This window comes from Meles meles, chromosome 5 (assembly GCF_922984935.1).
Source record: "Meles meles chromosome 5, mMelMel3.1 paternal haplotype, whole genome shotgun sequence".
Classification (NCBI taxonomy): Eukaryota; Metazoa; Chordata; class Mammalia; order Carnivora; family Mustelidae; genus Meles; species Meles meles.
This window is the reverse complement of record NC_060070.1, coordinates 130,531,242-130,602,796: the sequence shown is the minus strand read 5'-3', so window position 1 is coordinate 130,602,796 and position 71,555 is coordinate 130,531,242. Positions and strand designations below refer to the sequence as shown.

Below are 71,555 nucleotides of genomic sequence, written 5' to 3'. Positions count from 1 at the left end.
CACTGGGACAATTATATAGAACTTCCCTCCGCTTTCACATTTTCCAGAACTGTGCTAGGGAGTTATCAGAGTAGCCAGAATCCTAAATTGATTGTTCGTACTCCTTTGCCCATTAACTCAGTTGAAGAGGAAGTAATATGGGAGGTGGGAAATATTTTATAGATTTAATTTAGGGGTAATATTCATTCCACATGCCAGTTAGGATACCACTGAGAACACTGCTGGGGGAATGAGGGCCTTGGGGGCTGGTGTTTTCCCAAGGTCCTTCACCAAAACTCCCAAGCTGGCCTGCGTGGAGGGGGCTGTGAAGGACTGTCTAATGATCCCATTACAGTTCCAAACCCATCATGAAGGAATGGGATTAAACACAAGACCACGGCCCTGGCCAAAACATTATCCATAGATCCAAGATGGTGAATTTCAGAAAAAAGTTCCCAGAGTCTGATTATTATTTTGATAAATACTTTTATTTTGGCAAAACCTAGACTTAGGAGCATTTCCAAGGGAATGTGTTTCCTCATGGTGTGATTTGCTAGAAGCAGGAGAGAACCATGGAATTTCCACGATGACGAGGGAAAGGTCCATCCAGAAGGAAGCATTTAAACATCCACACTTGGGGAGATAATCCTGAGAAAATTCAGAGGAGAGACTGTAGCCTATTTTCATAAATGATCAATAAAGTGCAAATTCAGAACATGCAGTATTAGAACGTATATCTTGGTACTGCCTGTGGGAGGGAGGGGGTGTGAACTCATGGAGTCACAGGATACTAGACGTAGCCCCTCTCAAGCTCTTGGGGCCTCCCCTCATACAGAGCTGGTCAGACGAGGAGCCGCCCTCCTGGCCAAGCTGAATCACATCACAGGGAAGGAAGTGGGTCTCGAGATCCTCTAATCCAGAGCTTTCCAGCCTTTTATGAGAAGCAGCAAACTACTCCAGTTAAGAGTGGGGATTCTGGGTTCAGATGGTCAGAATAGAATCCTGGCTGGGTCATTACCACCTGTGAGCTGAACACACACCTTGACCACTCTGTGATTTGAAAGTAACAATGCACAGAAATCATGGAAAACAGGATCCTTCACAGAGCATAGCTCAATAAATGGGAGCTGTGGGTGATGGTGTGTGGTTGGAGCTTACAGGCCCCTCAGGTGTTGGGGATGAGAAGAGAAGGAGGGGACAGGCCACAGGCCTAGAGTGGGCTTGTCTTTCAGGCTGTATATAACCTCCAAGAGCCCAGAAACTCTGAACTTGGACCTGGCCTTCAGGTAGTTATGAGGGTATATTTACAAAGGCAGGAGAATAGAATGTATTTTGTTCAACGGTTAGACCGATGGTATGTGGCTTCCATTTGTCCACTTGCCTGAGACCCCAGAATATCAGGGCAAGAGATGCCCTCTAGAATGATCATAGTTTCTTTCCTCAACTGCCCTCCCACGTGCTATCCTGTTGGACACTGATGTTCGTTCACTCTTTCCCCAAGAAGCACACGTATGTGGCTTCCCTATTACATTCACGTTTTAAGGGGAGTTTGAACCAGACCTTAAAGGAGCAACAGCCTGGAGTTGGACCAGACCACTGGACATCAGAGTCAGCTCACCAGGAACCTCTCCAGAGTCACCGGAGTCTTTGGGGATGGTTACGTCATCCCCTCCAGAGCAGGACTTGGCAGATCCCTGCTCGGTGCTCCTCCCTTCACGGGGCTTGGCTACTTCCTCTGACTCAGCTTCTCTCTCTCTCTCTCTTTGACAGAAGCAATTCCACTTCTAGAAACTCCTGCTAAGAAAACAGTGTGAAACTGTGCGCCCCAGGACAAGAGTGATGACATCTGCTTTTTAGATGGCTTCCTAACCCCAGCGCAGCGCCTGGCACGTAGCTAGTGCTCACTGCACGTTACCGTGAGTGTGGAGTGCTGAGGCTTTGTGGAGAAAGACATTTCCTGAGACATTACGCGTAATAGTGAAACTATCGGAAGAAAACTATTAAATAAAATATTGAACACATCTATATGATAGAATACTAAGCAGTCATTAAAATCAGTTTTTAGATAAATTCCAGGAGCCCAGGAAAATAGAATTTTAAGTAAAAAATCAAGATAAAAAATTACATACCAAATACAGAGTAAAAACTCAATCATGTGTGAAGACACACACACACACACACACACACACACACGTTACATCTAAGTGACTTGTTCTGTATAATGGTCGGGTTCTAAGCAATCTTAGTTTTCCAGTTCATCCTTTTTGTTATTTTTAAGTTTTTCTACAATATGTATATGTGCACATACTAACAACAGTTAGATTAAAGAGAGAAAATTCCACAGACAAAGTGAAACATGAAAAAGGATGCCAAAGAAAAGTTTTGTAATATATGTGAGCCAAAAGGTTACTATTGTTAATTTATAATCTCCTCACACATATCGAAAAGTAAAAGATAAACAGTCCCACAGGAAAATGGGCCAAATATATTGTGGCAGAGATTAGCTGTCTATCAAATACCACTCTCCACCCCTCCCCATGCCCTCGTAGTCCTGGCTTTGTGTTGGATCGGTCAGCCCAGCCACACTCACTTCTTAGCACCCTTTCAAGGTGGATATGGTCTTAAAACCAGATTCTCTCCAGCAGAGTGCCATGGAAATGAAGTGAGCCAACTGTAACGGTCCCCAAACTCCCCAGGGTAGTTTATACACCAGTAGAATCCCATTCCAGAAATTTAACGTATATTGAGCTATTAACGTGAGCTCAGCTCTTTATAGACATGATGTCATTTAATCCTACCAACAACCGCATGAGGCAGGTTTTAAGAAAAACCTGTTTTTTCCTTCCTATGTAGGGAAAATCCCGGTTTCTCCTACTGTGCCTTTCTGTCCTGGGCTTCTCCTATGTGTTCCCATCATTTTTACACAACGACCATGCTCACACAGAACACTCACACCTCTGACCCTTCCGGTCACCCACCGTGTTGGGGGGGGATTCTTCCCCACACCAAGCCAATTCTCTGTCACATCAGCTGAGTGTCCTACAATTTAATTTCATTCTGACACTACCCACCCAGAGACAGTGTCAGATCCCACAGGTTAAGGGTTCAGCCGATCCTACAGGACTGTCCCCTCACCTTCAGCTGTCAGTTGCAAGCCCAGGTAACCACTGATGCTTCTGACCAACCAGCTGCAGACTGAGTTTTCATGTCTCCCTCCAACCCAGAATGCCAATAAACCCAGGTGGCTACTGGGCCATCAATCAGAGATTCCGTGATCCCCCTTCTTGAGTTTGACTAATTTGCTCAACAGCTCAAAGAACTCAAGGAAACACATTTCCCAGTTTATTAAACAGTATTTTAAATGTACAGAGGAACATCCAGAGGGAAGGCATGTGTAGGGTAAGGTAGCTGGGATGGGGCAGGCACCGCTCTCCCAGGACGTCCCTGGCTTCCGCCTGGAAACTCCAAACTCTGCACTCTTGGGTTCCTATGGAAGTTTTCTCAGGTAAACATCATTGACCATTAACTCAATTTTTAGCCCCTCTCCCTTCTCAAGAGAATTAGACAGAGAGGCTGAAAATCCCAAGCTTCCTACCAGGGTTTCTTTCTGGTGACTAGCTCCCATCCAGAAGCCCACACAGAGCAGCCTCGCTAGAACAAAAGTTGTCCTTAGTGCTCTTACCATTTAGGAATATACCAGGGGTTAGGAGTCCTGTGTCAGGGATGAGGTCAAAGAGTCAGCATCAGAGCTAGAGATGCCCCTAGTGTGTGTGTGTGTGTTTGTTTGTTTGTTTGTTTTTAAGATTTTATTTATTTATTTGACAGAAACAGCGAGAGAGGGAACAGAAGCAGGGGGAGTGGGAGAGGGAGAAGCAGACTCCCCATTAAGCAGGAAGCCCGATGTGGGGCTCAATCCCAGGACCCTGGGATCATGACCTGAGCCGAAAGCAGATGCTTAACCCACTGAGCCACCCAGGTGCCCCGCCCCTAGTGTTCTTATCACTTAGGAAATGACAAGGGTTTCAGGAGCCTTGCTTCAGGAGCTGCGGACATAGAGCAATCAATATGTTCTCCTATTTCACACAGGTACCATTATTCTCCCCACTTTAAAGATGAGAAAACTGATGCTACAGCCTCAATTTACCCTGTGTCATGTGGTATGTGTGTACACACACACACACACACACACACACACACACACACACATATATATATATATATGGAAATGACCTGAAAAGTTATCTGCTAAAACATCCTAATGGTCACTTCTGGATTTTCAGACTAGCCAGCATTAACCCGTGATAAACCAGAGGTTAGCATACTTTTTCAATAACGGACCAGATAGCAAATATTTCAGGCTTTCTTTTGGGTACAGTCTGTTATAACTACCAAGCTGGGCAAGACTGTCCCCCAATAAAACTCTGTTTACAAAAATAAGCATCTGGCCTGGGAGCCATGGTTTACCCATTCCCGTTACAGACTCTTTCTACTCAAAGCATGGTCCCTGGAACCAGCAGCATCCAGACCATCTGAGAGTAAGTAAAAAATGCAGAATCCCAGGCCCCTGCCCAGACCTACTAATTCAGAATCTGCATTTTAGTTAGATGCCCTGATGATTTGCCTACACATTCAAGTTTGAGAAATGTTATAAAAATAGATTCTCAAGCATCTGGGGATTTTTTTTTTTTAAGTATTGATGCTCAGAGATTCTGATTTATTTTGTAAGGGGTGGAGTCCAGGTACAGAGATTTTTAGAAATTGCCAGGTGATTCTGATGTGAGGTCAGGATTACAAGTCTATAGACATGGTCATCTGAGCCTTTCTAATCGCGACTGGAGAGGAGAGAACACTGCCCATCGGAAAGGTGAATAAAATATGCGCAACCCTGGCTCAGCTACTGGGAGGGAGGCTGTGCTCATTTGTTTCCACCTTGCCGGGAAGCAAGCCTGCACCCCCAACCCTGGGGGTGACACCCATGAGGACTCCTACCCAAAAGGGAAGCTGCCACCTGCTGATCCATGTTATCTCAAACCAGTCCCCGTGTGGCTTGCACAGACCCGGTCATGGGGCAGAGCGAGTGCTGGGAGCTGGACGCAGCCACACACAGAGAAAGAATCCAGGCGCCACCATGGCGTTGCTGGAAAACATGGCAGTACTGAACAGGCACGAATCCAGAAAGGATGGATGACTGTGGAAGTAGGAAGGATCACATGACCAGCAAGCCTAACCCTTAATTTCATCACAGAACATATTTATAAAAAGAACAAACATAAAGATGCTGAATACCAGATGGAATCCTTTTGAAATTTCCTGGGAGGGTGGGGGGAAGGGAAGACACTGAAGCATATGCTGCGGCAGTCACATCTGTGGCTGGGGGACCACCAAAGGCGAGGCATCTAATTTCCTAGAAAATAGGATGCTAATTGTGCAGGAGGTCCGACTGGAGCTGAAAACCTGCTACCATGCTATGTGGTCGCGGCAGCCAATCTGGCTCCAGTGGAACCTGCGAAAGGATTTCTGGGAGGCTTAAGTGGGGTCAGAATCAGGACTCTCTGTTCCTTCCCTCAAACCTTGCATCTGCATCCCCATCCCCAAAAAGTACCACACAGGAGTGCAAACGAATGCGTGGTTGACCTCCGGGGGTGGGGGGAGGGCAGGGTCTTCTGAGAGGGGATGGGATGCGAGGTGGTCGGTAGGCACACACCTGCCATTTTTGGTGGGACAGCTATCATTCCTGCCTTCTCTTCGAAAGATCATCAGAGCCCTTTGTTGTGATTCCAGCAGCCGGCACAGCCCAGGAGAACACTTCCCACAGACAGGGTGGCACAGCAGGGAAACGGGGACTTGAATCCGCCACCCACTGGCCTGGCAATAGCAGGCAGCCCCCTTCACGGAACAGCTCCTCCCTCATTTGAAGATGGTCTCATCTCTGAGGTCTTCTCCAGCACAGACATCCCAGCAATCAGATGATTACGTCACTACAAAGCTTCCTTGGCCACAAAGTCACGTCCACAGACTTGACCGTATTTCTTTTGGGGGAGTTGACTTCATTCTCTTACATGTGCATAGACTGACTACTTACAATTGTGGTCACAGTCTCATCGTTAGCCTGAAGTGAAGGCCATGGGTGTTCTCATCTTGGGAGACTGACCTGGCCCACTCCTTTCCAAGTCTGGGAAAAGGGTGGCTTGGAGGCTTTGGACAGGAAATCTGTCCCTCCTCGGAAATCAGTTAGCATGGAAAACCTAATACAGAGCAAAAAGGGAGGGAAAAAAACATGCTGTGTTTTCCAAGTTGGGACAACTGGCGTACACTGGGGCTGATCCGGACACACCAGACGTACGGTCACTTCCTGCTGCCACATCACCTATGTCCTTTAGCTGGATAACAAAATTAGAACATGCCTTTGTTTGGTCAGGACAACATGCACACGGCACCCCTGAGACCTTCATGACGTGTGCATTTCTCCTACTGGCCACTACACACCTGCTGTGCGATAGGGGAGCTACCCTTCCTTGCCTTGAGCTTGCAGCAATGACAAGCAGCCGCCTCCGGGGGGATGAGCCAGCACTTCTGTACAGCTCAGGAAACGATTTACAGCATAAGACCCCGGGGCAGGCTTCTGGTGTGTCTTTGTCCTCTGACATGGTTGTACATCTTACCCACTCAGATGTGTGAAAATGCCCCTTCTCAGAGTTGACAAGACACGGTGGCCCAGATCACCTCACATTGTCTAAAGGGCTGAGAAAATGTCCTCAGAGATGACTTTATAAAGAAAAGATTTATTTATTTATTTGAGAGAGAGCAAGCGGCCAAGGGAAAGAGCAGGGGGAGAGAGAGAGGGCGAATCACTAGCAGACTCCAGGCTGAGTGTGGAGCCTGCCTCGGGGCTCAATCCCAGGACCCTGAGATCATGACCTGAGCTGAAATCAAGAGTTGAATGCCCAACTGACTGAGCCACACATGTGCCCCATGAATGACTTTTTAAAGACTCTGCTTCACTGCAGGGAGGCTAGCTCAGCTCTTGGGACAACAGGAGATAGGAGACATTTGCGGGCAGGAGAAGAGTGACCAGTATTAAAAAGCCAGGTGTACAACGAAACAGCTAGAGAATGCCCAGGTCACATTCCCACCATACGAATGCTTCTTCAAAGAAACGTTTTTAAAGCCAGGCGTCAAAGCCGAAGTTGTATCCATCACCGACCGGCTTTATGACCTTGATGGTAATGCCGATCTCACTAAACCTCAGTTTTCTCTTCTGTAAAGTTAAAATAAAAATAATGCACGCATCTCTTTGAGAGAAGTAAGATAACATGTGCCCAACTCACTAGCACTGTGCAGAGCGCCCTGTAAGGGCTTGGTAAGTGCCAGCTGTTACTGCTGTATCATCTAATTCTTTCTTCTGAAGAAAGCCCCCTAATGCTCATGACCTGCCCCTGCCTCCCTGTTGTCTGTTCTCCAACCGCCTAACCTCTGCCTGCCCAGAGGAACAAGAATTCACCGGTGTCCTCTCTGATGGGTCCTGTGTGGGACTCAGGGTTCTATGTCCCTCCTCAGTTATAGACTGGCCTCCAGTTTCCTGCCTCCGAACTTCCCCCAAATGTCCTCCAATACATCAAAATCAACATACGCCAAACTGCAATCATCATCTTTCCTCCCCAACTGCTTCTTCTCCCTTTGGTCTCCATCAGAGAATGGCGCCCCTCAATTCCCATCACCCTGGCAGGAAACCTGAACGTCGCTGCACCTCTTCCCACTCCTTGCCCTCAGCAGTAGGCATCACGTCTCCCGGGATCTCCCGGCGCAGTGAGATTACAACAATCTGGATGATTACAACATCCAGAAGGAGTCGACTCTCCACCTGGTTCTCCATCTGAGGGGTGGCTGTTAATTCTTCAGTTTTGAATTCATGGTCCCCAGTGATGGCATTGCTCTGTACTCTAGCCATTTTGTCCCAACTTAAGTTTAGAAATTACCAGTTTCAGTCGTAACTGAGTCACTGGTTTTCTCAATAGCTGTTCAAAATGTTAATAAAAGTTTTGTTGTATGGTTAAAAAAAAAAAAAGTGGAGCAGAGACTCCACTTCCCCCACAGCCCCTGTCTAACTGAGGTCCTAGTAATGAGGCACATGAGAACCCCGCCCGACCCCCAGCTTCAGGACCTTCAACTCTCTTGTTGAATGCCCCATTCCATTGTCTGGGGATGAGATTGCACGGGTCCTAAACCCAAACCTATCTACCCCACAGCCGTGGGGGGAGGGAGTGTGAGGCTTCCTTCTGCAGTGGAACGCCTGCCCTGCTTCTCCCACCCCTCACAGATCTCCCCAAAATTGCCCCTTCAGTAGGTCTCTTGCTTGTGAATCCTTATCTCAGGACCGATCTGCACCCGACCTTCAGCAGCCCCCAGCATTTCCCGCCCAGCCTATCTCCGTGGCCTCTTCCCTGCTTTCCCCATGGAGAATACCTCTGTACTGCATTATTTTTTACCCTCTGTCTGCAATAGTGCAGAACATTTGACAATTCCTCCCATCACAAAGGAACCAAGGTTCAAATTCTCTAGAGCGACGGGTGCCAAAGGATTCAGGGGGGAGGTATCAGAGAGGTTATAGCTTACCCTCAATATACCAGTAATCACTGGATTGAGATATCCCTGCTACTCTTTCAACTCTCCTGTGTTTTTGTCATTAATAGAATGGGGAGGAGTTCAAAAGCCTCTATACTAATCATGAAGGAAATGCAGATCAACACGGAAATGAGACACCACCTCCCACCTGTTAGAATGGCCACGACCCAAAACCAGGAAACACATGCTGGCGAGGATGTGGGGAGAATGGAACCTTTGAGCTGTTGGTGGGAACGTGAGATGCTGTGGCCACTGGGGGACATGGTTACATGGTTCAAAAAATTAAGCATAGAATTATCGTCTGACCCAGTAACTCCATTTCTGAGCGTACAGCCAAAAGAATGGGGAGCAGGGTCTGGAGCAGACATGTGTCTCCCCACATTCCCAGCAGCACAGTGCACAAAGCCCAATGAGAGGGGGAACAGAATGTGGTCCAGATAACATGGACTATTGCTCTGCCTTAGAAAGGAAGGAACGTCTAAGTCATCAGATTCACAAAGACAGAAAGTAGAAGGGAGACTGCCAGGGGCTGGGGGAGAGGGACAGGGAGTCTGAGTCCACTGGGGTCAGAGTCTCAGTCTGACAAGATGCAAAGCATTCTGGAGATGGGTATGGTGAGGGCTGCATGTGACATGAATATATGTAATGCTATCAAATTATACACTTAAAAATGGTTAAGGTAGTATGGGGGGCAGCACTGGGAGCCACCCGACCCTTGGTTTCAGCTCAGGTCACCATCTCAGGATCATGAGATCAAGCCTCAAGTCTGGCTCCACACTCAGCAGGAAATCTGCTTGAGAGTCTTTCTCTCCTTCTCCCTCTGCCCCTTCTCCCCACTCTGCCCTCTTAAAAAAAAAAAATGGCTAAGGTGGTAGATTTTATGTTGTATGTATTTTACCATAATAAAAAAATGGAAACCAAAGTCTCTTATGTGCTCACAACCCATTCCTGGATTGTCTCCAGCCCAAGTCCTCGGCGGTGTTCCCACCATACCCCCCGACCTCACACTCCACGTTTAGGGGTTTCTAAGCCGTTCTGCAACATGCCCTTTTTGCTGCTCGGGGAAAATTCACCTCCTGGAAACGCTCCACCTTCCATTTCTCAACAGTTGGTCCCACCCACGTTCCAGGGCCTCTTCCGAGGAAGGAAGGAAGCTTCTGCTGCCTTCACCCAGCCCTGGGCTCCCGCTGCTCAGAGCAGTGCAGTCTCTCTTCCGACTGCCTGCAGTCATTTCAGGGTCCGTCACGACCCTAGTGAGCATGGCCTCTGCTCGGCACTCGGTGCCTGCGGTGGGAGGGAGGAATGCCTCCACCCAGTGCCTGTGTGGGGAGGAAAGGGCACATTCCTTCATCTCCCATGACTGTGCACAGCCCCTGGATCAGGAAACACCTTGCTAATGGAAGTGGATCAGAAGTGAAGGCTTGATGAGCATTCAGGCCTCAAATGTCCCACCACGTTCCAGTAAGGCCACAGTGCGTTTGTTAAAACACTGCGGTGTTTTTGGACTGGTTAGTAATCAGCTCCAGGCCCCATCCCCCAGAGACTCCTTCTGAGCTCTGGCCTCCCTGGCCCCTCCCCCTGCACCCCTCAACCTCCCCAAGAGCCAACATCTAATGGATAACCCCGACACAGCAGAAATCCTCTGGAAACTGTCCTCAAGAAGGGCCCCAGCTAATCCTTGGATGCCCATACCTTGCGTGTGATTATCTACTTCATGGTAAAAATTCCCTTGGTGTTGATAGCTTCAGGCAAGAACAAACAAAAGAAGAGAATATAATGACTGCCAGATCACCGCAGGTCCAGGGCACTCTGGCCTGAGCCTCTCAGGGCCCTTTCACGGCAATTTGGCCCTGGGGGATTAGCAGATGAGTCTTAGGAGCTCATGCACTCCTACGAGAAGGGTAAGACAGCCCTGGCAAGAAGCAAAAGTGGGCGGCAGCCTCCTGGGCACAGAAGTGCTCTTGGATCTAAGACCACAGGGAATGAATCACACATGGCTTTGGGAAGATCTCTGCCAAGCGCCCACCTGGGACAGCTCTGACATGTACCGTCTGGAGTCAGAGTGTTGGGAGAAGCTCCCCAGCCCAGCCAGAGGACAGACTGGTGTCCCGTCTGAGCTGACCCTGTGCAGAATCCACCTAGAACACATGCAACATTTTTTCAGGTAAGATCCAAGTGGAAGTTTTCTTTCTTTCTTTTTTTTCCCCCCCAGCAACCCAGAAATGATGCATACTTAGCATTTTTAAGAAGGAGATCATCGCTATTTACCTTCAAATGCAGACACCCTGAGTAACTTCGGGCTGGTTTGGACATGCAGGATTTGAAGCAGAGAACAGCAAAGGTTTCAGGATTAATTAGGGCAGGAATCATTGCAGTTTTTCAGGTGTTGCGATATGGCCCTTCGAGCTAACTGCTACACAGCCAAGGGGGTTGAGGGAGGCTGGGAGCCATTGCTGGCTGGAGCAGAACGACAAGCGTACCCAGTAATCCACCCTGCAGCCCACAGGAGGACGCATTCCAGGTCTTCTACGGATCATCCAGCCCTCGGTTCATTCACAAGAGCAGCACTGTGGTGTCCATAGCTGTGGAAAGTTTGAGAGAGAACGCATCCTTGGATGAATGAAAAACAACCCCCCCCCACACACACACAGACTTTGAGAGGTTCATACCTTGATGTCATATAAAAATAACAAATTAATGTGCGTTCGTGAGTAATGCGAGATGGGTTGAGAAGTAGACATGGATTTCAGTTATGAGCGAGGGAATGAAAGTGGAAATTGCTTACTGTAGGCTGGACTGGGTTCCCTTAAACACATACTGCTTTTCTGGGTAAAGAAGGGGCTGTATTTTCATCTCGAGCAGGCAGCGTCAGATGAGCTGAGCTTAAGGCTTTGGCATGCGGACAGTCTATCAGCATGTAGCCATGCATGTAGCCACACATCTTTGCTGATTTCATCCCATTTTGTTTTCTTAGAAGGAACTTCAAGCTGCTGCATGAAAATGACACGTTAGTGGTGGGAAAGAGAAATGAACCCCAAAAAGCCATTTTCTTGCCTAGCTTTCAGTAGTGGAGGGGGGTCCCATGCATGTCTGAAAACTCTCTCTTCCTCCCTCGCTGGCAATTGTTACTTACTGATCTATGTATTTGGAGGAGAAAAGCACTGACTTAAAAAGGCTCCCACCTGAATCCCGCTGTTGAACAGCAGAGCACATGGTGAGAAGTGGAATGCAGTCAAGAGGAGGGGCCCCAGGCATTCCCTATCCCTCCCACCAACCACCCCGCACGCCTTTGACAAGAAGCTTCACCACTAGGCGCTTCACACCCAGAAGGCAGTGGCACACCGAGAAGGAAAGAGCCCTGTGCAGTGTTGTTCCATGGGCTCGATGCTCTCCCTGATGATGTGTATAGACTGTGCAGAAGGCCCCTGTGATAGGGACCCCAGGCTGGGCGAGGTTGGGGGAAGCTGTTCAACACGCAACTCGGGATTGTCCTTGGTGGTTCTCGAGGACGCCTGGGCAACTTTTGGTTTTCCCCTTAGAGTTTCTCAGCCATTTCAAAATCCTGACTACTATCTCCGTCCACAGTGTGCTTGCCTGGGACACAGAGCTGGCCAGATGTCGGGCCCGAGAGCTCGGGGACATGCTGCTCAAACAGCTAGCCATTCTTCCCGGGTCTGTCACCTCATCTAATGCCCCTCTGGCCCATGGTCAAACATTTCCTTCTGCTGCTGCTCTCTCTTTGACGATATTCTAACTAACATCTTGAGTTTCGTGGTCCCTTGAGCAATAAGCCAAACATGAGCTCAAGGCTCCTCTCCAGTTCCTTCCTGTGCTCCCCATCTCCCTCAGAGCTCCCATCAGGGTGGGGAGCACAGCTCACAGCCACGTTATCCATTCCTGGGGCCCCACATCTAGTTAGTCTCAAGTTCTGTCACCAATTCCTTTTCCATATTTCCTATCCCTGGCCCTTTCCTGCTGTTTCCTTGGGGACTTTCTGAGTCAACAACCCCCCACCAGCTCTCCTTGCACCCAGCCAGAGACTGTCCTTGATGATGCCGCTTACAGGCCTCTAACAACTGTCTGCTAACAATGCCTCCTACACTCTAAGACCAGGAATCCACCAGGATAAATCTACTCCAATCACATATGCCTGTGCACACACACTCACACACACACCCCCCTAGACCCTACACACCAGCATATCCACACACCCAACAAACACATCCAACATGTTCACCCAATACACACATATCTAACACATTCACACCCAACACACTCACCTGATATACACACCCTGAACACACATACTCAACACTTACCCAACACACATACATCCAACACACACATACCCAGCACATACGCAACACATTCACCTAACACACACACTCGGAACACGCGTACCCAACACTCACCCAACACACTCACCCAGCACCCCACCTAACACACACACTACCAACACATTCATCCAAAATACCTACTGCAATACATACACACATCCAGAACCCCACTAAACTCAAAAAGCAGAAATAACACGCACACCCAACACACATGCACCTAACACAAACACACAAACGCACACACTTACAAACTCCTGTCAGCTCTTCAAAATATCCAGAGTGAAATATCCAGCCTGGCTTGCAAAGCCTCCTACAGTTAACCCCCACCTACTTATCTAGCTTTTCTCCCATTGGCCCCCTGCTCCAGAGAGGATACATTTAGGGACAGTTTGGAATAAGCTCATCACTTGCAGTGGAAATAATTTTTCAATGGGATATTTCGTGGTCTTTATCTGTTCTGTAGACAGCAACAAAAGTTATATATGCAGACACACTTCTGCACATGTACACATATATAGACATGCAAAATATAATATATGCTATATAATATGTAATACATATGTGTCTATGAAGACAGAGAAATTGTCCAAATGCTGGTCTTTGTCCTTGTGAGTTTTGGATTCGAGGCAATGGTGTGGTTTTATAGGATTCAGATGCTGACCCACCAGTTCACTGCTGGTGCCCATCACGTCTCTTACCACAACCAGCTGTAATCCCATATTTGTGTATCTGTCCCCAGGTGGATGGGGATTCCTCAGACTGGGAGGGGTGGGAGGGGAGAGGGTGTATCTTCTTCATCAGTGTGTTCTCAGTGCTCAGCACAGCACAAGCCAGCGGGGACCCCCTGTGATCTCCTATAATGAAAGAGGATCTGGAGAGCATTTCCATACTGGGGTTGTAGGGAGCATGGCAAGGGTAGTGCTCAGGGATGTGGGTGTGAGTGTGAGCCTCCATGAGCCTGCATTTGCAAATTTGTGACCTTTAAATGGTAGGTTTCCAAAAGCCTTCTGGCAAAATGTTTCTTTTTTTGGTGGGGGTGGGGGGGTTGCTGTGTGGTTTCCTTAAGCCAACCCACGCCACTGAGGACACTTTGACTACACTGAGGCAGGGGCAGGACTGGGGGAGATGGCTAGGATCCTGTAATGGCATTTCACATCCAAGAGAGACCTACTTGCCCCCAAATATTTTTCCCTACTAAGCTTGTTGTAGTGTCTGACTCATCCCTTTGCGTTGCAACTACGGTTCTCAACCCCGGCTACACATTTGAACCTCCTGGGGCGCTCGGTCCTGACACTGAGGTTCTGGTTCGTGGTCTGGGCTGGGCGAGTGGGACGGAGAACTTGCTAGCCTACCAGGAGCCACAGAGCTTTTTTTCTCAGCTCCCGACCAGTGTTAGTGCAGTGTTCCAAGAGGGTTCCTACTGTCAAGGTGCTAACGGCACCTGCTTCTATTTTCATTTTAAACCAATCCATGAGGGTCACCTTTGTGGTTCAGACGGCTGAGCAACCGGTTCTCAATTTTGGTTCAGGGTCCTGAGATGGAGCCCCACATAGAGCTCCACACCGAGCATAAAGTCTGCTTGAAATTCTCTCCCCCTCTGCTCCTCCCCCTGCTCACGCTTTCTCTGGCCAAAGAAATAAATCAAATCTTTAAAAAAAAAATAATAAGTAAAGCAATTATTCAGAGATTTTTCCCTTTTCCATCTAACAACTTGCACTTCGAAGTCTTCGGGGAGTGAGCCCACGTGGTGGGGGGTGGAAGCTGTACCCAGGTTTGTCAGTCTGTTTGCTAAGGACGGCTAGTGATGCTGGTACTTGTGACCATCACCAGATTGTACATTGTTCTTCATCTTTGTTTGACATTGTTAAATTCATGCCCATATTGGGCCACTGGTTACATAAAGCATTTGAAATACTGACTTTTAAATACAAGCATATGAAGAAAAGAACATAATCATTTCTTGAATAAGCCTCTCTACACTTCTACCAGTCGCAGTCATTGAATCCAAATTCTCAAGGGTCATCAGTCTCTGGTATCTCAAAACCATTGTCCCACAGAGAAAATAGAGGAACTATTTTACTCAGTTGCTTTTCCATATACTGAAAAGAAAATTTACAAAAGAGCTATCTTTTCCCTTACCTTCTCATTTTGAAACAAAATATGAAAATGATAAAAGAAAAAGTGTATGATCTATTTTTGATGCCCCTACCATGACTAACTTTCAAGCTGCATTTTAATATTTGTTGTTTGCCCAAACCAAATACAATATAACAGGTTATTTTAAAAACCAGTTTGTCAGGGTGGCTCAGTTGGTTGGGCATCCAACTCAATTTCTGCTCAGGGTTGTGAGATGGAGCCCACATTGGGCTTCATGCTGAGCATGGAGTCGGCTTCAGATTCTCTCTCTCCCCACTCTGCTCCTCTGCCCTGCTTATACTGTCTGCCCTGCATACTGTCTCTCTCTGTAAAAAATAAAACAAAACAAAAAAATATGTTTGTCAACAAATTGTGCTTTCTCATACAAAATTAAAGCGTGTTAAATAGCACAAGCTACTCATTAAGCAAGAAAAAATAGAATGCACTTTACAAATTGTGAGCATTACTATTACATTAGAAACACTTTATGATATCATGTGATATCCAATTGATCTAAAATGAGATACTAAAAAGAGAATAGCTTTTGGTCAAAGTCATGCAAAAATAATAAAATGATTTTTCTTATTTTTGGAGGAGATCTTCAGATTACACATTATAAGAAAGAGGTGTGGGACGCCTGGGTGGCTGAGTCAGTTAAGTGTCTGACTCTTGATTTCTCCTCAGGTCATGAGGAGATATACACACCCTGATATACACACCCTGTGGGATCGTGGGATCAAGCCCCCCACCTCTGGCTCCTGCTTAAGATTCTTTCTCTTTTTCTGACCCTCCTGACCTCTTTCTCTCCTCCCCTCCCCCCAAAAAAGAAAAGAAAGGAAATGCATGAGTCAAAACCTTGGGGGAAATAGCATCTTTCCCCCAACTGGATGATCAACATCATCCGAGGATTTCGTTGAATAAAGAGACTTCTGGTCCCCACCCCCCAGGCCCACAAATCAACTTCCAAGAGATCCTGGGGCCCCTCTATTTTATACACATCCCAGATGATTCTGATGAAGAGCCTGGTATGGGACACACCCATCTTGTCAGAAAGCAGTTTCTCGAGGCCAAAAGAAGCTAGAGAAGCAATGCATCAGCCGGCAGAAGAACACAGTTGGCAGAAGGCAGCCAGACCTGCACATGGTCCTGCCTGGAAGATCTGAGAAAGCAGGAGGAAGGCAGGAAGACCCTGAAGGGATAGAGCCAGGATTTGGGGAGGGTTAAAGCTTCAGGTTATTGCAAACGGGCAGATCCAATTACTTGTCTCAGAACTGTCTCTCACTGTGGGACCTCAGGAAAGTCACTCACTTCAGGTTCCTCATCTGGATGATGAAGGTTAAAAAAAAACAAAAACAAAAAACACCTCCTAGGATTGTGATCCAGACAAGGAATTTGGCCCCAAAAGCAGCACCAACCTAAGTAGCGAACCCAAACAGAGACTGGGAAATGACTTTGAGGAATGATTTTGACTCTGTCTTTGACCTGTCTCAGCAAACTTATAACCATATTTTTTTGAAACTATAACTTGTTCCATTGTCCTATTCCTTTAGGGGTGGACAATCTATTCCTAATCAATCTGGGACCCCATGCCATTTCATCCGGAAGGCACTTCAGTAGTTAAACACCGTCTCCAAGCATGGAAATTCTTCAGGGCAATCAAGTTAGAGCATCTTGCTGAAGGAGGTTAAACAGCGCTGTGTTTTGAAAGTAGTTTCTGTAAGGTTCTCTGGGTGAAGATGAAGGTTCTGGAAAGGGAATTTAACAAGGCCCACCTCCACCAAACAAGCAAAGTAGCCAAGCTGGGAGGTGGCGGCCGCGTATGCTGAGATGTTTGATATAACTCTCAACACAAAGCATTCTTTTGTTTAACATCTTTCAGAGATGAAAATGTAGTTGTTAGCTAGGCTTACAAATTGGTGGTCCTGTTCTAAAGCCTGTGGACTAACTCACTGGAAGCATCCGGGCTGGTAATGAGATTAGAGACTCAGCTCTCAGACATTACACAGACTAAAATACATATTCAGGAAGCTGGAGATGGGGTCCTGGAGTGGACCAAAAATATGTTATGCAAATACAGTGTGTCTGTATTAGTCTGGGAAGTAATGAAAAATAGAAAATCGTCTTGAGAACTTTCTTTTCCTTAAAGCAAATCTGTGGTGGGTTCAGAACTGCCCCCCCTGAGAGGATGCCAATCTCTGGGCCCTGGCTGGCTCTGCAGAGCATGGATGGGTAGCTCTGGGAAGGCACACACAGGTGAAGCCCCACCTGGCTGCTGACAGGCACAGGACCTGCAGCAGTACAATGAAAAACCAATGGGAGGTGGGTGGGGGATGGGGTAACTGGATGATGGGCATTAAGGAGGGCACATGATGTGATGAGCACTGAGTGGTAAACACAACTGATGAATCACTGAACACTACATCAGAAACTAGTGATGTACTATATGTTGGCTGACTGAATTTAAATAAAATAAAAAAATAATAAAAATATAAGAAAAAAAGAATGTGGATGTGTAGGTATAGAACATTCTGGAAGGCAGCGCAATTCAAATGATAATGGCTCCTTAAGGTGGGAGAAAGTTAGGGACCTGGGGATCAGAGAAGAGAGAAGGAATTACTTTCCTTTTTCACTACCTAATTTTTTCTTACCCTTGCGTTTATTAACTTTGTTTTACACTTTTTGCGTCAACTTTTTAAAAATAGTTTTTAGAACTATTTAAGATGGATGAGGGATTGGATACTGACAGGGAAAGAAGCAAAGAATATCAGATGGTGGGGCGCCTGGGTGGCTCAGTGGGTTAAAGCCTCTGCCTTCGGCTCAGGTCATGATCCCAGTGTCCTGGGATCGAGCCCCGCATCGGGCTCTCTGCTCCACAGGGAGCCTGCTTCCTCCTGCTCTCTGTCTGCCTCTCTGCCTACTTGTGGTTTCTCTCTGTCGAATAAATAAAATATTAAAAAAAAAAAAGAATATCATATGGTACCTGACAGTAAAACCTAGACGGTGATGGACTTTGGTAGGTTCTTAAAAGGAATATTAGTTGAGGGCAACCTGGGTGGCTCAATCGGTTCAGCGGCTGCCTTTGGCTCAGATTATGAATTTAGGGTGCTGGGATCAAGTCCCCCTTCTGCTCAGCAGGAATTCTGTTTCTTTTGCTCCCTCTGTCCACCCCCCCCACAGCTTGTGCTCCCTATCTCTCTCAAATAAATAAATAAACAAAATCTTAAAGAAATAAAGGCAGGAGAAAGAATGAAGTGATTATTTTCATCTTTATCCCTTGAAGTTGGGCATGGCTACTCTTAATCCATTGTTAGAATTCATTGTATGTTCATATCTCTCCCTTTCTTTCAGATGAAACATTCTTAACGGTTACAAATTATTAGCATATTTCATCAAAAATTCTTTCAGCAGAAGTATGCCACATGGTGATAATTCTTTTCATCAAAAGAATGAAATAGGAAGCTTGGGACATTGCTATTCATTAAGTTACATATCCATAGCTTCTCTCGTTGATGTGCTTTTTCCCTAATCCATAGGCTAAGGAAATTCAGGACAAGAAATATGTATGTGAATGTGATAAAGAGAACATGAGAAAATTTGCTATGACAAATCTAACTTGCTGTTTTAAATTTACTAGAGAGGTCCAACACAGGGACCTCTCAAAATATAAACTCAGTTGGCACGTGAGCTTGTTACCATAGAGAATGTGTCGCTTAAAATGAGTGAGAAAACTGGTGCAGAAGTAAATGGTCTGATGGCTGGGGAGTGTAGAAAAACATTTAAAAATCCCAACCCTTGTTTTCCAGGTAAAAGTCTATAGAAGGCAGAGAGAGCAGAACTATCTATGAAATTTGAAATAGCGTCTAAAGAACTCACATGGATCACAGTGAGGGAGCGGGCAGGCAAAGCTCACATTAGGGCAGAGATATTTTCTTAAAAATGAAACAATGATGGAATTAACATTGATATATGAACTTATCAGAGGTACCAGATGATCAGCTTCTAAAAAATCAGCTTTCCTTTTTCTCAGTCCCCAGGAGCTGGTAATTCATGATCTCTTAGTCTAACAAATGTCAATTGAAGAAAATTTAACTGAAAACCCTGACCACCTGGTAACTGACTCCTCAAGGCACAAAGGGATGGTTGATCTTCCATAAAGAAGTGGCCAAAGAGGGGCATCTGGGTGGCTCAGTGGGTTAAAGCCTCTGCCTTCGGCTCAGGTCATGATCTCAGGGTCCTGGAATGGAGCCTGGCATCGGGCTCTCTGCTCAGTGGGGAGCCTGCTTCCTCCTCTCTCTGCCTGCCTTGCTGCCTACTTGTGATCTCTGTCAAATAAATAAATAAAAATTTAAAAAAAAAGGCAGCCAAAGATAAAGAATTCCACATACCCGTATTGGTGCTCTTCTCACTTACTTACCACCTGGCAATCAAAAAAAAATCCGTGGACTGAAGGGATGAATGAGCGGTAAAAGGATAGGAATGTGGGCCAGGAGGGACTGTCATAGGGAGAGGGGAGGGTTGAGTGAATATATTTTAAGAAATTAAATTGGAGGAGTGAAAAAAATTTATACACGTAAAAAAAAATAACTGGATAATTGGGAAAATTATCATAGGATTTTGAACCTGGATTTGTAACCAACAAATTGAAAAACAAACAAGCAAACCAAAAAACCTCCTCTCAAGATCACCAATAAAATGACAGAGGCCCTTAGAAGTTTCATTTCCTGAAGAAGTGTGCTTCTTCATACCAAAACCACACAGAAACTTATCCTTAGGGGTTTTCCGCCATTTTGTTGTTTCATGGAAGAACCTGGGAGAAAACCACGTACTGGATCAAGAGGACGCTCCCATTTTTCCCTCTCCTCTGTTCACTTCCCCCTGCTAAAAGAATTCTGTATTAGTCCTCTCTTTGACAGAGCGTTCCTGGAAGTGCCTCCCAGCTCGAAACCAGTTCAGAAGAGAAGTCCAGCTATTAAGGAATAAACCTTCCAGGCAGGAGGTGTCCAAGCTTGCAAGAAGATGGGGCAAGCTTCCTATACAATGGAGCACCGATTGCGGGATAATTTGGAATATGCATAAATATTTTTACTCACCTTACTAAAATGCTTTTAGTTCTGTATTTTTATGTGACAGTTAAATGGTGTAAAAGAAAAAATGGCCAGAATAATAACACTTAATCCTATTTGCCTTCCTGAAGCCTCTCCCTGGAACAGGGTATTCCCAGATTCGAGTCATTTTTTCCCTGAACAATCACCCTAATACCTCATGAACCGAAATGAACGGCCAGAGAATTAGGGAAGTGAAATAATTTGGATATGCTCCATTTCGATCTCATATTCTTAGCTATTAATATCATTATTTTATTCATAGTGTTGGAAGCCACTTCGAAACCTTTTTGGAATGAAATAGTTATAATAAATAATTGAACAGTATGTGTGTGGTTGCATTCAAGGAATAATTACATTGCTTCAACATGGGACTTAAAATCATTGGAATTAATTTGAAAACACTCTTTTCGACTCCATTTTCTCTCAAATCGAAAAACACTGACTACATGTCGTTTCCTGGAAGTGACCAAAAGCAGCCAAATTAATCACCAGGAGCCATTATCATTGAATATAAAATTATAGAAAGGCCTCGGAAGACTAGACTGTGAGTACATTTCAGGAGGGTGTGGTTATGGGTGTGAGATCTGTGGCTAACATGTAACCCTTGGCTGTTTGCCCCAAGCATGCCCACGCAGCCGCCCGAGAGACCAGCTGGTGCACCAACAGACCAAAAAAGCAATCTCACTTACCATCACACTGTTATCTGCTGACACTGAACTTGGAGATTTAGGAGTATAATCAGAATCAAAGGAGATGCCAGTCTGCTGAACTTTAAAATAGGTTATTAACAGGAAGCAAAACCTACCAGAGTAGTCTGCAATTGCTTCATTTCTAAACTATAGTTGTAGCCCCAAATTGGTCATCAGGGCTCACCTTGGTTCTTTGGAATGTATGTAATTTTGGGGTCTGGTGGTGGGTAGACCCTCCAGCATAAACTTCCCATACATACATGCTCTTCTCACTTGGAAGTTTAATGTAAGTGTTATAACAACTTCACAAAAATTTAAGTAAGGAGGAAGCAAACATTCCAGGAACTATTCTTAGCTCCTTTTCAATCATTGACCTGAATTGGAGGCTTTTTGGAAAGCAGTGTTCTGTCCATCTCTTTAAAAATTTAATTGTTTTTTCAGGGTTATGACTTTTGCTCTGGGCAAACATTCATTTGAATGTTTGAGTTAAAGAGCCCTTGAGAAAAGAAACTTCCATTATTTTCCTGTCTGGGTGAGTGTCAGAACAATCCATCATAACAACTAATACAAATGTACTTACTTCTATAAAAGTCAACTCCGTGAACCAAGATACCAACATTTGTTCAGTTGCTCTGAGCATTTTTCTGATTTCAGTTCACGGAGCCTTTTATGCCTGGGCAGAATTTAAGCCCTACTGGTGAGGTCTTCGCAGTCATGAGTTAACGTATGAGAGAAATTTGACAATTAGTGGAAATACTTGGAATGAACAGACAATTAAGTAATTTGGGCTGCTACTTGAAAGCACATATTCAGGCCAGCTGGAGAGAAGGAGAGAATGGTAAAGGCAGGGGCTTTCCTCAGTATGGCCATACCTGCATTGAACAAATCTGGGGATGAAAACATGAATACGCACAAAAACCAAATGGAAAAATCAGCTTGCGATCATTTGCTTTAGAAAGGAAGGTCGCCTGAGACTCTCTGAAGTGCTCTTGATTTGCAGTAAGATGTCTTCAAACGTTATCTTGACGTAAATTTTCCCTCATTTCTTAGACTAACCCTCAAGAAGCTAGAACTGTTGTGTTGAGAAGCTAAAGAGAAATAAACAAGGGCTTCCCAACCCAGAATGATACTCTTGCAATTCCAAAAGCAAAGAGGAGAAGGGCAGGAAACAATAGATTATGCCCTAGAATGGGAGGAAAAGAAGAATGTAAATTGCTTGGGGCATATGGCCGGGAACCTTGTGGCAGGAGTGCTATTGGCCATAGTGGGAAAAAAAAACTGGGAGTGGAGAGGACCACCTGGCTGGCAGCACAGGCTACTGCCTGAAAACCAAGTCACACCTGCAGATTTTGAGTGGCAAGTTTTGTTCTACCTGTCCTCATTGGGCCAGACCCTCATGGACACCTACAGGCCCACTGCCAATAGACAGCATGTCCATCTCGCTAAACATCTGCTGAGCCCCAGAATTGCCTCATATTTCCTCCCTTGAATGGCCTGAACCTATATAATTGCCCCCAAAATAGAATAGGTCTTTGCTACTCAGCCATGCTCTTGGGGACAAATCCAAGGCCCTGGATGTGGGTGAGGTTGAGTGGGAAAATAGCACCCCCATCACAAATGCCTGCTCATTCTAATCAAATTTATGGATATTGAGTCAATCCAATCTTTTCAGAAGCATCTCTACTCCATAAAGAGTCTTCTCGACTAGGAGACCTTGCTCATCTCACCTACATGGCTGATGGCTGATATGTTAGATTGAAAAGGCACTAGATGGGAAAGATGTTACATAGATAGATATGAGCAGATATCAAATGGAGTAACCTTGACCCAAATCTTTCCCCATAATTTCCTGAATGAGTCGGAAGTGCTCCAATCTCCTTTTCATTCCCTCATAGAAGAAAATGTTTACCCAGTACCAATCTGGAGTCTCTCTGTTATGTCATTCAGCAAATGCAGGTGTAATCAGGGTAATATCTCTACCTTCAGGAACATTAATAATTGTACAATCAACATTCACTACAGTGAAATGATCATTGAAGTCCCTATTAGCTAGCAGGTCAAATGATTCTATTAAAGTTTCATTGAATATCTAACTTGGGTATAAAATGCAATATCCTGGACTTAATTTGGGGAGGATTCTTGTGTCCTATGGTGATGATGGTGTGCCAAAAGCCTGGGTGTTTCAGGATGAAGAACCCTTGAAATATGGTGGTCCCCACTCTCTTCGTCACCTCATGCATAACTATAAGTTACACACAAGACGCCAGATTGTTTGCTTTTGCTTTTTTTTAAGTTATGTTCAGATAGGCAACATACAGTATATCATCAGTTTTTGATATAGTATTCAGTGATTTAGTAGTTGTGTATAACAGCCAGTGCTTATCACAACACGTGCCCTCCTTAATACCCATCACCCAGTTACCCCATCCCCCCACCCCCTCCCTTTCTGTAACCTTCAGTTTGTTTCCCAGAGTTAGAGTCCATAGTCTTTCATGGTTTGTCTCCCTCTCTGAGTTCTTCCCATTCAGATTTCCCTCCCTTCCTCTGTGGTCCTTCACACTATTCCTTATGATCCACATATGAGTGAAACCTTGTGATAATTGTCTTTCTCTGCTTGACATATTTCACTTAGCATAATCTCCTCCAATTCCATCCGCGTTGATGCAAATGGTGGGTATTCATCTTTTCTGATGGCTGAGTATTATTCCATTGTATATATGAACCACAACTTCTTTATTCATTGATCTTTTTCCTTGACTTTTAACTCAGTGACTAGGAGGTACTCTGGGGCTAATTCTAATGTGCTTGATAAAAATCCTTGCCCACTGCTGCTTATTCACAATCTGAGCCTGAATAACACTTTGAGACTATCAATAGAAATAAATGGTTTCTCAAGGCAAGAAAACGGGAGTTTTCCCCTCTCTTCATGTTAATTTAGGACTTACTGATTTGAAATCACATTTAGATTATCTGGATACTATAAAGGAGTAGAAATAAAAATACATTCTCCCTCTCCATTTCTTTCTTGTGAAAATTTTCAAAGATTCAAAAAAGTTGGAAGAATAAAATAGTGTAATAAAAGACTGCAATCCTTTACTTGGATTCAGTAATTATACATATACTTTTCTACATTCACTTCATTTATCCATATATTTAGTATTTATTGTGGAGCTAATTGAAAGCTAATTTTTAACATTATGGCACATCATTGCTAAGGACAATGGCATGCAGAGCCTAAAAACGAGGACATTTTCATTATAAAATACCATTATTGTACTTATGAAAATAAACAAAAATTCTGGAATACCATTTAATATTTCTGCACATAGTTTTTTTTTCCTCAATGGTCTAAAATTTATTATTTATGCTCATTAGATAGATTTATTTTGATGTATCAGAGCTGACCTTATCCACTCTGTTCACGCTGTTGGCAGAAAGCATGGCTTATGAGACTGGTCTAATACCCAAATTCTTATTTGTGGTGAATGTGCTCTAAACTCAATTACTTGAAGGCATATGTTATCTGACAATGAAGTCAGCCTGGTGGGATCACCAATAATCCATTTTGGTTATCTGTCTCTATGTACAGACAAGCAGCAACTACTACACATTGCTTTGAAATTTTCCGAGACCCAAATCACCACGGCCCAACCAGAGGGTGGACAAGCCCGGGGTCTTGACTGTTCTTTGGCTCACCCAGTACAGCAGCTTCTGGGCAACAGGCAATTTTAGCAGCAGATCCTCCTCTCCTACAACCATGTAGAGCTGGCGGCTCCTCAGACATCATAATTATGAGGATTAATTGGATCCAGACAAGAAATCTGTCTTGTTGATTGAGAGTATATCCATGCACTTGATTAAAAAAAAAAAAATACCAACTGAGCATTCAGATAGCAGGATGGACCTCATTTCATGTCAAAAAAAAAAAAAAAATGCCTGTGCTCTGTCCCTGTCCAGAGTCAGAATCTTAGCCCTTCGAGGCTTTCACACGTTTTACCTGCCAGGGAGAGGACAGATCATGCCACGTGCTCCAAAGAAAAAGAAAATACCGGAAGGGGCTAGTGATGGGCAGAAGTGCTCTGCTCTTTCAGTAGGGTGGATGAGGGGAGGGGCGCTGAGATAAGGAGTGGATTTGGGTAGAGACCAGGGAGGGAGGGAGCGGTCTGGGAGGACAGGAGCAGCCTCATGCCCAGGTAGGCAGTAACTGAAGGGCTGCAGTGGTCTGCTGGCTTATCTGTGGGGGAGCAGGCTGAGGGAGGGCAGAATGGTAGGGGATAAGCTGCAGGGCTGGGGCCTGGGGGGCTAGGGGACAGGCTGATGCAGCAGGTCCTATAGAAGTCTTGGGAGGACAGGCTGCATTTCGGAGTTTAACTCTGAGATGGGAAGCCATTGACGATCCACATTGGGTAACCAAATAAGGTTCTATGGTCTGCGTTATCTGTGTAGCAAATGTCCTTTGCTCCTTTTTCTCTTCTACTATATTTTTTTAGGCTTTCAGTTGTAATTTATGCATTGTTTACTGTATATATAATTTGGCAAGTCATCTTAAATCACTCGTGAGCTCAAACAATACATATCTATATCTCTATATCTATCTACCTAAACAGTAAAGATTTTAAAATTATATTACCTGTTTGGGACTAACACTTTGCTTGTTAATGTGAGCAGCGATGTTGACTCCAAACGGTAAGAACAAAGTTCAGGCATGGAAATTTTATTTCTCTTCAGACTAAGGAGATTCAGAATCCTATAGTAACCATGGTCCTTAATTTAATTTAGCCATTCAAAGAGGCCTGATAACTGTCCTAATATAATAGATACGCCTCATATAAATATTCTGGGAAGTCACTGTGTCTCAAACTACACAGTCAATCCCTTAGTATTTCAACTTTGATCTTGAAACTTTCCTAATTTTTCCTGTATTGTTTCCACAAACTGGTTTACTAACTCTGCTCATGGCAGCCTACAGAAAACAGCTTGAGTGCATGTTTCAATGAGCTAATAAATGTGAAAACAGCATTTATCTTCAAATCAGAAAATCATGTTAAATCATCTCATATATTCATGCATGTGTATCATTGGAGGAAATGGAGCGGGTCGGGGGAAGAGGCACAAATATTTGGCCTGTCCACAAGCTGTTTGCTGAATCACCTCGCACAGGTTATACATCTAAGAATATTTACTGAATGCCAGTAACTAAAACGTGCGGACTCCATCAGCCTTTCCTAATGGGATTATTCAGTGTTGTGACTAATGCTGATAGCTCTTTTTTTTTTCCCCAAGATTTTATTTATTTGAGAGAGAGAGAGAGAGCAGGAGCCAGGGGTGGTGGGGGGAGGGCACAGAGGGAGAAGGAGAGGGACAAGCACACAAGCAGGCTCCCCACTGAGCAGGGAGCCTGATGCAGGACTGGATCCCAGGACCCTGAGGTCATGACCTAAGCTGAAGGCAGACTCTTAACTGGCTGAGCCACCCAGGCACCCTAAACACCGACAATCTTAAACAGTTTTGCATTTGCACTGATTTTTCAGGGTGCCCTGCTCAAAAATGGTAACTTTGGGCATGCACCTTGACAGCAGCAATGAGTGAGGTCTGCTATCTAGGTCTTAAAGAAATTCCGTCCTCAGAAAAGGCGGGTGTGACACAATATTCAGTTTGGCAGAACAGGCAAAGCCGAGGTCAGCAGCCTCAGGGCTGAGGGCAATCCACCCCAAAATGTGCCACTCCGGCCTACTGGTGATTTTAAGTAAAAGTTACTTAACAGACAGCCTGTGCAAGGACTTTCAGACCCTCCTCTCTCTCCCTAGAAGCAGGAAATAAATCTCCATGGGAGAAGTACCCTCCCTATACCAAAACGTGAAGAGATATCCTTACCTCCAGAGAGAGGGAATTCTGAAGTGAGAAAGCTGTATAAACAATACTTGTTACTTTTTACTGATTCACTGCCCAGGCCCAATTCCGTTGAGAATGTCTTGTTGATTGTGGGGCGCCTGGGTGGCTCACTTGGTTAAACATCTGACTTCGGTTCAGGTCATGATCCTGGGGTCCTCGTTTGGAGTTCAGGCTTTGCGTTTGGCAGGGAGTCTGCTTCTCCCTCTCCTTCTCCCTCTGCCCCTCCCTGCCTCCGTGCTCTCACACTCTCTTTCTCTCAAATAAATAAATAAAATCTTTAAAAAAAAAAAAAGTCTTACTAATTGAAGCTCCCAAAGTTAAGTTTTCTTTGTCCTGTCAATTCTTTGCAGATTTATTATCTTTTTTTGTCGAAAAAAAACAAAAACTGCTTGATTGGTCATTTCTTTAGGTCTCCATTTTATTACTGGGCCTCCATGGCCATTTAATAAAACTTCAGGGGTTTTTGTGCTCATGTAAATTTAATTCTTAGTCCAGCTGGAAGACCTCAAAATATAGAGGGAGAGTTTTTTTCCTTCCCACTCTACGAATAAGATTAGATTCTCTTGGGGGTAACAAGGATAAGAGGGAATACCTGGATAAAAAGACTGATTCAGAGAGACTTGATGCTTGGACAAGTCTCAATACTTACCTGCAGTCTGCCCTTCCTCTGTCGTCAGGAAAGGGAGACAGTAGGGACACAGTTAGCTGAGAGTCTGCAGTGACAAAGGAGAAGTGACCACATACACAGAACAAGACAGAATCTGCTTAGATGAACTTGAACTTTTAAATGAATGACCTTCAATTTACTGAAGTTATGCCTGATTGTTGCATGAAGTTTGGAAAACATAAAAATGCACAGAAGGAAATAAAATCCCATTCCTGAGAGATCGGCATCATGAACAATTTGGTCTGTTCCTTTTCTTTCTTTTTTTTTTTTTTTAGGATTTTTTATTTATTTATTTGACAGGCAGAGATCACAAGTAGACAGAGAAGCAAGCAGAGAGAGAGGGGGAAGCAGGCTCCCTGCTGAGCAGAGAGCCTGATGCAGGGCTCAATCCCAGGACCCTGGGATCATGACTTGAGCTGAAGGCAGAGGCTTTAACCCACTGAGCCACCCAGGCACCCCTGGTCTGTTCCTTTTTAAAATGGTTCAATGCCTGGGGTTTGATGATACATTATGACACTCACCAAATGTCTAGTTGTCAGAAACCAAGGAATGACATTTTGGTGTTGGCTCTCTGTCTCCTTCAGTCATTCCACAGATACTGAGTGAGCATTCATCAGGTGTTAGGCCCAGGGCTGGGCATTGCATATGTACATATGAATGAGACAGTTAGAGGTTGTCCCTCTCCCCATGGAGACAGTTAGAGGTCATCCCCTGTCCCCTTTTACTATATATTCTCTCCATACCATATATTCTCATTTACCATCTATTCTCTCCAGGAAAACATGATGAACATTTAGTTACAATTAGGAATGTATGCAGGCATTATGAGATTGTACAACGGTGTCTCCTGACATTTCCCAGACTCATTTTGTCTGGTTTATGCTAGGATTAGCCTTTCTACCCAGAGGGACATGCAGACGGTGAGTGCTGGCTTATTCTGGGCAGTTGTCTGAGTTGCAGACTCTCAGGACCATCCAGACCTAATGAATCAGGATCTGCTTTTCAACAAGCTTCCCAGGGATCTATAGGGACATTAGGATTTGAGAAGCACTGGTCTAAAGAGCGAGTGGGAAACAGTAGGCCAAGGCAGGTGGTGGAGGGCATGGGGAAGGCCTGGCAGGCCCGGGAGTGGGTGCTGGGTGGAGGCACCCGGCACTTGGAGATGGTGGAGACAGGCCAATGTGGATGGACCAAGGCCAGACGAGGCTGGCAGGATGAGCAAGGGAGGCCCTCATTTTGGCGCTAGTTATGGGTTGGGACCACTTTAGATCCTCTTGGAACCTTAAGTTTCTTCGTGGGTCAAGCGACCATTATCCTCCTACCCACCCCACCCACCGCCCCCCATCTCTGGGGGCTGTTGGGAGGATCAGATCAGTTAATGTACTGCAAATGTTCACAGCGGCAGGCCCTCCCACAGCTCCTCTTTTGAAGAGAAACAGAGAAGAGCTATGGTGGGCTGGATGCTCACTGAACTTCCTTACTGTGTCTGGAACTGGGGAGGTGAAACTCAAAAGTAAATCCTGGTGCTGATATGAACAATTTATCAAACATATCCCAAGCAGCAGTGATGGGGAAAAAAACTCTTTAGCTATGGTTTGGGATATTGGTGAGGGTAGAGTGTTAGGAAGAGGGAGAGGGTGAATGCAATGGTGGAACCTGTAGGATTAGGGCTGCTCTGGGGCCAGGACTGCCTTCCCCATCCCCATCTCACCTCCTGGCATTAGCCCCAGCTTCCTATGGTGTTGTGGGATGCAGGAGTGGGACACAGAGGGCCACCCGGAGAAGTGACTACTTACTCTGCACAGTTTTTGTGTTAACAGTGAGGGCTAGAAAGGCTAAAACAAAATAACAACAACAACAAGAAGCCAAAACAAACAATGGCAGGAGAGAAACAGAGAGGCCCCTGGGTGGCTCAGTGGGTTAAACATCTACCTTCAGTTCAGGTCATGATCCCAGGGTCCTGGGATCGAGTCCTGGGTCAGGCTCTTTGTTAAGCAGGGAGTCTGCTTCTCCCTCTCCCTCTGCCCCTCCCCCTGCTTGTGTGTGCTCGCACTCTCTCTCTTTCTCAAATAAATAAAATCTTGAGAAAAAAAAGAGAAACAGAAAAACAAACATCCCTTCAAAAGTAAAGGCCTTGAATTTCAGTGACTCTTACTAATCAGATGGAAGTGTCTGGTTTCCAAAGCTCTCACCTACACCATGGTTCTCCCTCCGTTGCACCTGTGTAACCCTGCACCAGGCTGGAAAGATGCACAGGTGACCCAGAGAGCTCCTCTTTGTTCTCCCTTTCATGTTCTATTAGGTCCACACAGGCCCTGAGCGCGCAACCCGTCTTGATTTACAGCCTGAAACCACTCCTTCGCCTTTGTATCTGGTCCTCACAATTATATCCCACAGGCCCTCAGAGGTGTCCACAGAACCCTTCCTGCCATTTGCAACGGTATTTGTCCCTGTGGCAGCCATGGGCTTTTCGAAATTCTTGTTTACAATTTGTAATTCACAGGAAGGAAAATTCAGGCCAAGAAAGTTCAAGTGAGCAGTTTGAGATTGAACAGCTGGGGTCTGGCAGGGGCAGGACAGGACCAGGAGTCAGAAGTTCTGGTACTTATTTCAGAGATTTTTTTCATCAACATTATCAGATAATATTTAAAGAACAGAAAGATACTAAGAAGGAAATCTCGGGGCGCCTGAGTGGCTCAGTTGGTTAAGTATCTATCTTTGGCTCAGGTCATGATCTCGGGGTCCTGGAATCAGCCTGCATCAGGCTCCCTGCTCAGTAGGGAGTCTGTTCCTTCCCTCTCTCTGCCCCTCCCCCTGCTCATGCTCTCTCTATCTCAAATAAATGAATAAAATCTTTGGGGGAAAAAAAAGAGGAAGGAAGTCTCATTAGCGATTATTTCCACCTCCCCAAAGTGAACACTCAGGAGCACTCTGGCTATGGACTTCGAGCCTCCCACAGCGCCCTTGTCCTTTTTAAAAATTACACAGTGTGTGCATTCATGTAATTCAGAAATGTATATAAGAACATTATAGGTAAATGTTCTTGACACCCTCCTATCCGGACTCATTCACCACCCCAAAGCTTACCTTTATGAATTTGGCAGGTATCTTTCCAAATGTAGTACTGTTTTGTTCTATAGATCTTCATTCCTATGCTATACCCATCAGTCATTCTGAGATCTCTCCATACTTCTGTAACTGATTTTTCATAGCTATATAGTATTCCACTGTGTGTCACTAATTCATTCATCCCACTTCTGGTGAACACTGAAGTTCTTCCCAGTGTCTTACTGTGACCAACACTGCAACAATGAGTGTCTCGGTACCTTTCTCTCAGTGCTTATGTGGAAATGCTTCTCTAGAATTGAATCCTAGGGGCTGCTGGGTGACAAGTCATCCACATTTTGAATTTTAATAATTAACCTGCTAACTTGTCTTTCAAAGAGCCTGCTCCAACTCCTGCACCCAAAATCAGTGTCTGAGGGTATGTGCTGTCCATAGTTCTGTGAAAATTCTTGTTGTTGTCAGACTTGCCCAAGTATAATTTTCCAAAAGTTAAATAGGACTGTCGAGTGTTTCTACAAATATGGCATGCACATGTGTCAGAAGTTTTATTCCCCTCATTAATTAATGAGAAAATTTGTAAGATGAAAAAGCTGACTCAAAGACCATTTGGAGAAACAGGTTTATACTGTCCTTAGAATATATTAAAATAAGATTGTTAGGCTAATATAAAAACGGTTAATGCCCTACTGGGCAATAAAAGATAACCTGTGAAGTTATCTTTTCTCTGGGGCAAAAATTGTTTGCATCTCTATCAAGCACAAATCTGCAAGTTAATATATAACCCTGCAGACTCTTAGCCTTTCATTAATAGTAAACAGCAACATCAAACAATGGTACATTCTCCTACAAAATTAAGCAACCCTTGGGCTTTAAAATAATGCCCAGTAACTTTGAAAGGACAGACATTGAAAGGTGACCATCCTCTTTGCCTTCTTTTCAGATTTGGGATAGTTTTTCTTAACAGATTTTTAGAAATCTTGATCATTTCAATGAGTGAAAAATAGTTCATTGTGTTTTAATCTGAATTTCTGTAATTATTCGCAGTTTCGGGGCAGTTGCTATTTCTACTTGGGCATATAGTTTTCTATCCCTCTGGGTCTCTTTTAACAAACATCCCTGATAGGAAAATACTTTCTTCTCTTTGGTGACCAGGAATGCCTGGCACAGACGGAGGGACAGCTTCACAAAGTTAGGTCTCCTTGGCAACAGGGGACTGCAGATCTGATTGTTCCTAGGCAAGATTTTACAGAATGCATAAAAGCACCTTAATTCTGGCCTTGAAAGTCCTAGCGAGGGCTGTTTAGCCCAGGAGCAGCTAGAGGAAAAGGGTGTGTATCCTGGGAGGGTGGCTTGGTTACGAGGGAGGCCTCACTGGGGCTTTGTTGAGGAAGATGGGATGCAGCCCTGCTCAGCTCCTTGAACCTCTGTCCTCAGGTCCCTTGGTCCACAGGGCAGACTCCCGGTGGTCAGCCTATCAGTCACACACCCCACTTACTGACTGAGGCCACAGTGGGAGCAGAGCACACCAGACTGCTGAAAACTCCTTCTCCCAGTTCACACAGCAAACGGAGACCAAGGCCAGCCCAGAGAGGAAAAGATAAACCTAGATGGTGAGCCCCAAAGATAGAACACCTAAAGTCACTGGAACAGTCTAAATAAAACCTGGTGGCGGTGAGGGAAGGTGGGAGTGGGGGCGATGGGGGGGGGCGGGGGGACACATCTCAGGCTAGACTGAGTGAAGTGACCAGCAAACTGCCCTCAACCTCTAACGTTTCTGTGCCCTAGATTGGCTCTCTGCGCTTTCTGCTGCAAAGCCCTGAGGGGGGCCTAGCCCTGGCTCTCCCACCACTGCCTCAGGCGATGTGAGGTCACTGGAGACACTTCTGGAAACCAACTTCCAATTATTAAACTATCGCTTGAAATTATTTTCCGATTAGGAACAGGCTAAAAAATGGGCTGTGAATGACGGCTGCTGTAAATCCCAGTTTTCAATATGGGCAGTTCCCCTAGTTCGACTTCCGAAATCCCAGACTCACAAAGGGCGACCAACTCACTTCGAGGGGCTCCTTCCGAGACTCCTTTCCACCACCAGTCTGTCTCACTTCTTAGCAGTGGGGGCGACGGGGGGATCCCCTCTCCTGTTGGAGGGCGACAGCTTGGCTAGGGGGCAAGGTCCTAAGGGACTCTCGTTCTCTGTCTGTCTGTCCCTCAGCTTCCCGGTCTGTCTGCGGCTGCGGCGGGTGTCCCGGCTCTGGCACGACTGGAATGCGCGGGGGGACTCGGGGAGGGGAGCAGACGCCGGGAGGAGCGGGGACGCTGAGAGCGGGGCGAACGTGGGGAGATCGGGTCTCGGTCCCCAGGCCCGACCCCCGGCCCAGTCCGGCGTGGGTGGGCGACGGCTCTGAGACTAGGGCGAGGCCAACAGTCCCGACCAGGTCCGGACCCCCGGCACCGCAGCCTCCCTCGCGCTCCGCCCAGCCCTGGTCCACCCCCCCCCCCCCGCCCGACCCCGACCCACGTGCAGTTCCCTTCCCTGTCGCCGGCCGGCCAGGGCGCGCAGCCCCCAGCCCAGAGTTGCGGAGAAGCGAGAAACGGAAGGGAAGAAAGTCTGCACCGAGAACCCCGGGATCGCAGGCCCGCCCCGCCCTCCCTTCCCCGCGCCTCGTCCAGTCACCCGCCGGCGGCTCTGGGGCCCGGAGGGGAAGGAAGCGGCGGGGCGGTCAGGTTCGGGCGGGGGGCGCGGAGGCGGGGCCCAGCGCTCGGATTTCGGCCCGGCTCCCGGCGGCCGGGGGTGCCCGCGGCCCCAGCAGCTCCGGCTTCGCGTGGGCGGCGCGGGGAGCGGCGGGCCAGGCCACCCCCTCCGCTCGCAGCCCGCCCGGCGTCCGCGCACCGGGAGGAGGGAGGAAGGCGGCGGCGGCGACCTCGACGTCGACGACCGCGCCGCCCGCGATGGGAAGTGCCTTATAAAGACGCAGCTCGGCCGGGCCCGACCGACTAGTCGCCGCGCTTCCCGGCGAGTGTACGCGGAGGTGGGGGGCGGACCCCGGACAGACCCAGGTTACGAAGGACTGCGGCCCTTGACAGCGGCCCTCGGACCCCGGCTCCGGACAGACCTGGGACGGACCCCGGCTCCCGGCGGACTGCGGCCGGATTCCGGCTCCGGGCAGACACCGCAGACCCCAGCCGGCTCCCGGGTCCCGAGTCCCGAAAGACCTCGGACGGACCCTGGCCCCGGAGAGACCCCGGTGCCGGGCAGACCGCAGGCACCCGGCGGCGGACCGATCCCGGCCCCGGAGACTTCGGACGCACCCCGGCCGGATCCCGGCTCCGGGCAGACCTCAGGCAGACCCCGGCTCCCCTGGCGGGCGGGCGGGCGGGGGCCGAGGGCGCCCCCGGAGGCGGGGGCATGCGCGACCCGCGGCATGGCCTCGGCGGTGTTTGAGGGCACCTCGCTCGTGAACATGTTCGTGCGCGGCTGCTGGGTGAACGGCATCCGCAGGCTCATCGTCAGCCGGCGCGGCGACGAGGAGGAGTTCTTCGAGATCCGCACGGAGTGGTCGGACCGCAGCGTGCTCTACCTGCACCGCAGCTTCGCGGACCTCGGCCGCCTGTGGCAGCGCCTCCGCGACGCCTTCCCCGAGGACCGGCCCGAGCTAGCGCGCGCGCCGCTGCGGCAAGGTTCGGGGACCGTGGGCACCGGGGTGGGGTGGGGAGGGCGCATCGGACGGAGTCTTAGGGGGAGATGTGGTTGCGAGGTCGTTTCACAGTGCAGTGAAGGTAGGGGAAGTTACTGAAGCCGAGATTGCGGCTCTCCCCTCTGTCCCTGGCACGGGACGGGGGACGCTTAGATTCTGCGCCCCCAAATGAAGGGCGCCCAGGGCAACAGTGGTAGGAGGACGAAAGCCAGCTCATAGAGCCCTGAGGCCCTCCGGGCGGAAATCAGCAAGACGGGTGCCCCAACTGTCCCCAAGGACGAGTCAGTGACCAGTGCCAGTACAGCGGCCAGTGTGGGCCAGTGTCGGGGTGAGCTCCAGCCCGACTCCGGAGTGGCGGCCTCCCTCCCTCGTCACCCTCGGGTGGACCGGCTGTGACCCCCCCCCCACCCCGCCCGGAAAGCGACAGGATGGGGCTGGGGAAATGTTTGGGAAGAGTTAACAACAGTGTCCGATTGGGGTCGCGTGGTGTCTGGCAGCCATCCCCCTCGGAGTGCTCCCCTGGAAGGGGCTGCGCCTCTGATCTTCTCCCGTGACAGAGGAGCCCCAGTACGAGGTGCCACGCAGCCTTCTGTCACTCTTCCGGGGGAGGCCTCCCTGCGGCCGACTTCAGGGGAGAGAGCCCAAGTCCCCACCCCAGGGGTGGAACCGCATTCGGGTTTGATTAACTGCGCCCTGCCTCCTCCCTGGCCTTGTGACTGCCCTGGCTCCTGGGGATTCCAGTTCTCAGAGAACTGGTGTGGCTTCCCCTTTCCTATGCCCTGGCTGACGCCCATTCCACCCGCTGCACTTTGGAGGCCAGGAGGAGAGGCGGCTGGAAGAGGGAAGGAAGCGCGTGAGAGAGGCTGAAGTTGAGCCGAGAAGGAGGGGCGGGGTGGGCGGGTTCAGAAGGCCCTGGGAGAAGCGGCGGGGGAAGACTGTAGGGCAGACCGTACAGCGCGGAACAGTCCTTAACCCCGCCCAGACCCTCTCACCGCTTGTGACCACCTGCCGCTCTGAGACTAGTCACACTTCACCAGAGAGGCCTTCCTTTCCACAATCTTCCACACAGACCTGGTGGCACCTGTAGGGGGCACTTCCTGAAGCTGAGGGACCCCAACAAGCCTCCTTAGCTGTTGGACTGCTCTACTTCCCCCTGCGGATCCCCAGCCCCAATGTGTGAATTATATAGATAATTAACTCAGTTCTCATGACACATCGTTTGGAAAGGCTCCCAAAGCCAGCAGGTTCGAAGGCTCTGAGTGAGATGGCCAGCCTTTCACGCTTCTCTTTGCTCCCCAGAGTCTCATGTTGATTGCCATTCTGGAGCTAGCTGAGCGTTATTTCAAGCATGGCAGCAGTTGTCCTTGGGTTTGCTATTTGGGTGTGTATATTGTATTTTTTTTTTTTAACAAATGAATGTTCAAATCAGGAAAGCTTGCATGAAGGAACGACGGTTTGTTCAGTGACTTACATCTTTGGTGGAACAAGGCGAGCCGTTAACAAATTGGAGCCCCTAAGAGCCGGCCAGTGCACATGCCCTCCCCTGTCCTTGCTAGGCCTCGCTCTGGGCAGGTGGGACAGCTCAGCTGGGCCCCCAGGCAGGCAGTCAGGCTGGAACTGGGCTCCTCCCCCGTAACACAGAACCAGTCCTACTTTTTTGGTGGGGAGTGAGGATTAAAATGCATAGTGTAGTGTTTCATAATAGTAAGCCCTCCGTACATGCTAGTTGTTATTGTTACCCTCAGCATCAGCTGCTCCTGGCAAGGGTTGTAGCCAGTGGGGAAGCCCTGGGATCTGGTAGTGGAAAGGACTTGCCAGGAGCAGAAGGGAGGTGGGTGTGAGCCATCCGGACCTGCCTTGCACACACCCCAGCTCTGGCCCGTCTGTCCTTGTGCTGACAGTGCTGGGTCAGTTCTGGGTTCCTGAGATGTAGACAGAGTGTGTGTCTGAAGTGAGAGTGAGACAGGTTTAGGAAGAGGGGGATTACCAGGGGGAAAAGAAGATCTAGAAGGATAGGAGAGCTGCTCAAGTGTCTGAAGGAGGGAGAAATTAGTTCTGGGTGTTAGCCCTGCTGCTGGTGGGGGTGGGGGGACAGGTGCTTAGGATGGGGACTGGTGATTGGGTGGAAAGGGTTTTCTACTGGGAGTGCTGACCCCTTTGCCTGGCCTGGAGCACTGTTCAGGGGAGACCCCTCTGAGGGCTGGGCCAGCACCCCTTGGAGGGGAGGAGATGGGGTGACCTTAATTCTTTGTCCTGGTACCAGGTCCTTGATTCTCTGCATGAGGTACGTTGCTACTGCCCTGGGGCACCCCTTTGAGTTTCTGTTGTGCAATTCCAAGGGAAGCCCCTTTCTTTTCTTAGCCTTTGAAGTCCAGGAAATTGTTCACTGAATCAAGTACATAATAGTAACGTAAGAGAAGATTCTACCTGATTTCCATGCGGATTTATTATTTGCATAAAAACATTGTCTGGATATACAAACCATAAGTACAGAAGGCAACCGGATGTGTGTGTTGTATGGGAAATGTCAGGTTTCCTCAGTATCATTCCCCACCAGATTCCCTCGCTGAAATTTATTGAAATGCTTCTGAGCTGGATTAGATTTGTGCTCTCAACTTCTATTAATGAGCCTTGCGAGCAGATCTGGGTTTCGGAGCTCATGCTGGCAGCATGCAGGTAGCTCTTCTTGGGAATGTCTGACCAAACGCCCTCATGGGGCGTGAAAGCCTTGCCCCCACTTGCATTTTTGAGTCTGCATGCAGCTAAAGGGATGCTGAGCCCTTTTCCTTCGCCCCTCAAGTCTTGCCATGGGGGAGAGTGTTTATGTGGAGAGAATGGGCTTTTCTCTCCCTTTGACACACACACTGTGGTGTTAGGCTCGGGGACTGTCCATGACCTTGAATGTTTCACTTTGGCACGCGTGTGTAAGGATACTGCAGGCCCTGCACACGCAGAGGGACCTCGCTCACTCACTTACCTTCCTGGCCTTCTCTTGGGCAGGGCTGACCTCAGGAATTGTCCTGCTTCTGTCCTCTGTCCTTTTTTCTTAGAATCTTGGCTTCCCACCTCACCCTCTTCTTCCTCTGGATCTGAGGTATCCACCCATCCTTTCTGGTGCCCTAGCCCAAGGAGATGGAGACAGCTGCTTCCTCTGGATATTATCTCTGGGTGACCGAGGGGTTCCTTTTGGTTTTTCTACACCCCTCACCGGTGGGGCTGAGTCTTGAACCTGAATTCCCTCTGTGTGATACTTATGTGGTTCCGGGTTTCCTGACGTGGTCAGGGTCTCCTGCCTGTTCCATCTCTTACATCTGAGAAGGTTTACACATTAAAACATAAACATGCAGAATCTCTGACTGGCTGTTTGGTGCTCTTTGCCCATTTCGATTTTTTTTTTTTTTTTAATAACACCGATTTCAGGCCTGGTGAAGTCTGAGCCATCCTGGTCACCATTCCAGCAAGAGATTCTATTTCCCAAGTAGTCAGGTCATCATTTCTTGATGACCATGAAATCCAACATTTTGGTTTCATATTCATTCTTGCAGTGAGTATTTGCTGAATGCCTGCTGTGTGCCAGGCATCCTTCTAGCGGGTGGAGACACAGCAGTGATCAAAAGAAGACCCAGGAAAAAAAAAGAATCCTTTCCCTCTTGATTGTCATATTATGGTTGGGAGAAATCCAACAATAAACAAAGATAAATAAATAATATGGTAGATAGATATGGTAGATAGATAGATAAGTATTCAGAAGGAAGCAAGTAGACAAGGAAAGCGGCTTTGACTTCTCAAGGGAGGAGTTAACTTTCAGTTAAGGTTCTCCAGACAGTCTCAAAGGAAGTGACCTTTGAGTCCAGGCCTGAAGAAAGGGAGGGGTCAAGCCTCTTGGTCAATGCTTGGGGAAGCAATCATTCCCGGCAGAGGCAGGAGCAAGTGCAAAGGCCCTGAGTCCAGCATCGGACTGGTCTACCTGCATAAGCATAGATGGTCTGGTCTCAGATTTGAGATTCTGAGGACTGGAGTTGGGCATCCAGGAGAGAACCAGAAAGGGCTGGGTGCAGATACATTTGCCGAGCTCCCACAGCCCAGACCATGCTCCCAGGCCCTGAGCCTGCCCACTCATTCTCACATGGACTGCAGGCGAGAAGCTCTGTTCCAACACCAGCTGATGCAGAGGAGAAACTGTAGAGCCACCGAGCTTACTTGCCTAGTGGAGGTGGCAGGAAAGAGATCAGACGCCATATCGGGCCGGGGCAGCAGACCAGAGGCAGCAAGCCCAGCTCTGCCCGGCCTCCCAGGGCCCTTGTAGCCTGGTGCTGGCTGAGTGTGGCTCTGCCCTTTGCCTCAACGCTGCTCCCCACCCCACAGCCCTTGTGTCACTTCACAAGGGGCATCCTGCCCCTTCGGACGGGGCAGCTTGCGCTTCTCACGGGGATTTGGGGGTATTTTCGATTCACAGATGTATTTCTTGAAGCTCTTCTAGGTCGGTGGATGAGCGCTTTCCCCAGGCCCCAGGGCAGCACACCGTCCCAGTCCCGTGCCTGCATGTGTGCCCCCATGTAGCCTGCTCTCCTCTCTCTGCCTTCTGTTTTCTCTCTTCCCTGAATGTGCACCCGGGCTTCCTTGCGATTTCCATTCCCCGCACTCCAGGGCCCTCTCGTTTCTCTGCAAATGGCTGAATTGGTTCTTGGTCCTGTGATCTCATCCCATTAGATCTCGGACGGTGTCGGGGGCCCCAGGTGACCTGACCTCACCTCTCAGCTAGAGAAGGAGCGAGCCAGAAACTTACACATAGGGTTAGGTGGCTGGCTTCTAGGTCACGGTTACTTTCCGCCGAATTCCCGAGGAGAGACTTGGCCTGCTTCTTGAGCAGACAGCTCCAGGAGCCTCCCGGCTGCCCGCGGGCTGGCCCACAGGGACACCGGTCCCCTTCCCTTATAAAGTCTGGGCCTCATGTGTCTCTCTGGTCTGTTTCTACAAACACTTTTCCAAAAGCCGAAGGATGTTCCTGCATGGTGAAGAGTCAAGGAAAGGGGAGACTCGAATGCCCGTGGAAGTGAAATAATGGGGATTGGATGAGTTTGCCCCTTCTCGGTGAAGCTCAGCCTGGTGTAGGTTGGGATTCAGGCAGGCTGGTAGTAAGTATGAGCCCCACGTGCATTTGCCCTGGGGGGCCTCTCTAGCAGACCCACGACAGCCCCCCACTGCCATCCTGGGGAGGGAGTGTGTCTAGACCTGTGGCTGGTGTTGCTGATTCTCTCAGATGGCTTTTTCTTGGTATTTGTGTTCATTTTTACTTTCTTGGATGACCCTAGGCATCTGCTGGATGCTTTCGGTTGTCATCACTAAACAATGGTCCCCATGGCTGGGAGCAGGCCTGAGAAGCTCCCTGGGGCTGCTTGGGGTGCACCCTCTCCTTGAGGGGTGGGCCGGGGGCTTGTGCACCATTCTCTGTCGGCCAGACTGGGCTTCCGTCAGTGATGGGGGCACGGGCATGTCACACCCCAGCACAGACCCACATGCAGGATGATGTAATTCGCCAAACAGACACCTCCAGTCTGCGCCCTAAACTGAGTCATGACCGTGAACGGAGCCACTTTGCTCTGTGGCTAATTTATACTGGCAAGCTTTCATATTTGTTTTGAGACCAAAACATCTTAATCACCCTTTGCTGATACGTAACTTAGAATCAGCAGGAAAACTCTGATGAGCCGTCATTGGACAGAAGGTAGAGGGAGGCGGGAAGGAATCCCATGTGGTGAAAACTTCTACCTAGAGTATCTGAGTCCCAGCAGAAGCCCATCCTGTTTCCTGTGGGAGAAAATTCCCCACCCAGTGGCCCCCTCCCGGGGACACGGGAGCCAGGTGGGAGGGGTCAGGGTCATGATGACTCCCTTGGGGATATCGCAGGGTCCCTGTGGGAGAGGCTCAGGCTTCGTGGTCGATGGCCGGGTCTTTGGAAGCACACAGGTGAGGAATCAGAGGCCGGCTCTGTCCCCTGCTCCTCAGCCATGACTTTAGGCAGTCGCTTAGTTACCCAAGCCCGGATGCCTGATTGATGAAATGGCATGATGGTATCCCCGGCAGGGCTGCCGGAGGGCTCGACAGCCACAGAGTACCCAGAAGCGAGTGGCTGGATGCCGGAGACCAGAGACCTGCCGGGTGTGACTCAGGAGCACAGGTCCCTGGAGCTTCCGCTGTCTGCTCCCGGACACACAGCTTCTTTCCCGGGGTGGACCAGATGAGCGAGGGTGGTCCAGTGCCCCCCTGCCATTCCTGACGGCATCCGCTTCCCGGGCGGCGGCCCCCTACCCCCAGGTCCCTAGGAGGCACGGATGGTGCAAGCCCCAGCCCAGGCTAAAGAGAGAGCCCACAAAGGGGGTCACTGTCAGTGAGAGCCCTGCAGACCAGGCCTGTGGCTTTGCCGATCCAGAAACTAGAATTTGGTGCTTGGCGGGGGTCAGGCTTGGGGACTGTGCTCCAAGGGGCAATTTCACCAGGCAGCGATTACTGTGGGATCCTATGGCAGGTGTGTGTATTACTCTAAGAAATACAGAAAGAAATGCAGCTGCCAAGTGGGTAGGGTTCTTGTGAGCAGAGCCTACCTGGGAAGCCATGGCTCCCAGTGCCCACTGAGGGGTTTACCCTTAATGCCCTTTGTCCAGCCCTGTTTGTTTTAGTCCTCACCCCTCTGGCCTCAATAGGGCCTCTTCCTGACCCCACTCAGCTTCCTCTCCTCCCTCCCCCGGCCCATGTGTCTGCTCACCCTGCAGGCCTCCGACCCTGGTGAGGGTGTCCTAGCTTGGAGTACTCCTGTCCCCCCCCAGGGGACACCCTGCTTTTTGTGGCTGATGTTTGCCTCATGTCCATTGTCCTGACTAGCAGGAAAGCTCTGGGGAGACCAGGGCCCGTGTGTCTTTCCAGCCACGGTACCCCCCCCCCCCCAATGTGATAGGGTGCCTGGCACGGATAGTTTAGGAGGAGTGGCTGAATGCGTGCTTCCTGTTTGGGGAGCCCAGCAAAGGATGGTGCGTCCTAAATACCTTTGATCCGAAGACAGACTCCCTAAGGGAGTGGCTTCTAAAATGCAGTAAGTGGGAAGTTCAGTAAGGGAATTGTGCTTTTATTGGGAGAGGATAATGAAGAGGGCCAGGGAAGGAGGCAGTGGGGAAGGGCACAGTCAAGGCCAGTACCTTGGAGTCCCGCACTCATTCTCTCCTGCTGATAAAAACACATCATTCAAGGGGGCACCTCCCAGGAGCAGGAAGAAGCAGAGAAAGGAGGCTCTCTCAGCCCCTTCTTGGATCCTCAGGGAGGTGCTGTTTCTTCTCGGCCTCTTTGGTGTCCTCTGATGCTTTCTCTGCCCTGCTTTTCATTCTTGGAAAGATGCAGAAGAGAGATGCGTGCCCAGCAGCTCCCACCTCTTACAGCTGGGTGTGAGCATCACCAAAGCGGGCAGCCTCATGGAAGGAGGGTGGGAGGGTGAACCGTGCCAGCAGGGAGGGGGAAACAGGGTTTCTGTCCTTCCAGAAATGCTGCGCGACACCCCACGCACAAAACTCTACATAGAGTAGAGTAAGCACGGGCTCCTCGGGAGTCAGGGCCCCTCCTGGGGTGCTTAAGTGTGCACAGAACCAGCTCCCTTATGCTGTCAAGCACGTCATTTCTAACTCTCCGCTTCTCGAATGTCAGCTGCCTAGTTAGAAAACAGGTACCTAGGAAACCAGCATTGAAAATTTCCCTGGAAGATTTAAACTATTTTGCTTCTAAAATGGTTATTACACACCACCTTTGAGGAATACCTATCTCTCTCGCATGCGAGATGACCCGAGCCGTCTGCCTTGCTGTGCGGTGTGTTGATGGACACATTTTATTAAATGGAGAAGGAAATCTTCAAACCTAATTTATTATCTGACTCAATTTGAAAGTGTGCTTTACAGAAAATTTCCCTAGGGCTCTGTTGTGTGAGTCTCCTCTAAGAGACGTGTTCTTGGGGTAATGGGCATGTCTTAATGTGCTTTGAAAAGGACGTTCTTCCTTAGCAATTGATCCAAGAGGCACCTTGTCTTTATTTCTGGAATGATGGCAGAAGGCCCCAGAGTCTAGCCACAGAGGAAGCCTGGCCTTACCAGAGGTGTTCATCCCAAAGCCTCCACTTACTGAAAATGTGGGACTTTGGACTCAGGTTTTCTGAGGTTGGGAAACTGCTTTGTTTATGTTTGCTCTCCCTGATAAGTCTTCGTGCTGACTCAAGCGTGTTCATTTTGGATTCCAAGAATAAGTCAGGTGTTTATGTTTGCATAAAGCAGCTACTCCTAGGGGCCCTGGGTGGCTCAGTCCGTTAAGCGTCCGCCTTCAGCTCAGGTTGTGATCCCTGGGTCCTGGGTTGGAGCCCTACATTGGGCTCCTTGCTCAGCAGGGAGCCTGCTTCTCCCTCTCCTTCTGCCTGCTGCCCCCCCTTCTTGTGCTCTCCCTCTCTCTCTCTCTCTGACAAATAAATAAATAATCTTACAATTTTTTAAAGATTTCATTTATTTATCAGAGAGTGAGGGAGAGATCACAAGTCAGGGGAGAGGCAGAGACAGAGGGAGAAGCAGGTTCCCCACTGAGAAAAGAGCCCAGAGGATAAACAATCTTTAAAAAAAAAAAAAAAAAAGCTAATTCTGAAAATGACAGAATCACATTTTGGGTTCTCGATTTTCAGTGCTAAACTAGTTTAGAAAGAAAGGACAAACCGGCTGCTCTAGGCTGTTTTTGGCCTCCAAATATATTGAAGTTAACAGACTGTAATTTATATATAATCACATTATCAGTCTTTCAGATTCAAATCTTTACTTGTTTTGAGGCTAATCAAATTTACATATTACAAACTGGGTACAGTGAAATTTTTCAAATGGAGATTATATTAGTGACTATGCTTTCTCAGAAATTAAAAAGATTTACAGGGTCCGTGAAGTCTATGAGTCTACTTCTAACAATAAAGTGTGCTCCTGGACCCTCCTCCCTTCTGGCCTCACCGGGCGAAACCCGGTTGGTTCCGCAGAGTGCTAGCACCCCCTGCTGGCTACTTCTAGGGTGACAGTCTCATAACCAGTAGGTGCTTACCAAGTTTTTCTGTCTGACTGTGCAAAATCTCAACCATTTGCCCGCCTACAGTTTTTGTTATTACCATCACAGATAGGAAAACGGAGTCAGACAAGATCCCCACAGAATTCTTGTTCCATCCACAATATTTGGAACATAAAAGCCAGAAGTATTTAGATTACTGTGTTGAAGCCTCTTTTTAAAAATAAATTTTAAAATTGCTATTTGCTGTAAACAGGTCCTATTCGGAGAAGCTTTATCAGCCATTAAAAACCAAAGCTGTTGGTTTTTAAATACAACAGCTAGGCTAGAAGGAAACTCCAGTGCATATAATCTGTTTGGGGCAGCAGTCCTTCGTGGGCTCTGTTCTTGCCACCTGCCCGTGAAAGTAGTGCAATGTCCACACAACTTCACCTTTCAGCCCTGTCACATTTTGAGAATTTATAATAATTTCGGGTCTCACAGTAGGTGTCTAAATTTCCCACCCATCATGAAACCAGAAAGTCTGAAGAAAGGAACCCCTGTGTGTATGAAATTCTAAAATGATGATTTAGTTCCTATTTGCACTGTGGCCGTTTTGGGCTCGTCTTTCTTAAAAATATTTTCCTAACACATTTAAGGTAGCCATCATTTGATGGGAAGCTCTTTTAAAACAACTGAGAAGGGTGATGTCCAGGGCCCCGGAGGGAAGGGAAAGTCTGGGCTGCAGGGAGACGCTTGGAGAGTGGTGACTTCTTCATGCCATGCCTGTATTTGGGTGTTGGGGGACTTGCTATGCTCTGAGCTTTGGTTGGTGGCGGTAGCTGCTGTCAAGCAGGTTTCATGGTGTTCAGCTGGATCCATTGTTTCCTGAATCCCTCTGCCTTTGATTAGCTGAGGCCTCTGCTGGAGTCACCCGGGAAGCCAGGACGGAGAAGCAAATGACAAAGTGTGCCCCAGCTAAGTGTGCCCCAGCCTGTCATTAATGTTCTTGGAGCAAGGGATTCCAGCATCTTCCTTTGCCTGGTTAAGTTTCCAGAGCCTCCTTTTGTTTGGAGGCATGTTTACATTTCCAAGGTGTACGATCTGGCTGCTGTTCAGGATCATAAAGACAGGTCAGAGGAAGCATCTGACTCTGCACACGTCCACAGATAAAATCAAGCCGGCATGGCTCATGACTCATACACGATGCCACTCGGCTGTCAGGCCTGTGACCTTGAGCTAGTTGGCAGCAGGCTCTGGTGTGGTGCTGACTGAGTGTGGTGCTAAGAAGCATGAATTAGGGTGATGATCCTATGGGGCAAGATGGAGCGCACCCACAGAAGGTCACTAATGCTTGACTTCTGTGCTCTCTTCTGTAACTTCAGTTGACAAACAGCCAGTAAACATCGAATCCCCTTCATGTGTCAGGCCCTGTGATGATAACAGTGAGAGGAAGAGGCACCTGCTCCCCTCAGCTTTGCACATGGGGATCTTGGGGAGACCCATAGGTCCAGGAGCAGTCACAGTGCTGAGTGGTGAATACTGCAGAGGTCAGGAAAGTTCTCTGGGAGCCCAGAGGCAGCTCGGGTTCCATCTTCAGATGTGGGGAAAGGCTTCTCAGAAAGATGGTCTCCGCCCACGCCTTTAAGGATGGGTGGGACATTCCCTCCTGTGAGCCTGGGGGTGGGGGAAGGTCAGGGGGATTGTGTTTGGGTAGTGTGGACCTTTGAAATTAGCAGAAGAGTTATGCGGAGTTGCAAGACACAGAGCTGGTAAGATAGGCTGGGGTCGATCAGGGAAGGTACTTCTTGCCTTTTTCTACTTTATTCTGGAAAACAATACCCTACCAGGAAGATAGGGCTGCTGGATAAAATACAGAACACCAAGTTGAGTTCGAATTTCAGATAAACAGCAAATAGTTTTTTTAGTATAATCTGTCCATACTACTGCATTATTCACTGTTTATCTGAAATTCATATTTAACTAGGTGTCCTTTGTTTTATTTGCTAAATCAGGCCATCCTTAAAAAAAAGATCACTATAGAGCAGAATGTATTTATCCTACTATATATATAGCTTTGCAGCTATGAATTCAACCGTGGGCTGAACATTAATTAAATCAAAGATGTAACCCAAAATATGTCACTGAGGCAAAAATGCACCAATTATAAACCTTTATACTAACTTAAGATTGTTAAGTTGTGATGTGTATCCTATGATTTGGGTATACGTACGCTGCGTGCATTGACCATACGAGAGGCTAACCTCCCTACAAATGCACGTACAGAATATAAAATGATAAAAGTACCGTGTCATAAACGTTAGTGATTTAAAACTTGTATTCGAGAGGTAATGAAAGTTGAAATTTAATAATAATAGTTTTGTTCATCCTAGAATGAAGAAGCATTTGGTGGGAACGATTAATTTATTTGTCCTTTCTTAAAAACAGTTTTCCAGAGGATTTTGCATTGGGGCTCTTTCCCTGGGCAGACTCCCAGTAGCAAGCAGAAGATGAAACAATTTGGGTGCAAAGAGCAAAACAACGTGTGTGTGTGTGTGTGTGTGTGTGTGTGTGTGTGTTGCCAAGCAAGGAATTCAGGGTTGGGGAAGAAGCATCCTGAAATTCTGGTACTATTTTCTTTCTTCTTTCTGCTTCCCAGAACGTGCAGGGGGCGTGGTGGGGCCTGGTAACCCGAGGAAGAGGGGAGAAGGTAGAGAAGGCCCAGTCCCTTTCTCTGGTGACTGCTGGGGTGTGTGCCTGGGCCCTGTGGATGGAGACCCCAGGTGGCTCAGCAGGCGAGTCACAGTTCAGCCAGCCCCCTTGGGCTCCCGCCACCTGAGCAGCTGCTGACTGGCCCCTGGGCCTGTGGGGCTCAGGGGGTGGGCAGGCCCAGACAGCCCCTCTGACACCCGACGTGGCCTGTGCTTTAGGACGTTGAGGGAACCTTGCTTAGAAGTTGGTTGTGATTCAGACTGCTTGAAGGACTCCCCCTGCGACAGCGTAGGCGTTTAGACATGTCCTTGCCCTATGTTCGGGGCTGCCCCTGGTTCCACGGACTATATGTTAAATCATTTAGTTTAGGAAATTAACTTGATGACTTGTAGTTTCCGTTGATGAATTGCCTGAAGACCAAGCCTTTCTCCTGCAAAACCAAACAAAACCAGAACTGAAAACCTTAGACACAGCAACTGGTAATAGTTCTGGGATGATCCCAACGCCTGGTCTGGCCATGGCTCCCAGGGACCGTCCTGCCGGGTCACACAAAGTATGGCAAAGAGGCCCGTGTCCTTGGGGATGTCATTCCCGCGTCCTCAGGAGGCTGGTGTGTAGAAATGGAAACAAGAAGACTTGGACTCTTTCCTGCTCACAGGGAGACGGGAGCACACACCGTTATAGTTTACAGACTAAAGTCTCTACTTCCCAAAAGCCACTCAAGACCCTATTACATATAACGAGGGTAGATGTTCAGATTCCGAAAAAGTGCTGTGAGCCATACACACTTTGGTTTTTTTTCTGGGTAAAGATCTGACTTTTCCCCTGTCCAAACCCATCATGTAAATGACTTGTCTAAATATGGACCCCATTTCCATATGCTCTGTGGTGAGGTCAGCGGAGGCCAGGCGAGCCAGCCCTTCCACTGTGCGGGTGGGGCGGGTTCTGGGCCACCTCCCCCTGGTAGCAGCCACCACCTGCCTGGGGCTGAGTGGTCCCCAGCCAAGCTTTGGTCTTGTCGTGAGGCTGGCCCAGACTGTCCCATTCAGAGGGGACTTTGATCCCTGGTTTACACCTACATTCCCCTCTCATTTCACTGTCCCCCGCCGGCCAGATTTCTCCTTTCCGGGAAGGACGTCATCCCCCACCCCCCCACCCCCCCACCCCCAGCACACATGGAAATCATTCATTGGGTCATTGAAACTTAAAATGAGGTTGAGAACACTGCTTTCAGAGTAAGGCTGCGTAAGTACTCCAGACGTCTTTGGTGGAGGGGGACACTGGGCAGTGGCTTCCTTGTCATGGGGTTGTCTGTTGTTCTGTATTTAATCTAGGAGCATATTTCCAGTCTGTTTTGTTTTTGTTTTTGTTTTTGGGGTTTTGGGTTTTTTGTTTCGTTTTGGTTTGGTTTGATGTTTTGACTTTAGGCATTTCTGTCTCGATTCTGTCTGAATTTCTGTCTCAATTCTAGGCCTGGTTGCCATCAAGGACGCCCACGATATAGAGACCAGGCTTAACGAGGTGGAGAAGTTGCTGAAGACCATCATAAGCATGCCGTGCAAAGTAAGTACGACCGGCGGGGCCCGGGGGTGGGGGTCGGGACACATCCTGCCCACTTCCAGACAACCAATGCCCTCACTCACGTAGCTGGTTGCTCCCTCCCTGGACGGTTCAGGCCACGGGGAGGGGCGGACAAAACCAGGAGAAAGGAAGACTTTTGTGGGCTCTTGCAGCTCCGTTGTTTTCTCCTTGGTAAGAAGTGAGAGTCAAGGGCCAAGGAGGCGCTGAGTAGGAAGAGACATGGTCCCTGCCATGGTCTTTGCTTTCTTGCCTCCACTCAGAAGCCCACTGGTCTTGCAGAGGGTGTTTTGGAAGAGGGTGTATGGGAGCCAAGGAGAGTGTTAGCATTCACATTGGCAGATGGCCTTTAAATTAAGTGGGCAAGCTTCGTGCACTTGGGGCCCACTTGACTCCAGCGGGGTCCTTTTCCTCCTCTGCGAATGGGGAAAGTCAACACACTCACCGTTTATCATAAGGGGAAGGGACACATGTGCAAACCCTGGCACGTACCAAGTGCTCAGAAAATCTGTCCATCGCTTCCATTCACCCCATCCCCTCTGTCCCTGGAGCCTTGCATTTTTGCCACATGGGGCCATTCGTAAGTGAAAGGTGGGCCTTGACTACAGCCTCATCAGTGTGGCCCGTCCCCCCAAGCATCTGGAAGGTGCAGGGGTGTCAGTCTTACACGAGGCCACCTGTAGGGAGGACTCGAGTTTAGTCATTAACGCACGTATTCCCAGTATTCCAGGTCAGAAGTTGTGCTCACCTTCTTTGAAAGATCTCCTCTGGACCAGGTGTTAAAAAATGACAACGTACATAAAATTCAACCCAACTTTCAGAGTCCAGTGAAAATATCAGGTAAGAGCTGCAGGGAAGGCGTGGGGAGGCCGGGTCCTGCCATGGATTGCCATGGTTTTCAGGAAGCCTTTCCAGTTCACCAGATACACCTTCTACCCTTGGGATCCAGAAAGATGATCCAAAAGAGGAATAAAGTGGGCGGAGGCTGTTACCTGATTTTCATGGAACAGTGTTTTCCACCTGCCGACCTGCAGTTTACACTTCTCCAGTTTCCAAAAGGAGTAACTCGGTCTCTCAGTTGGAACTTTCTTATGAAACAGGGTCATGATGAACACACTGATGGGGCACTGGGAAGTGAATGACATCAATCAGGAGTCTAGCCAGCTGATGGAAGATTGTTCACATACTATGGCAGTGGATTTGGTTTTAGGGCATCCAGGACAGAAAGGGGAGCACACAGTTTAGATGTCACTGACGTTGACACCAGACCATGCCTTCTAGCCCCGAAGAGGCCAAGGTCAGCAGCAGTAAGAGCGAATGCTGGCTGGGAGGAGCTGCCCACCGGCTCACATGGGGGGCGGATGGAAAGGTGGGGGGAGCTGGAACTTAGCCCTGTTTGGTAGCTTTTTGCTTCTGGGTTGCAAATGTTGTTAGAACACTAGACTTTCATTTTTGCAGTACTGTTTTGGTGAAGGCTGCTGAGGGGCATTTTTTGGGGGAAAAGAGCTCCGTCCCAGAGTCCTGGATATGAGGCTCCCCCAGGCAATCAGCTTGGTTAGGCCCAAGAGATGGCATGTGACAGGGGTTGTGTGGGAGTGTGGCGGGTGGAAAGGGTGGAAAGGCAGCTACAAGAGGAGATAGAGTTTGGCTCAAGAGGAGATCCTGCAGAAGGTGCTGATCTGTAGGAAGAAGGGAAGGAGGGATTCTGCATTTAGCATTCTATTTCCAAATGGAGGAGGGAGGAGAGCAGAAGGAGCATGGGCAGGAGGGATACCCCGGAAGTTGGTGAAGAACAGTCAGGAGACGAAAGTGCATCTGAGCCCAGAGCTATCTCCTAAGAAGGCACTGGGGGTTCACGGTGATAGGGAGACAGAGGACCAATCGCGATGGTGGTGGTGGGTGTCTTTAGGAGGAAAAGTGTCCTTACTGAGCTATGTGCTGTAGCAGGGATGAGATTCTTAACCATGTGTGGGGGATGGGTGGAGAGGGTGGGCAAGTTCAGGGGACCCAAAGGGAACGCACGCTAGGATGTGATTGTGTGTGTGGGACGGCTGGCAGGCCTGGGTTTGCTGGGGTCTGTTGCTTCTGATGTCCACCCATCATGGCTTCCTGTGTGTTCTTAGGCAGAAGAGCAGGGTGTTTGGGCATCCATCCTTAGCTGGCATCTAGTATCCAGAACATTCTTCATAGGAGAAATGGCAGTCATTTATCCCGGTTGGGTGTCTGTGGACCCCAGTCTTGGAGGGCACAGTGAGGGCTCCGGGATGCTTGTCACTCATGGTGGGTTTTATGTACTGTCACTAGAGCACAGGCAAGTCTCTGTTCTTTCGTCCTGAGCAGAAGAGTCCCAGCACGGGTGTCTCCATTTTGCTTTTTTTCTGTTTTGAGCCAGTGGAAGAGCAAACAGCAGCAGAGCTCTTCAGGGCCCTGTGCTGGTAGCAGGAGCAGGACACTTCCTTCCGGTTGACCCCGGCTACACGGAATTGCTTCTGATTAATTCTGGAGTGCAACCACGTGGAAACACTCCCAGGCCTCTGTCTACCATCCTATTTTTACCTGTGACAGGGCTAAACACATGACATGCCCCATGTTTATCCTAAAGGGCTGGAAATAATGAGGTGAAATTTATCAGGGATAATTGTAGCCTCCCATGTGAGGCTTTAGCTACACTCTCTGGGTCTTCAGTGAGGACTAAGGACAGGTTTTCGGTCCCAGGGACATTGCTGTGGGTGCAAATAACCACAGGGATTTGAGTTCGGCACAGAACACTTTGTAGCAATGGGAACTCCGTCTAACGATTGAGTCTGTAAATAGCTATTGCAAGTCTGTTCTGAGAGCCTCGTGCCTCCCTGCAGAGGCCAGGGCAGCCTGTCAGAGGCATCCCTCCCAGGGTCAGCGGCTGGGAGAGGCCTCTCCCGCCCTTCCAGAGCTAAGATTCCATCTCCTGGGGCCTTCATCCTCCTTATCTGCTTTGATCAATTGGGCACCAAGTCTGAGCCTTCTCCCCTGGAAGCGTCCCAACCTCTCCATCTCTGCTCCAGGACTAGGCGGCCCTCACTCTGAGGGAGGGCATCTCACCATCAGTGTATAGATATGCAGACAATAACGGGTTGTGCCCCTGGAATGTGAGATACACTTTCATCACTCACTGAGTAATGAAAGTAATTTCATCCTCACTGAGTGAGGAAAGAAATATATTAAGATAATGAACTATGGTAAATTAAAAAATACTTTTCAATGAAACCTTTATTTACAGTAGCACTGGTATCCCTTTGAAGAACTAGTCTATACATGGGCAAGCCATGTTCTTCTGGCTTGTTCTCCTATGTGGGTGTTTGTGGATTCGAGTTCCCCCCGACTTGAAGCTTCAGACTCTGGGAAGCATGACCCCCCCTCCCCACCCCAGGAATATCCACAGGTTTCTCTCTCTCTCTCTATCTCTATCTCTCTCAGCCTCCCCCCTGCCCCAGGACAGACCCTGAATACTGAGGTTGGTCATCCTGGACCTCTGACTTCCTGGGCTCATTCATTTTCTCACAACCTTACACTCATGTTAAAGGTCAAGTGCCCTAGTCATTCCAGCAGGCCAGAGTCTGGTTCACACTAGATTTTTGATGCTGTCACCATAGAACCCTTTGCTCCAGACAGACCCTCAGCCTCGCCTTGGTGGGGCTCTGCTGTGCTGTGGGCTCGCATCTTCCCTCTGTTCCCACAAACCCCGCCCGTCCATCCTGTCCTGCTAAATTCCACTCGCTCCTGAAAATGTCTCTGCCTGCTGCAGCTCACCCCACCCTTCCTCCTCCTTTCCTCTCCGATTTCTTAATGCCTTCTGCTACTGTTGATGTGGCACGTAGGGAGGTGGCAGCATGGGCGACAGGCGCTGACCTATAGGCTTCCCTGGGGGCTTTTAGTTACCTCCAGCCTTGCACAGGGGCTCAGAGTGCGCAGCCGCGGAGACTGCTGAGCGCCGGGGCTGCGCTAGATGGCGCCAGGCGCTAGCCACATCCTGGGGCCGCTGCAAGGCCGTGGGAGACCCTGTGACCTCCGCCGGGATGCTTTGGGCGAGTACAGCTTTAAACATTCTTCCTCCCGTGTGACTCTAAATGTTTATGGAATCAGAAAAACTTAAATAAAGTTTTCTTCATGGTGGCTGTATCCGTGCTTAGCAGGAAGCCTAAAGCCCCACTGTGATTTGCCTACTTGGACTAATCTATGTAAGCCACAAAAATATAATTATTCAGGTTTGGGGGCGAGGGGTGGGTTGGAAATGAATTCTAATTTCATATTTCATTAACCAGGCAGCTGTACCATCTCAACCTTAATTTTTACCGTACAAGGTTCATCCAGTTGGCGAATTAATAAAAAGGCCATGCTTTGGATTTTGATTGCTGGACTACACTGAAAATACAATGGGAGGGAGGATTTGGATGGAGGGAAGCTACACTGTGAATGCTTTCGGAACTGAGCTAATGGCTGCATTAAAAGAAGAACGTAGGAATTACTGAACTGAAGGAAGGATGGCCTATGGGGCAGAGGAGAGCATGGCAACAGCTAAAAAAATAGAAAAATCATGACCCAGTACACACCACAGTCATACAGTTGACCCCTGAAAAGCACAGGAGTTAGGGACTCTGACCCCCTGCACAGTTGAAAATTCATGTATAACTTTGATTCCCCCAAAACTGTTGACCGCAAGCCTTGCTGATAATATTAACAGTTGATTAATACATACTTTGTATGTTATATGTATTAAATATTCTTAGACAAGTAAGCTAGAGAAAAGAAGATGTTATTAAGAAAACCTAAAGAAGAGAAAATACACTTATGGTACTGTAGTGTACTTAAAACACACACACACACACACACACACACACACACACACACACACACAGTGGACCTAGGCAGTTCAAACCTGTGTTGTTCGAGGCCAACTGTAATTGTTGCAGGAAAGGTCCACCGGCAAGTGCTAAGAGGAATGGGAAAAAGCTGGAGAGAAACAGATTCTGCACAGTATCAATGCATTGCCCCAAGATATTTATTCACTGCAAAGAGAAAGAGTGAACCTGGCAGAAACTTCTTATGCAAGTGATGCTGATGGACAGCCCAGGAGCAAGGCCTGTTGACATCACACCCCCTAATAGGATGTGGCAGGGAGAGGGGAGCACGGGGTCACTCTACAGGATTCCTGCTGGGAATACTCCACGTCAGTCAGAGCTCAAAAGCACCAAATTGAGGGACGGTGGATAAAATAATTCACCAGCCCCTCCCAAAGTGTTAGTTTCATAGGAGATGAGGAGAGACAGAGGAACCTTCAGAGGCTGCACAAAACAAGGACACAGCAAAGCAAGGATCCCCAACAAAGGATCCAAGGCTGGATCTGTAACAGAAGAAAGGGACATTGGTGGAAAAGGCTGTACACTCCAGTAAGGGAGGCGTCTGGTTAAGTCCACCAGCTTTGATCATTGCACCATAGCTACGGGAAACGTTAACATCAGGAGAAACTGGTGAGGGCTACGTGAGAATGCTATGCTGTTTCTGTAACTTTTCTATAATTTAAAATTAGCTCAAAAGATAGAAGGTAAGAAATGGCAAAGCAGAACTCTTCATGTGGAAAAAAAATGAATGCAGAAAAGTAGCTTGAAAGGGAACTGTTTCATGGAATCAGTCACATATGGGATGAAAGTAATGATGCCGGCCAGTGGGTTTTGCTGTCGGGACTAAGCCGACTTCTAAGACATTCATCTTCTATGTGTGTTTGGAGATAGGCTTCAGATGGGAGCGCTGTTCTGTAATCCTAACCTTTTCTCTGGTTCTGTTTAATTGCATGACACAACAGCTATGAAGACATTAGCAGTAATGACAGTCATCACTACCATTTGCCCGGCCCGCAATATTTGTTAGATTCTTTACAAATACCATCTCATTTCATTTACACCTGTGCTTTGGGGATGGGTATGCCCATTTTATAGATGAAGAAAGTGAGCAAGCAGTAACCTGCTCCCCATGCATAAGTAGCAGAACTGGAGTTCATAGCTTGCCTTGCACACACCATTAACCCCATGACTGTGTACAGAGGTTTCTTTGCAGGGGGAGTTAGGGAGTGATTTGTTACAAATCTGTTTTGGGGGGCTGGTAAGGATTCCATTTCTTAGAGATCCAAATTTCACATTTAAGAGAGATGAGGAAGTTCTCAAGTTCCTCTGTGAGGTAACTCTTCTTCACTGTCAGAAATGTTTTGTTGCACGGACATTTGTTTTCCCTTGTAGGATTTTCCCCCTCCAAACTCCCTTAGCCAAGGGGTGGCGGAAAGGGCTGGAGGCTGTGAGCTGGCTGAGGTTGGATGTGCTTCTGAGACAGACATATTTGAGTCAGAGTTAGTAAAAAGCAATAAAGAGAGGGTTCTGTGCTGCTGTATGTTTTGATTGGAGAGGCGAGGGCATCTTAATCTTTCTTGTTACAATGTAGTCATCTTCAGAGTCTGTTCACTCAGACTAGGGTAAACATCTTCCTGCCTGTAGAAATGTCGTTGATCCCGGAGGTTCCAAGCACTGACTTTTCATCAGGTCTTGGTGCTCCTTCTCATGACTTCAGGCTCTGCAAGCTTGTCCTTGCGCAGGGAGGGCGGGTGGGCTTCAACCTGGAGGGGTGGGGTGGGCAGGGAAGAGTAATGCGCTGATGTCACCCAGAGTGTTACTGACGGGACTGGTATTTCAAAAGACCAAAGAACCATGAGCTGTCACTTCTGCAGAAAGTCAAGTGGAGATGGTAGCAATTACTTGGCAAATCTGACTGATGAAGCATCGTTTTATTCCTGTGGGGCTGAGGAGGAAACCTTCTCTTTTTCTTTGTTCGTTTTTGTGTAGTTTCCCTAATTCTCTTCACATGGAAAGAAAGTCAAAGAACTGAGAACCAGATATCTGGAAAGAGTAAAAATACATAAAAAAATTACAATTATACTTATGAGAAAAGAAAATCCATGCATGGGAATAAAAAAAATCTAAATTATGATGAGATAAAGGAAAAATTAAAAGAAAACAATCTCCCAAACAGTTGTGACAGGTGCCTAGGGAGACTGTGGACAGGTGAGGGATGTTTTTGTTACCTGTGCTGGGCCAGTAGGAGAAGAGAGCTATTTCAAGTTGTGTGTTTCTGTGTGTGCGGCTCTGAATGGGAAGATGATAATCCTTTGGATTTGAGAATGCCCCAGAAATTCAGAGTTGATTTTTTTTTTTTTTTTAAGATGAGGTAAGGATTGGACCTGATTTGAGAGGACAGACAAGGGCGGTGAACGTGGCACTTCCCTAAGAGCTAAGGTGAGGGGCAGCTTCCCGAGGGCTGGAGAACTCCAACACTGAGGAGAACTAGTAATGGCCACCAGATCAATTCTTGGAGCATTTTACAGAAACACATTCCCTGGGAAAATGTAAATAAAAGCTACACCAGATAGGAGAAGTCAGTCAAGACATACTGACTCCTTATACTTAAATGGATGAGATGGCGTGATGGAATTCCGTAACTTATGAGAGTTTAGAGTTGAAGGGATCCTTGGAGACCATCCACTACTATGCTGAAATTACCCAGTTGAGGATGCGGAGTCCCAAGACCGTGGACCTCTGGTGTCCGGGCTCCCAGTCCAGGGCTGTGTCCCCTGCCATACATCAGGCATGCCTGTCCTCTCCTCTCCCAGTGTGGAGTAAATACTAGACTTCCATCCTCAGAAGCTCACTGCCTAAGGCCAACGTAGACTACTTTGTTTGCCTTTTTAACTACCAAAATGTGTGCATACAGGTAAAAAAAAAAAAAAAATCCATTTGTTTACAGAATGATATAAAGTAAAAAGGTGAAGTTGCCCATTTAGTGTAAAATGCGGTGAAGTTGCCCATTTATTGTAAAATGCGTACTGATCTCAACTGATCCTCACAGCGTCCCAGGGCAGTGGACAGTGTCATCCGCATCTCAGGCACAGGGAACACCGGGTTCCTGTGCAAAGCCTCATGGCGGCAATGTGTGATGGACCCAGACCCAAACCCAAGGCGATAGATGTGAGCTCAGTACTCACGTACAATGAGGAGGGCTTTTGGGAGGGTGCTGGTAAAATTCAGAGCGTCTTCCTGGAGCCTCTTGGCTTATACAGGGTCCTCAGATGTGGTTTCTGTGGAGGTTGGCATTGGCTTCTGAATCTGTTGGCAGGACTCCAGAATGGGCCTCTGGAGTGTAGAGCATTCCCTTGGAGTGTGGGGGAGAATTTAGGGCAGTAGATGGAGGGGGAAGTAGAGAGATTGGTATAAGCCCAAAACTTCAAAATCTGGTCCGTCCTGCATATTTACTTCATTGCTTTCATTTTTCAGAAATCATGAGGTCCAATGGATTTTGCTTAGCAAATACAGAAACCATTGTTATTGACCACAGTATACCAAACGGAAAAGACCAGCACCTGGGTGTGGATCCGACAGACCACTTGTAAGTAGACTGATTTGAATATAGTTTTATAGAAGCGATCCCTGACCTGTCAGCCTGTCAGCTGGTGCCAGAGGCCGGAGTTCACGGCCCATACAGAGCTCTAGAGGAAGCAGATGTGGCCGGAGATACTGAGCCATCCTGCCTACATTTGGACACTTATTTGAAGTGTTTGCAGGAACAAAGTTCCTTTGACCAAGGGGCTGGCTGAAAGGGGGCATCAAGGAGAAGTGGCCGGACTTCAGAGTCTGGTCTGTGCTGGGCCCTGAGGAACTAGGGTGGCCATAAGCCTCCCCACTCCAAGGGCCTGGTCTTCTGGGATGGGGAGAAGAGTCACCTGCATGGTGTCACATCACAGGGCTGGAGATTCTCCAGACTTTGAGGTGGCCTCCACAGAGCTCACAGGCTGAAACCTGGCGTGGCTGGGCCTGCTCTGAGGGGAAGGAGGATGTGTCTGATTAGTGAAGGCAGGACACCAAAGACACCACAGCCTTCCCTGTCCCTCCTTCTCTAATAACAGAACGTTTAACCGTGATGAGTGCACTGAGAAAGTCCGACACCTGGGGTCCCCGTGAGGCACAGCCTCCTTTATCCCTAGTGCACTTCCGGGTCACGTCCTTGGGAGGCTTCAGGAGCAGCTTGAGGGGACATCACAGCTTGGCTTCTGTTGACTGTACAGGCCAATCCCATGGCTCCTGCTGGTTATGTGAGCCTCAGGAAGTTATTTAACCTCTCCTGGCTTCTCTTCTCCTCTGAGTGGGGCCCCTGAGGCTCTCCCGGGGTCATTGTAAAGATCTCAGGTGGTAAATGGGAACCCCCTGGCCCAGGAGCCCCCGCAGGCCATGCTGGGTGCTCAGGGTCTCCCTGGGGGCCCATGAGCAGCACACCCCAGGATCGGGGGCCTTGGAGTCTCATATCCGGCCTCACCCACTGAGCTGCCAGTAAACACGCACTAGGACAGACTCTGTGCTGATACCCACCCAGCCAGCCAACAGCAGAGCAGAGCACGACCCCCGGGTGTCCCTGAGCTCCTGCTGCAGGTGGCCGAAGCCTTCTGTGATGGAGCCTTGCTCTGTGACCGAACACAGTGGGAGCCACATCAGGCCCACGGAACCGGCTCGGGCCTGCAGCTCCCACTTTCTCAGTTTCAAAGATGTCTCTTGAGTCAATGGCAGAAGTTTCCCTCACCATGGAGATGTCCTGAAATGCTTGTGTAAGAGGATATGCTGGTAAGGCTGCCAGGGGTGGCCCTTCCCTGAGAGGTCCTTGTCCCTTTGCATGCCTTGCTGTGACACCACGTGGCTTCGTACCCACCGTGTGTGTCTACAGCTCATTCGTTAGTGAGCCGGGGGTCCTCCATGATCACACAGGGCTGGCACCGAGGGGGTACGAGATTGCTGTATACGTAGTGGGTGACCGGAAAGAGAGGCCCCGGAGCATCGTGGGAGGAGCTTCTGCGGAGGGGCTGTCTTGGTGGACGAGGGACAGGTGGAGACCCTCCTTCATCAGTAGTAGGGGCCCAGCTCTGGCAGCACAGTTTCCCCCTGGGAGACCTTCTCTGATGTCAGGAGTCCTAAGAGGCCAACCCGCACTCGGCGAGATTGGACAAGCAAGTTGAACCATGAATCGTTTTGCCAAGGAGAGAAGCTCACAGGGAGAAAGCAAGGGTGGTAATGTGACCCCATAGCTTTGCACGGACAGGGATGACACGCCCTTAGCATGGGCCCCTGGGCTCCAGGATGCCTGGCTGGCAGGAAACCAAGCAAGAAAAGCCTCGGTGATCCCAGAAAGGCTTAACAAAGAAACGTCTGCTTCCGAGTGGCTCAGGGGAGCATTTAGAGGGAATTCCTGAGGCGGGCTTGCCAGGGTTTTCTCTGGGTGTCTGATGTAGGGCAGTGCGCTAAGCTGACAGTCGGCCACTGGCTGTCTCTCAGGAGCAATCTGTTCTAACACTCCACAGGGCTGTCAGGCAGGTGAAGGGGGTTGACGATGGGGACACGAGGTCACAGATGGATGTCGTTGGAGAACAAGGCTTTGCCTCCCTGCTACAGCTGTCCTCCGTGGTATCCGAGGGTGACCGTTTGGCCCCAACACTGTGAATTCAATGCTGTCAAGCCTACCATTAGAACTTGTGCCGTGATGCCAAGAGGGCAGTCTCCATGCTTCTGGGGCAGGAAGGTTCCAGAACCCAGGCGCGACCCCACTGCGCTCAGGGAACAGGGGTGTGAGTCAGCAGGCTAGCGGGACCTCTGGTGGTCATCCTGGTTGGGTGAAGTGGTTGCGGGGCTCCTGGAAATCCACCCAGGGCTGAGGCAAGCCCCCCATTCTGTCCTCACAGGTTAGGAGCAGAGGTATTTGCCAGGCCTGCTGAGGGTCACTGGGGATGATGAGGCCACTGGACTCAGGCTGGTGACTCATTTTCCCCAGCGTCCCAGCTTCCCCTCCCTCCCTGGGTTTCTAGAGTCATGTGATGAGAGCCAGAGGTATAGGAAACTGGCCCTGTTCCTCCCCAGGCTGAGCCTTTCCCTGCATCCAAGAGTCGTCTTTTAATTCATCCCACTGTTGGTTTCCGGGAAGAGACCACATCCTGGAAAAAAGTCAGGGAGCAGGTCTTACCTCCATGAGACTTGCCGTCCCAGAGGCTGCGCACACTTGTGTCGGAGCCTCCATGTCTTTCTGGGCAGCCTCAAGCTATCCAGGCAGGCAGTGCGGGGAGGAGGAGCCGGCCCTGAGCCCTGCCCTGCCCCTGCAGCGGATGCGGAGAGGCCCCGCGCATCGCCACACCACACCCTTCACTGGGGAGGCGGAGGCCTTTTCTCACTGATTCAAAGCCTCCCCCTCCACTTTTAACTTAAAGCTTAGACTGAGAGGAAGCCCCACTCTGAATCAGGAGGATGTTGGAAGGGGCGCTCTGGGGGCAGGGGCTGGGCCTTTTCACTGCCCGCTATGCGGCTCCCGTGTCCTGTGCTCGGTTCACGTTCTTCCCGGTCACGCCCAACCCTTTCAGGTAGAGTGGAGCTCCTGCAAGGGCACTGGCTAGTGAGGCCTCCCAGTGCCAGGAATCAGCGCAGGGACACACTGTGCGCTGTGGGTTCCTTCCGCAGGGGGCTTGCTCCTGGGAGAGCCCTGGGAGAGCAGGGAGGGAGCGCGCCTCCGCCCACCTCTGCCCTGCCCCCTCTTTGTTGAGGAAAATGGAGAAAGCACAAGCAGCATCTCTGTGTCCCTCCTTTTCTGGCGAGACTGTCCTTCAGGGAGATGTTTCTCTGTTTTAATAATCTGGAGGTTGTTCTCCCCCTGCCTCCCCCCTTGCTTAGGAGGCCTTGTCTGGGTTAGACGGGAGTGGAAATGGTTTCAATTCATGGGGGAATCCGTATCCGGAAGGCATTAGTCACCTTATGTGCGGAGTACATATTCGTCCCCTGCTCTTCCTGCCTGCCCTCCCCCTATGTAAACCCCCACACTGAATACACCGCCCCTCTAGAAGGAGCCCTCCCTCCATGACCTCCCCCTGCCCCCCACCCAGATCCCCTCTGGACCGCTGATCTCGCGCCCCTAAGTCCAGCAGCACCATGTCGCTCAGATGTGGTTAGGTTGTGAGCTTGTGACCACAGTGGCTTTTCCCACTCAGCTGTGCTGTTTGACTGTGGGGCCCCGCACGGGGTGGGCTCCCGTTCCCACAGATTGGCTCCCTGCCTTGCATCCTGCCACGTCCCCAGAGCCTGACACAGAGCGAACCCTGGACAGAGAAAAAGAATCCCTCTGTGAATGAGTGAATGAATGAATGTCTCAGTAAACATTGGTTCATGAATGCGGATAGCAGTGTCTAAGCCGTGACCCCCCGAGCTGTCAGGGACTTTAGAGAAGGGTCCATTGCGCCTCATTAATTTGTCACCATGGTCCTGGTCACTCTTCCTAACCTGCATTGAGAAGGCCGTGCCCCCTGGTCCGATGAGCCCATGCCTCATGAGGAGCCTTAGGGAAAGCCCTTCCCTGGTGTTTGGTATTGACCCCTAAGCACCCTCCTGCCAATGACCTTCTGCCCTTTCTTTCTCCACTTCAGTGGGCATGGGGGTGGGGGTCAGTGAACCAGCCCCAGCCCTTACCTCTGAACTTTCCTTTTCAGGTTTGAGAATGGTGGTGAATTTACCTCAGAGCTGGAAGATGGTGATGACCCAGCAGCTTATGTCACCAACCTGTCCTATTACCACCTGGTCCCCTTCGAGACGGACATTTTGGACTGAGTCTCTGGTGAGGCCCACCTCCCCCCACCCTTGACTGGATTCTGTCCCTGCTGCTGGGGCCCCAGTGCTGCGCCAGGCCTGGGTCAGGGGGTGTCTCTATAGTGACAGTGCCCGGGAGGCCTGGGTGTCCTAGCCCATGGTGCAGTGGGGCTTTCCAGAGTGAGGGCCATCCCCAGGCATCCCCAAGGTCTCCCGCAAGCAGGAGCCAGGTCCTCGGAGCCCCGCGCAGCCTGCTGCTTCTCTGCTCAACACCACCAGCCTGTCTCCGCCTGCCTGGGACTCGCTCTCCATCTGGGTGTGGGAGAGCCACAAGTGCCTGCAGGACATGTGGACGCCAGGGCGGACATGCAGGGCCTGGCAGTTTCCTCGTTTCGCTGTGACTGCATCCTGGGCACAGGTGCAGTGCTCCCCATGGCCGCCTGGCCATCGCTTGCTCCCCACCATTCCCTCACATGACAGGAACACAACATGGCCTGTGAGGTGGTGAGGAGTCGCCACAGTCTGGACAACACGGGCTGGGAGTGTTCGGTAATCCAGGATTTCCCTGGGAACCAGGAGGTGTGGCCTTCATTTTCCTTTTTCATCTTCATTGTGGAAACTGTAGGTCTGGTGTCAGTCAACGGGGCTCCTTATAGAAGCTTCTTTTGGGAATGGTGAGTGTTGGCTACAGAGGTGGGGAAATCACTGTATAGAGATGGGGAAATCACTGCCCATCAAGTCCCCGTGAGCGAGGACTGAGAAGTACTGATTCCCCTCCAGAGAACAGAGTTCCTGCCTGGCCTGCCAGTGTCTCTAAAGCCCTTCAGCGTGGGGTAGCTGTGCTGTAAGCACCCCAGGCCGTGGAAGGTTCACCTCTCCTGCTGTTTACCAAGCTTTCAGTGACGTCATTGCCATATTCACCTGCAAGGGGGGGGATCAACAGGAAAGCGAGTCCCCCTTTGCCCCTGGGGAGGGGGGGCAGGCGGGTCTGCGTTCCGTGTGCTGATCTCCTCATGGTGTCTACTAACGACCAACATTTGCTAATGTAAATAATAGTAAATTATTGAGAATCCTAATTCTTTTACACAGTCTGTTTTTTAATCTATTTTAATTAAATAAAATGTATTACTCTACTCCAGGATTTAAGATGTGTGGTGTCTAAAGGTATGGCTCTTTCTATTCTGGGCCCCTTCAGGGCTGGCCCCAAGCATTCTGGTCTCATTGTTATTTAGGAAATGTGTTCTGTTCTCACCCTAGGGAATACTCTGTCTAAACCGAAAAGTGAACAGCTTGTGTTTTTTTGATTTTTGTTTTTCTGACCTGGGGTTGCCCCCCCTTCTCCATGTTCCTCTTGGCAGCCCCAGGAACCCTCCTCTGTGACCTGACAGCCTAGCATGGGATTTCCATGGGATCTGCGTTTCCCTTCTGCTTTCCCAAGCTGTGCTCTGCTGAATGCATCCTGCTTTCAAAAAGGCTCTTGGATGGCTGTTGGGGGTTAGCGAGTTGCCTTTCTTCTCTCGCGGGTGAATTCAGTTCCTTATAAGGATAGGGCTGCTCACCTAGCATTTAAGATTAGAATCAATCACCACGTTTAGTTAATCACCATCTACGTTTCAACAGTTGATCCTCAGGATCCCTATTTCCCAGAGCTGCTGCTCTCTCTCTGCCCAGCCACTGGCCAAGCTCCTCTCTCTGCTTATGTGGACCGTGTTTCCCCATTCGGGCCCAAGGTTGGCTCTGCAAGCTTCTTCACTATTTCCAATCAGTACACCGTGAGACTTCTCAACTAGAGGTCGGGTGTTTGGATATTTGTTTTCCTCGGAAGCACATCAGAGCATTCTCTGGCTTCCATTTTTTTTTTTTTTTTTTTCCTGGAAAAACACAAGGTAGGCTCATTCTCGTTCTGACATTTGAAAGAATCTGAAGTACAGGTAACTGTTTCTTTAAGTGCAGTGGTAAATGGTCACTAGCGCTCAGCATCCCTGTGGGAAGGCCAGCGTGGGGTGGTGGGGACTGGAGCAAACACAGAGCTCGTGCACTGTGGAAAGGGAGCAGTTAGCACCACTCTGTTCAGCGTACCATTCCAGCTGGTTGGGTGGGCTCAAGGTGGCCAGGCCTACCGGGTTTTCAAAAGGAGCTGGAAATCTGACTTTTTATGTGAAATATCCCAATTTTGAAGAGTTACCAAAAAACACCTGTGACAAGAAACTTTTCCAAATAGAAGAATGAGGAAGTTTCGGTTTCTAAACCGTCAGTTCAGAGAATCAACACCAGAAAAGTTCACGTTCACGTGGGAAGGTTGCACTCTTGCCCACACATTTCTCCAGAGACTGCTTTAGAACAACCTGCCTCTCTGTTTCCTCTGTGACATGTCCCTCATGCTGCCCTGGCAACCAGGAGGCCCTTGGCAGCAGTGGCCTGGACACTCCCCTTTGTTACCGAATCGTGTCGAGAAACTCGTTTACTCCACTGCAAAGGGATATGCAGTTAAGACAATTTTTTGGCAAATTAAATGAAAGTCACCTGCATTTCCTATTTGAAAGGAACCTTCAGCAAACGCTATTTATAGGCAGGGGGATCATCTGCTCTTTGTGTTGTAAATAGACACTGTATTTCACGGATGAGATTTGATTGAAGGTACACCACGAGGACACAGTCTGGGTCTGCCCTCTGATGAGCCTGCAGAACTGACATGCTGGGCGGTCCGCGTCCTTGCTGCAGGACAGCAGACGGGCACAAGCTACCTGGTAATTGAGCAGACTGGGGGCTCATTAGTAAGCGCACCATCCTCGAAGATAGAACATTCATTAATAGAAATATATGCAGGGTGCTGGCAGCCAAAGCGCCCTGAGCAATGTGTCCTAACCTTGGCCTCTTTCTCCTCCTGAGGATCAAATGCATTCTTGGTCTTCGTTTAAGAGGGCATTCTGTCAAATTACAAGCATTTTTATTGCAGGTGAGATTTCTGACCCATGTCCAGAGGAGTTAAAGTACTTTCTGCATACCAGTTTCCCACTCTATGTGCATACTATTTTCACATGTAGATTTTATGTTTATAGGGGCATGGCAAGGCCAACAGATCAGAGGACTGCCATTGAGAAGATGGTTTATTACTCACAGACCACAAGAGGAGGGAGACACAAAACCAGCAGGGCCACATGGGGAAACACCAGCGCTGGTCAGGAGGCAGAGAGAGAAGTGGGGTGATGCTGTGGGCAAGAGCCTTTTTTGTGCTTTCTACAGAGAAGAACAGGCAAGGCAGGGAAAGGAGGTTCTGGATTGGCCAGGCTGAATAATTTCGGTGGGCTTTGGGGCATTGAGGCTCCCCCCTGGGTGTCTGACACCTGTCCTTAGGGTGATTAGGACAGTGGCCCAAAATATGAGAGCCCATAAAGGAGGTAGTGGGGTTGTGGGCTCTGCACTGGTTGGTTTGCATATACAAGGCGGGCTCAAGGCAAATTGTTCACTAGTTCTAGGAATTGGCTAATCCTGGGAAGGGCAGTGCCTCCATCACGAGCAAGGCCCCAAGATGTCTAAGCATCAAATATAGTAACTTAGAAGATGTCCTTATTGCACAAGTTAATCCCTAGGAGTCCTATGAATCCTTGGTCTCCAAAGGAATCTGATATTATCCCCTGCTGAGGACACAGAGGAAACCAAAATTGTGACATAACTTGATGCCTCATGCACGAAACTTCCAGGAGGTACAAGGCTCTGCAAAGATACAGATGTCACTTTTTCTTGATTTGAATGGGTAATACAGTCCTGTGGTACAGAACTCAAAATGATTTAAAGGGTTTTGCACAGAAAGTATTGTTCCTATCCCTGTCCCCATCCTCTCCTCCCTAACACTGATCAGTCTCTAGCACAGACTTGTAATATTTCTTTATGAAAATACCAAACACACATGAATATACATATTTTTTAGACAACAGAAGAGTTCCTCTGAAGTCTATATAGCTTAGCCTTCATGGCTGTTAACAATGTGTCCTGAAGCACTTCAGAACTCTGGTCTGCTCAAACATGATACGTTTTACTTCTAGTCAGAGTCTGAACAACTGAAGGATTTGGCAGGTGTGCAGTGTATCGTATCTTAAACATGTTTAACTTTATTAGATTGCTGGGCAATGTTAGAATTTCTATTATTTGTTCCTGTCTGTTTTGGGGTCGGGGTGAAGATCGCGGTGGTAGGAGTTGGCAGAGGGTTGTGAATTTTCCGGAAACTAAGGACTGCTCTTGGTCTTAAGATAGTGAATCCTGAGAGCAAATTTTTCTTTTGTGGGCAAATTCACATTAAACAATCTTTTTTTTTTTTTAAGTTTTATTTTTTAATTTTTTAAAAGATTTTATTTATTATTTATTTGAGAGAGAGAGAGAGCTCATGAGAGGAGAGACAGGTCAGTGGGAGAAGCCGACTCCCTGCTGAGCAGGGAGCCAGATGCGGGACTTGATCCCCAGACTCTAGGATCGTGTCCTGAGCTGAAGGCAGTCGCTTAACCAACTGAACCACCCAGGTGCCCCACATGAAACAATCTTGAGACAGATGTCTAAATCCCAAAATGCCTATTTACTTATTTACAGTAGATACAACTGATCCAGAAATCAGAATCCTAAGAAGTCATGGCTGGCCAGTGCATTCACTCCTGGCAAGTGGGAAAAGTTGAATAACGATCTAAAGCCTGTTCATGAATATGGGAATTAAAAGGGAGGAGATTAATTAGATTAAATACTACTGGAAATATCACTGGTACCAGGGCTTTAGAATTCTGTGGAAGGCATTTTGACACCACACAAAGTCAACAGATTTTTTAAAAAGTGACTGTTCTGTGTTTTTTCTCATTTCTCTGTGGACAAGTGAAAATTTGTCAGGGGCAAGCTATGAGATTATTGGAAACACCAGTGTTGAATGAAGAGACAATAGAGATGACCTCAACAATGGAAAAACCAAGCAGTAACATCTCCAAAGTCAGGATGGCCTTGCCTATAGGCAAATGCAACTCAAATATTGAGGTGAGGGTTATGGGAGGACAGACCCTCTTCTTGGTCCTGCAGCATCCTTGCTCAGTAGGGAAACTTCTCAGGAAGATTTTGCTGGTGGGAGGATGGGGCACACAAGGTTTCATCCTCTATGTTCCTTTGGATGGAACAATTATGGTTTCCTACTGCACCAAACACTCAAAGATGGTTGGGTAGGTCAAGATTTCTCCACTGGATGGTGACTGGTGGGCACTGAACAAGCTTATTTCTGTAATAATTCAGACATGTCTTACACTCAAGTCTTGGGATCCATTCTTCTAAGGAGAATTTGCACGTCTTAGTTCTAATCAATTGTTAATTTTGGAGTATAATTCACAATGACAACCTTTTATTACTATTTGATTTTAGTTTGGGGGCAGGTATTGTTTACACACAGTACAAAATTCAATATAATACAAAGTGATGCTCCTTGAAAAACAAGTTCCAGCTCATTCTCATGCCCTAGCTACCCTAGGGACAAACATTAGAACCAGTTCCTTGGGTCCACTCCAGAAGTATATATGAATGTGTATATTTTTTTAATGTATGCACCTGGCTTTTTTCCTTCATAAATTAGTTTGGAGGTTCCTAGAGTTACCTCATTCTCTTTACCTAGATGCATTTATTTAGCTAAGCAACATTTTTCTTTTTTCTTTTCTTTCCATGTGATACTTTCTCTGTTTATGTTTCTTTTTTAATTTTGTAAATACGTAAACCATTCACATCTTTCAAAATACTTTTAGTCCATTCACCCACTCACTATTTGTTGTCTCACTTGTATAAGAAATACTTATTGAGTGCCCACTGGGTACCACTGTTCTAGAGTCTAGGGATATATCGGTGAACAAAGAAGCTTATTTCTCATGAAGGGAGAAAGCAATAGACAAAATAAGTGAATGTGAGATGGTAAACTGGAGGACATGGAGAAAAATCATCAGAGATGAAGATCTTAAGGCTGGTTGAGGGTGGTCAGGCAGGTGAAACTTCGGGGGTGAAATCTGAACAAAGATGAAGGATTAAGCCATATGGACATCTTGGGGGTGACGTGAGGACCTGGTAGGCCAATGTAAGGTACTGGCTTTCCTGTGAGATGGAACCCCTGGGGGAATTCAAATGGAGGAGTAATAGGAAATGATGTAGACAAGGGTCATTCTGGTTGTTGGGTGGAGAATAGGCCTGAGAGGCCAAAGTAGAAGTGAAGAGACAGTCAAGAGGTGCTGTAGTAATCCAGGGGGAGATGATGGTAGACCATGGTGGTAACATTGGAAGTAGGAAGCAGTGGTTGGGTTGGCCACTGGTAAGAGAAGAAAGGAAGAAAGGAAAGGGTGACTGCAAGATTTTGAGCCCAAATAACCAGATCATTTGATTTTCCGCAACTGAAATGCCAAAGGTAGAGCAGGTTTTAGAAAGAAAGAACAGAAAATGATTTGGATGTGTTAAATTTAATGACTAAGACTTGGGTTTGAAGTTCAGGAGAGAGAGCAGATCTGATGGTGGAGATTTCAGAATTACCAAATTAAAAGACGGACTATTTAAAGCCATGGGACTGGATTTGACCATCACATGAGCCGGTACAGACAGAAAAGAGTCTCGGAGATTGTGCCTGATAGCTAGAGAGAAGATCTAGCGATCTAGAGAGAAGCCAGGAGAATGAGAAGGGCCAGTGAGGTAAGAAAGAAACCAAGAGTACGTGGAGTCCTGGAAGCTAAGCAGACAGTATTTCAGGAACAGAAAAGGATCAAGTGTGTTTGATGTTCCTGATAATGAAGTATGGTGAAGACAGAGAAAAGAACTTTGGATTTTAGCATAGGGGAAGTTACTGTTGACCTTGACAAATGCAGTTTTGGTGGAATAATGAGAGCAAAAACCTGATTGGAGTAAAAAGATATACAGTAAAAATGTTCCTTCCCATCTCCCCCATATGCCATTTCTCCCAAGCCCCTTGCCAAGTTTCATTTTTCCTTATCTATAGATCAGGAGTTTTTATACAAATATAAGCATATGTGTATCTATATATTTTGTTTTCCTATTGTTTCACTTTGGAGGATTTCTCTACAGACCTACTTACATGTGTACTGTAAAAAGGTTATTCTCTGCAATATTGTCTGTCATAACCAAAGAAAATCAGAAACAGTGCCGCTTTCTGTCTACAGAGGATTGGTTAGAGCACTCCCACAATGAACTGTTGTGCAGATGTCAGCCAAGAAAGAGGAAGTTCTTCAGAATAGATAGAGATGCTCATTGTAGCCTTTTAAGTTAAAAAGCATGATGTAGAGAAATATACATAGTATGCAAAGTGGAGAATAGGAAAACAACATATATATCTGTGTTATAGGGTACACTAATCTACAATTTGGCAGATATTGTCAAATTGTCTTCCATAGGAGCCAGACCACTTTGCATACCCACCAACAATGCATATGAATATGGCTAGGTCTCTATTGATGGAAAATGAGATTGCTTCATATATTTTGTCATTGCAACATAAAAAGCAAAGGTATATCTGAACACAAAATTTCTCATGAATAAGAATGTATTTGTAGAATAAGGCCTCATTGACTATAGAAGTATTATTTTATGTGAGAGATGTAGTTTTTTGTTTCTTTTGTTTTTAAATGAAATTAAATGGTTTTAAAGGAAATTAGCCTTTGTATCACTCAGCTTTTGCTGCATAACACAAGCTCCATACTTAGTGGCTGAACAGCTCCCAGTTTAGCTCCCAGTTCTGTGGGTCAGCAACATGTCCTGGGATTCACTGGGTAGTTCTATTGCTTGCGACTGGTCTTGGCCGATCTTGGCTGGGTCCTCTGCTGGAGAGCTGGTATAGGAGAGCTCCTGGGGTGGCTCAGCGTCTGCTCAGCATGCTCTCTCCTCCTCCACCTGGTCAACCTAGGTTTTCTCACATGGGAACTCAGGATCCTGGGGGCAGAAAGACAGCAAGCCCCAATGTGCAAGTACTTTCCAAGTCTGTTCCCACCACATTCGTTCCTGTTCACTGGCTTGAGCCCAGAGTCAGTGTAGGAAGATGCAACCAACAACATGGGTGCAAGGAGGTTTGAATAAGTTGGAGCCATTACTGCAATGTATCCATGACATCCCTTAAAGGCCCAATTTTAATTCTCTGTTTTAAGAATTTGGGGTTACTCTAGTCCCTGTTACTGATCAAGCCAGGTAATGTGCTAGAATGGGAGACACATGAGGTATGGTCTCCAAGTCCTTGATTGAGTTTGAACCACAGTTTCAGTCTAGAATATGAGCTTTTTCCCTCTGAAGTTTATTTCTTCTGAAGAGAGATTTAGTGGGAGTGGGACCCTAATTTTTGTAGTTTCAGAAATACATTTTTATTTTCTGAACACTTTGCTTTTCTTCACTCAAAAGGAACTTGATGACCAGGTACCCATCTGGCACCCCATGCAACCCAGCAGGCAGTGTCTGACTTTTGCTGATTTCAGCTGATAATGTGTTTAAATGGAAACACGCAACATCCAAACGAGAGCTCTCAGAAATGCACTAGAATGGTTGGATGATTGAGTTAAAAGTCCCCCAGTGACTTGGAATTTTGACTCATTGAGAATAGTTTGATTGACGCTTACCCTCCTCCCAATTTATTTATTTTTTTCATTTCCTGTGTGGTATTGACTTGATTAAGTCAGTCTAGGAGCTTCCTTGTTTTGGAGAGAGAAGTCTGCAATAAAATCCATGAATTTAGTCCTCTGAGAATTTAGGCAGACAGGTGACAATGACTTCCCATCCCCTGAGGCATGAGAGTTGATGAGACATGATTGTTGTTACCTACATCCAGACCTGGGAAACCATGGGAAGCCCTTGACAGGGAGCAGGAAGAGGAGAACAAGAAGTCATGTTTGTTGAGCATCTACTACGTCACTCTGCTCAATGCAGAGTGTCCAGAGATGTGTAAGATGCACAGTACTGGGTAGATAGCAGCTAGCCTGTGAAAACACAGAACAAAGCGTAGTATGAAGGAGGAAATGGTGAAGGAGGAGATAAGTAAGATGGAAAAGAAGGACAAGGAAGAAAAAATAATCCCAGTAGAACAAGAATAGTGAAAAAGTATGGACAGACCAATTCTCTGGTAGGTCGTTTGAAGGTTCTCCTTCACTGTTGTAGACAGCGCCCCGACTCCTTCAACCTCTGATTTGCTTCAAGACAGCAGTTACCTCACAGAATAGTCTGAGCTTTTAATCTGCCTCAGCGGATATTCAGTGTCCACACTGGATGTGGTCTTTATCGTTGAGTTTGGTCTGCACTCCGACCTAGGGTTTGTGGGTTAGCATCACAGGCCCAGAAACTGCTTTTTTTAGAACTAGACTCCACTGCTATGTGATTGGCATCCATCCAAGAGCTGAGCACCTTGAAAGTCTAAGGAACTCCTTCAGGGCCCCTTGGATCTGATTAAATGAGACCAAAGGCCCAGTGTGTCTTGCTCACCTCATCATTCTAGCCCTAGAAAGATGTCTTACATGCAAGAAGGTGCTAAATTGTGACGTGTCAAGAGAGCATGTCATTGTGGCCTGAATAGGTTCATGCTTTCTCCCCAGACACCCACAGTGCCCTGGAGAGTATTTATTCTCTCTAGGAATCTGGTTCAACTTGATCTTAAGTAGTCTGGGTGGGGTCAGGGCAAGGGGCATGGTTTGTACCTGCCCCTAACCAGAAAGAATTTCTCCTCTCACTTACCAAGAAAAAAAATAATAAGAAGAAGAAAAAAGAGCAAGGAACTGTAAGTCATACATTCTCTGTGTCTGGCTTATCTGCTATGGGAAGATAGTGACCGGAACCCAAGGACAAGTTCTGCTCTCCTGGGGCAGTGGGTGATGGGTTATTTGGCTGTTTGGATCACTAGAAGCAACATCGATGTTTTGATTCAGAAGATTACAGCTCATCCAGCAGCTAGCAGCTGGATACTCGGAGCTCCTCCCCACCAGCAGCTGGGCTGTGTTCTGGCTTTGCCCCAGCCCCTGCCACATCTGCTTACTGGAAAGGCTGGACTTTAGTCCGGGCTTGGTGGAGCATCTAGGCACCTGACAGGGTGGGGTGTTTCCTGAATCCAGCTTATTCTGCGTGGAGCTGTGGAGGCCTGTCTATCTCCCACCAGGCACCCTGTTCCCACAGTTCTCGCTGTGGCTCGTGGCCTTCTCCACCCCCATGGTGCACGTTGTACCACCCCGTCATCTGCCAACAGCAAAACATCGCCTCACCATGAGTGGGGATTCTGATTTCCAGTAGATTTATTGCTTCATATGTTTTGTTTAAAGCCTGCCTCCACCCCAGCCCCCAAACATACGGCCTAGAACCCACATAATCCCTCTTGTGTTGCTGGCTCTGTCATAGTGAGGTAAAAACAAATTTTGGTGATGAATTGAGTAGAGCATGCCTGAGAAGTTTTATTTTCTCAAATCATGTTTTGTTTGAAGATTTATTTATTTTTTGAAGAATAGAGAGAGAGGTGAATGGGAGGGGCAGAGGGAGAGGGAGAGAGAATCCCAAGCAGACTCCGCACTTAGTGTGGAACCTAATGCAGAGCTTGATGACCCTGAGATCATGACCTAAGCCACAACCAAGAATTGTATGCAACCAACCACACCACCTAGGCGATCCTCAAATCTTTCCAAAATAATCTAAGAGGTTGATTAGATTTCACCATTTATTATCTTCTTGAAAATCAATTTTGAAAATTGATACTGAGTAGGGCCATGTTGGTCTCAGTGGGTTTGGAGTGGCCTGATGTTGGGGGACATGTACCACCCTCTCTTTCCTCCAGCCTGGCTTTTGCCCTTCTCATACAGGAAGTTGCCAAACCTGCTCTGTAAAGCAGAACTTCTCACTTCCCTTCTCCTGATTATCCTAACTAGAATAGATGAAAGCTCTAGTCTCTTGTTATTTCCTCATGGTTCATAATTGTTACACTTTAATAGGGAAGTAGTTACTAATATGATTCTTCTTTTACAGTCATGTATATAATGATAAGGGTCAAAGTTGCTGTGATAACCTACAAAGCCAGCGGGAGAGCATCATACTTGTAGTACAGTGTTTGAAGCCAGAGGGACCAGATGCAAATCTTGCCACGCACGGAACAGCCATAAATTTAGCGAGTTACATGGCCCCTCTGTGTCTGAGTTTATTCACCTGGAAACCCAGACAATAATTACTCCTTTACAGATTTGTTATGAGGATTGAATGAAATAAGGAAGGCAAAACTCTTAGTAATATCTAGAAAATAATATGTGGGTAAAAGTGATAGATTCTGCTCTAGGCATCTATTTTGGAAGCAATTTATTTATTTTTTCATTATTTTTAAAATTATGTTCAGTTAGCACTGTA

The 71,555-nt window shown here is 47.9% G+C and overlaps 1 protein-coding gene across 1 annotated transcript; it reads left to right on the top strand.

Moving 5' to 3' along the window:
- Positions 1-33,189: 33,189 nt before the first annotated feature.
- On the top strand, positions 33,190-61,330 carry PXDC1 (PX domain containing 1). Its single transcript, XM_046004978.1, has 5 exons — positions 33,190-34,171; positions 47,414-47,505; positions 48,243-48,360; positions 55,869-55,980; positions 60,101-61,330. Exons 1-5 carry the CDS (start codon positions 33,916-33,918, stop codon positions 60,216-60,218), a joined length of 696 nt encoding a protein of 231 aa, XP_045860934.1. The 5' UTR covers positions 33,190-33,915; the 3' UTR covers positions 60,219-61,330.
- The last annotated feature ends 10,225 nt before the right edge of the window (positions 61,331-71,555 follow it).

Excerpts from the sequence above, each read along its gene's own strand:
- PXDC1 (XM_046004978.1), top strand. The coding sequence starts at position 33,916 with ATGGCCTCGGCGGTGTTTGAGGGCACCTCGCTCGTGAACATGTTCGTG. Across the intron at positions 47,506-48,242 it reads TCATAAGCATGCCGTGCAAA|TATTCCAGGTCAGAAGTTGT; the intron begins GTAAGTACGACC and ends ACGTATTCCCAG. Across the intron at positions 55,981-60,100 it reads GTGGATCCGACAGACCACTT|GTTTGAGAATGGTGGTGAAT; the intron begins GTAAGTAGACTG and ends TTTCCTTTTCAG.